General features: G+C 34.8%; 4 protein-coding genes, 1 long non-coding RNA gene and 1 pseudogene across 6 annotated transcripts; 3 read left to right on the top strand and 3 right to left on the bottom strand.

Annotated features, from left to right (window-relative positions):
• Window positions 1-2,106: 2,106 nt before the first annotated feature.
• LOC114373141 lies at window positions 2,107-2,511 on the bottom strand. The gene has a single exon (XM_028330679.1). It carries the CDS (start codon window positions 2,509-2,511, stop codon window positions 2,107-2,109), a length of 405 nt encoding a protein of 134 aa, XP_028186480.1.
• Window positions 2,512-12,743: 10,232 nt separating this feature from the next.
• On the bottom strand, window positions 12,744-13,460 carry LOC114373140. Its single transcript, XM_028330678.1, has one exon. It carries the CDS (start codon window positions 13,458-13,460, stop codon window positions 12,744-12,746), a length of 717 nt encoding a protein of 238 aa, XP_028186479.1.
• Window positions 13,461-14,280: 820 nt separating this feature from the next.
• LOC114373791 (protein NRT1/ PTR FAMILY 8.1-like) lies at window positions 14,281-18,135 on the top strand. 2 transcript variants are annotated; one of them, XM_028331335.1, is made up of 5 exons: window positions 14,281-14,338; window positions 14,773-14,956; window positions 15,057-15,274; window positions 15,996-16,555; window positions 17,085-18,135. In XM_028331335.1, the coding sequence occupies exons 2-5, from the start codon at window positions 14,851-14,853 to the stop codon at window positions 17,917-17,919; spliced, it is 1,719 nt and encodes a 572-aa protein (XP_028187136.1). In that variant the 5' UTR covers window positions 14,281-14,338; window positions 14,773-14,850; the 3' UTR covers window positions 17,920-18,135. The 2 variants fall into 2 exon arrangements, with proteins under 2 accessions (XP_028187136.1, XP_028187135.1); XM_028331334.1 differs by having other exon boundaries at window positions 14,285-14,380.
• Window positions 18,136-34,123: 15,988 nt separating this feature from the next.
• LOC114373937 lies at window positions 34,124-34,725 on the top strand. Its single transcript, XR_003658490.1, has 2 exons — window positions 34,124-34,208; window positions 34,310-34,725. It is a non-coding gene; the product is annotated as an uncharacterized LOC114373937 (long non-coding RNA).
• Window positions 34,726-37,424: 2,699 nt separating this feature from the next.
• On the top strand, window positions 37,425-38,512 carry LOC114372922 (annotated as a pseudogene).
• Window positions 38,513-39,212: 700 nt separating this feature from the next.
• On the bottom strand, window positions 39,213-40,823 carry LOC114373139 (protein OCTOPUS-like). Its single transcript, XM_028330677.1, has one exon. The coding sequence runs from the start codon at window positions 40,821-40,823 to the stop codon at window positions 39,213-39,215; it is 1,611 nt and encodes a 536-aa protein (XP_028186478.1).
• Window positions 40,824-72,089: the final 31,266 nt, after the last annotated feature.

The following is a 72,089-nucleotide window of genomic DNA, read 5'->3' as shown; positions in this document are numbered from 1 at the left end:
AAATATAAAATAATTATAGAGTATACAATAATAGTGTAGTTATTATTATTTATCTTTATGATATTACTACGACAAAAGAAATAAGATAAAAAGAATAGTAACATATAAAAAGTAGCATGCCATAATATTTAAAAATTAGAAAAAATTGTAATTAATATTTTCTGCATACAAATAATCCCTATTATAATTTAATTATGACATTTAAAGTCAGAATCATATAATAATTCTTAATTTCTTATAGATAAATAAATTTTTAAAAGAAAAAGTAATCAAATTAAAGTCAAAGAACAATAATAATAATAATAATAATAATAATAATAGACAAATATTATTGAATGATTGGAATATAATTAAAATAAAATTTAATGCTACAGGTTAACCAACCCAAAATTTTAACCATATAATATAATTAAAAATATTATCTTGAAAATAAATTAAAATATCATGTTAAAATAATTAACATGTAAATATATTTTTAAAAATTATGCAATTTCAAAAAATTTATATAAAATTTAACTTTTAATATAAATAAATTTTAAAATATTTTTTATAAGCACACAAAAATAAAGTACACATTAAAATCTTATCCATAATTACAAAAAGAAACACTCAAATTAAAATAATTATATATTAAAAAATTACTATATTTATATTCTTTTTGTTTTTATACTTTTCATATAGGTACTGCACCATTATTTAAAGAAAGAATAAATCATATTTTAAACGGACTTAGTATTCTATGCAATTAATCATCTTGATTAATTTTACTATAATTATATTTAATACACATCTAAATATTTAATTAATAATTAATAACTTTATCTATGTACATATTTTTCAAATTTATGCAAAAAATAAATGTTAAAATATTTAATTGAAATAATTTATATGGGATTTGCTAGCATACTCACACTTCAAGTAATGTGAGTCTATACCAAACAAAAAAGGAACGTGAGTAGCGAATTTTCATAATTTTGATATTATGTTACTACTCATGTACATTTTTAGAAATATCAAACGAAAAACAGAAAAAAAAATGAATTTTAAAAATATAAAAAAATAACTTTCAATAATTTAGTGCCTTTTTTAGAAATTCAAAAAAGTAATTACAGTAATCATTATGCATAAAAAATAATTTTATTGAAATTACTAATATAATTAAAATCCTTAAGTTGTAAGGTAAATGTCCCTTTTTTTCCTATTTCAATTTTATATTCTATATTGCATTGTTTTTGTTTTTTATTTTTTGAAAATAAATATTAATGCACAGCTCTCCACTTATATTTAATGTCTCTTCATTGTAACCTAATGTAAATAACAATTCACAATTACAATAATTTTTGGTTTATGCATTATTTCCTTTTTAATATATGCTAGGTTTTCCATTATCTCCTATGGTTCCTCCATTTCTCTCTTGCATTAGGATACAATTTTAACCTTAGCAAAATCTTTGGTACTAGTGAATAATTTTCTGATAAATTTGATTTTAAAAATGTATGTTATCTTTTCACATTTTCTTCCTTTCTCCCTTTTCTTTGTGTTTGTAAAAAAAGTTACATTACTTAAAATTCAAGTGTGTTTCTTTTTTATTTTGATTGCAATTGTTAGGTTTGGTTTGTGTTTTATTAATGAATTTAGGTCGTGTTCCATATACATCAATTTGTGTTTTTTATTATTGATTTCATCTATGTTTTCATAATGTTTTTTTAAATAATCTCATATAATATTAGTTCTATTCTTATATATAGTAAAATCACTTATATTTCTTCTATAATATGTCAAAGGTGGAACTCACACCTCCAACACACTCACTCTCAACCTCACAAGAGAATTGTAGAGGATACACTATAATCTGATAGTATTATTCATCCCCAAATTCTGAATCTATTTATAATATTAGAATCTGACTAACTTGTTTTCTAAACAACAATAACAACTAGCAGAATAAAAATAACAACTAACAGAGTTAATCTTATTTATTTTTTAATTCCTTTATTCCTATTATTACAATTCCCCTCCTTGTCAAACTAGGACTTGCCCCCAAGTCCTTTACACGACGCTCCACTCAAAATCTGGATATTGTCTTTGCACCTCGTGTAATTCTTTTCATGTTGCATCCTTGGGGTTGGTCTGTTCCCACCACACTAATACTTCAGTAATGGCTTTATTGTTCTTCTTTTTAACTCTTCTATCCAATATGGCCACTGGTCTAATTATTAAGTCTCCATCTTCATTGAGTCTTGGTAATTGTTCTGAAACTTCATGGTCACCATGATGCTTTTTTAATAATGACACATGGAATACATTGTGAATCCTCGTGTTTGCAGGAAGGTCCAATTTGTATGCTACCTTCCCTATCCTTTCAATAACCTTGTAGCGACCATAATACCTCGTCGATAGCTTGTGAAAGTATGTATTTTCCAAGGAGTATTGCTTGTATGGTTGAATCTTCAAGTACACAAGATCTCCAAAATTAAACTCTTTGTCTATCCTCTTCTTGTCTGCATACATCTTTATTCTCTCTTAAGCTTTACTGAGATTTTCTTGCAACATTCTTCCAATCAGCTCTCTTGTCTTCAGTGTAATCTACTGCCTCAATTAGAGTTTCTCCCTTGTCTATCAAATTAGGACTTGTAGGGACATACCCATATAAGGCCTCAAAAGGTGTCATTTGGGTGGTTGTATGAAACTTGGTATTATACCATAGTTCTGCCATTGCTAAATGATTTGTCCATTATTTGGGCATATTTCCAGTAGCACATCTCAAATAAGCTTCTAGGGATTTATTGAGATTCCCAATCTATCCATTAGTTTGTGGATGGAAGGTTGTGGATCTTAACAATTTAACACCATGTGACTGCATTAAACCTGTCCAGAAAGTGCTTAAAAAATTGTATCTTTGTCTGAAATGATTTCCTCTGGCCATCCATGCAACCTCACAACTGTGTTCATGAATAATTCTGCTACTTTTGTTGCACTGAATGGATGTCCTAAAGTTATGAAATGGGCATATTTAGTAAATCTATCTACCACTACTAATATGACACTCATCCCATGAGACTACGACAAACCTGTGATGAAATTCATAGAGATTGACTTCGATGCTCTATCCGGTATAGGTAGAGGTTGAAGAAGCCCTGCAGGTAACTGATTTATTGATTTGAATCTTTGACAAGTGGTGCATTCCTTAATCCACTTCTTTACCTCCCTTTGTAATATTTTCCAATAAAATTGCTCCTTAATCCTTCGATAAGTGAGTTCAATTCCCGAATGTCCTCCAATGGGTGAATCATGAAAATGACTTAATATTTTGTTTCTTAAGTGTTGAATCAAGTGACCTCGGAATAATTAAGAAGGGGGGGTTGAATTAATTATGAAGGTGTCTTGACTAATAAAAAATTTATCCTTCTTAATGTTACTAGATTCAATTAGGCTTTACTACTAAGTTATGAGGAAGTAAAGAACAAAAACAATAACTTAGACAAAAGTAAAGCAGAAATAAAAGTACACAACAGAAAAGTAAAGAGTGTAGGGAAGAAGACAAACACAAGATTTATACGGGTTCGACCATAACCCGTGCCTACGTCCAGTCCCCAAGCAACCACTTATTCTTGAGATTTCCAATAACCTTGTAAAATCCTTTACAAGCAAAGATCCACAAGGGATGTACCCTCCCTTGTTCTCTTTGAACAACCAAGTGGATGTACCCTCCACTTGAACTGATCCACAAGAGATGTACCTTCTCTTGTTCTCAGTATTACAACCCAAGTAGATGTACACTCTACTTGTACCATAAAGGATGTACCCTCCAATGTGTTAAGACAAAGAATCCTTAGGCAGTTAGTCCCTTGAATCTTTGTAAGGGGAAACAAAAGATATCTCAGGCGGTTAGTCCTTTGAAATCTTTTGTTTAAAGGGAAGAGGAAGAATCAAAAGAATTCTCAGGCGGTTAGTCCTTTGAATCTTTTGGCAAGAGGGAGAAGGAAGAATCAAAAGAATTTTCAGGTGGTTAGTCCTTTGAATTCTTCTGGCAAGAGAGAGAAAGAATGAAGAAGAAGAATAGCACAAGTTTTTGGACAATGAACTTTTCTTGAATAAAGAAAGTTTTGAACAAAAACTCTTAGAAGAATGCTTTAAATGAATGAAAGAAATCTGTTATTCATCTTTTTTAAAATTCGTGTCATGGTCACATATTTATAGTCATTTGATGACTCAAGTTAAAATTTTATGACTCTTGGCAATTTCTTCAAAACTAGTCACTTTTAAAAGTTGTGACTCTTTTGAAAACTAGTCACTTTAAAAGTTGTAACTTTTTGAAAAAAATCTTCAGAAACAAGTCACTTTAAGAATTCTGACTTTTGGTAATTTATTTTTCAAAATAAGTCACTGGTAATCGATTACCATCATAGTATAATCGATTATACATCAACAGATGTGACTCTTCATGTTTAAATTTGAAAATCAAAACGTTTAGAAACACTGATAATCGATTACAAGTATTGTGTAATTGATTGCACAAGTTTGAAATGATTTGAAAATGTTTTATCACAAGTTGTGACTCTTGAAACTTGAAATCTAACATTTTAAAACATTGATAATTGATTACATGATTATGGTAATCGATTACAGCTTTGTAAATCAGTTTGAAAACAATGTTGGCTACTGGTAATCGATTATTGTCTTCTGGTAATCGATTACCAAAGAGTAAAACTCTTGGTAAAATATTTTTCTTTGAAAAATTCTCTTGAACAAAATTGTGTTATTCAATATTTTGAAAAACTCTTTTAATACTTATCTTAATTGAGTCTTCTCTTGAATCTTCACTTTAATCTTGAATCTTGATTGAATGACTCTTTGATTCTTAAAACTTGCTTTGATTCAACGACTCTTTGATTCTTGAAACTTGCTTGACTCTTGATTCTTGACTTGAGTCTTTGGCATCATTAAAATAATCTTGGAAAGCATTGCTTCCACATTAAGTCTTGTTGAGCCCCTATGACCACTTTACCTTTTCTTTTCAACAACGTACCATCAAAAGTGAAATGCTTATGAGGTTGTTGTGTGAGTCTCATCTTGTCCACCAATTTATGTAATTTTGAATCTGCCTTCCAAGACTCAATAGCTTCAATCATTAAATGAAATGAAAAGTGTAATATTGCTGCTATACTTGCATTATGTCCAACCCTCGACAATGCATCTGCCACCAAATTCTCCTTCCCTTTTTTATATTCTATGCTGAAATCTAAGCCCATAAGTTTTTGTAGACCCCAATTTTGCATCAAAGTAGTCGGAGGTTGCAATAATAAGTGTTGAAGAGCTTTTTGATCCGTCTTTATGATGAAATGTTGTCCCCATAAGTTGCGTTGCCATTTTTTTACTTCAAACAAAATTGCATAAAACTTCTTCTCATAAGCTGACAACAACTTGTACTTAGGCCCCATTGCCTTGCTGATGTAAGCAATAGGATGTCCATTTTGCAGCAGAACAACCTCAATGCCTCCTCCAGATTCATCAGTCTCAATGGTGAAGGTTTGTTTGAAGTCTGGCAACCTCAACACTGGTGTAGACATGAGCGCCTGTTTAAGGCTCTGAAATACAGTTGCAGTTGTTTCAGTCCACTAGAATGCCTTCTCTTTTTTAAGCAATTTTGTTAGTGGGGCTATAATCTTCCCATAATTCCATATGAACCTTTTGTAATATCCAGAGAGTCCAAGAAATCCTCTTAGTTCTTTAGCTGTTGTTGGTGTTGGCCATTGTTGAATTGCTGAAATTTTGTCTTTGTCTGGTTGTACCCCTTGAATTGAAATCACATGGCCCAAATATGCAATTTTATTTTTTTCCAAAACTGCAATTTTTATAGTTGACCACCAAGCCATTTTCCTCCAGTATTTGTAATGTTATCGTCAAACATTCCACATGATCATTCCAAGTTTTACTATAAACTAGGATGTCATCAAAGAATACTAAGATAAACTTCCTTAAATAGCTTCAAAAGATATCATGCATGAGTGATTGGAATGTGGCTGGGGCATTACACAAACCAAAGGGCAACACAACCCACTCATAATGTCCACTGTGCATTCTAAATGTTGTCTTATGTATATCCTCGTCGACCATTCTTACTTGATTATACCCACTTCTAAGATCCAATTTAGAAAAATAACATGCCCCATTTAATTCATCTAGCAATTCCTCTATTAGTGGCATAGGAAACTTATTTTTTTTTTATGGTAAATGTATTAAGTTTCCTGAAATCTATGCAACACCTAAGAGTCATCCTTCTTTTTTACCAACAACAACGAAGAAGCATAAGAACTAGTGCTTTCCCTTATAAATCTTGTTGCCAATAAATCGAGCAAACTGGTGTGTCATTGATTAGATTGATCTTGTGATCACATTTCCTTTTAGGTGGCAGGTGTGTAGGTTCCACAAATAAATGTTGAAATTGCTGCAGAATTGTTGTGAGCTCGTGTTGTTGTTCTACTGTTAGTGCCTCCTGCTCCAATGTATTTGTAACACTAAGCAAAATTGAATCATACAAACCAAACAACATGCAATTACCTTGTACCAACTTGAGCTTCCCAGTCAATTTGTGAACTTCTGCACAAGGGTTCTCTCCTTGCAATGTCACTTCTTGGGCTTGATGTTGAAATCTCATTGTAAGAGTTGCATAATTCCAACATATTTCGCCAAGTGTCCTGAACCACTGCATGCCTAAGATGATCCCAAAGTTGTTGCTAGGCAATATTAAGAAGTCCGTTGTGAATGCACAATGATTGAATTTCCATGTTATTTGCTCACACTTCCTAGTAATCAACAGTTTTTTATCTGAAGAAACCATTACCAGAAAGTCCTTGACAAATTGAGTTTTCAGCCCAAGCAACTTTATCCACTTGTCACTGATAAAATTATGCATACTCCCCGTGTCCATCTAAAATGACACTTTCTACTTTTTTATCAATCCTTTAAGTTGCAAGGTACTGCCACCTACTATGCCTTGTAACGCATTAAGGGAGATGTGAACATCTACATCTTGTATCATATCTATACTGCTATCTATTATTGCTTGATCGTCTTCAGAATCATTTTTCTACATCATCTCAGCATCTATTTCTTCTTGAGCAGAGAAAATAACATTTAGCTTACCCCAAACTTTACATTTTGTCCTATGATTTTTATCCCATTTATCCCCACAAAACCTACACAATCCTTTAGCAAACCTGTCACTAAATTCCTTCCTAGAAATAGAAGTTGATGTGTTACCCTTAGAATCAGCCATTGCTGGTGACAACGTTGAATCCATATGATGATTTTGTTGCAGACTCGTGATGGATTGGCTCCTCTGTGAATTAATAGGTACTGACCACGACCTTGCGAATAAGACTGCCCTTTCTTTTCTGCCACGTTTTCTTTTCCAATTCTTTTAGAATTTCTTCTTGCAATCTTGCAATATGTGCGACTTCTTGTAGAGACTGCAATTTGTGGACCCTTATTGATTTTTCCAACTCTGTTTTCAGTCCTAACAAAAAAAATAAAACTTAATGCCATGGATTCGGACACCCCTACACGAGCCACCAGAGAATCAAGTGCTTCCAAATATTCACCCAAATCTCCTTCTTGTTTCAATCTCGATAACTCTTCTATAGGATCACCAAATGCACTATCATCAAATCAATAAGCCATATCTTGTAAAATTTGTTCCCACGATTTGTCCTTGAAGCTAGGTTGTTGTATGTAATGTCTTTGCCATGAGAAGGCTTTGCTTTCCAATCTCGAAAGTTTGTTCCATCAAATGTAGGGAATTGAATTTGCACGCGTTCCACTATTGATCGACCAAAATCTGGAGTATCTATATCGTTGTCTTCATCGGTCAAGATTTGATCTTTTCGCCATTCAAGGATGCTATGGATGAAACGAGACTCTCCAACATTTTCTACAGCAAATCTAATGTTTTATTGGTTGATTCTTGCGCCTCTGTAAATGTCTACTCAAATGATTCCATGTGGGTCTCAAGTTCCTTCGTTGTCACCATCATCCCAAATGTCCCAAGATACCAATGTCAAAGGTGGAACTCACAGCTCCAACACATTCACTCTCAACCTCACAAGAGAAAGAATTGTAGAGGATACGCTATAATCTAATTGTATTATTCATCCCCAAATTTTGTACAATTATTCCGATTTATAATATCAGAATCCAAACAACTTGTTTTCTAAACAACAATAACAACTAACAAAACAAAAATAACAGCTAACAGAATTAATCCTATTTATTTTTTAATTCCTTTATTCCTATTATTACATAATCTCACTCTAAAAACGATCTTGCTCCATTTCAAAAGTATTAACATCCTTTAATCAGTCGGAATGATAGTTTTGGTTGGAGGAAAAAATCAGGTAAAATATTGCATACTAACAAACATTTTTAGTTACATGTATGTGAAGAAATATTTGTTTTAACAATTTATATACATTTACAACCCTTGCAATAAACAATAATTATCCTGTAATAACACATGTTATCTTACTTCTATCAAATTAAATTGTTTTGTAATGCTTTACTTATTATATGTCAAAGCAAATAATTCAATAAAAAACTTGAATATTTCTTTTTTCTTCTACAACTATATTATTTGATATAAAATCACCATATAATTATAAAAATAAATTTTATCTCGTGCATTGCATGCGTCAAAAGCTAGTCATATATTAAAAGGCAACATTCTAATTAATTTCTTAAAAGAAAATATTGTTCTACATATAAACTAGAGTGTGGTGACCTGTGCCGTACGTACCAGTAAAGGTTATTTCTAAATACTTTTATAACATACATTTTAAATATATAATTTTTAGGCTTTTCTATTAAAACTTATTTGCAATTTTTTTTCTATTTTAATCATTTAGTTATTATTGTCTATTATTAATAGTTGATTATATATCTAGTATACTTTAAAAAAAATACAATAAGAGAAATGATAATTAATTATATGTTAAGTGGGTTGGTAATTTAAATAATTATAGAAAAACAATATTGCAAACAACCTAAACTGAGAGATGCTAGTTATAATAAAAATTTAAAATAAAATATTTATAAAATGACATTTTTAATTATATATTTGTAAATTAAAACTTTAATTCAAACAAGTATATCATTCACAACATATATTTTAGTTTCTGAAAAATGATATAAAACATTTTAAGATTTCAATATATATGAATTTTAAAATTTTGAATTAGGAATTAAAAACTAAAATTAATATTTCTGTGCTAAATATCAATAATGTATGATAAATATAACAATTTTTAAGTTATTAATTATTATTGTGTAATATAAATAATCAGTTGGACATTCAATTGATTATTATATCTTAAAAGATATGAAAATGATAAAAATTAAGAATTAATCATAGTTACCTTCAATTCATATAACAATTTATAAAGGCAGAATTTATCATAAAATTAGGTATTTTTCAATAAAAAAAGAAAATTATGTATTTTTAACATATAAATCAATCAAATCGACATTATTTTTGAAAATGCATTTCTTGGTCACCTTTTTATTTTCTAACTTTGTTTGAATTGAGAATGGATGCAATGATTCTCATGATTACGTATAAGAGTGATTGTGATGATTACGTATAAGAGTGATTGTGGAATTATATTCAATCGGAAAATACTATAAAAATTATTTTTTATTTATTTTTTAATGTTATAATTTTTTAAAAATTATTTTTTATACAAGTAATTATGCATAAATTATTATGTGTGCAATTAGTTGTTTTAATTACTTGCATATGTTAATCAACAATTGGTTTATAAATAATATTAATATTAATAATAAATATAATGCATATATAATACATTATATATGGATGTATAATTATTATAAATAATTGCTAACCTGATTGCAATCAATTATTATAATTACATTATAATTATTATTTTTATAAATTTTATGTTTTTCAATATCAAATGAATTTTCTTTAAAAAAAATATTCAAATAAAATTAATTCTTAGAGCTCTTGAGGATGTCACATGTAAACTTTTGAAAAACATTTTCATGCGTATAATGTATAGATAGATTATTAATAGTTGATTATATATCTAATAGACTTAAAAAAATACAATGAGAGAAATAACAATTAATTATATGTTAAGTTGGTAATTTAAATAATTATTGAAAAAAATATTGCAAACAATCTAAACTAATTAAGAGATTCTAGCTATAATAAAATATTTATAAAACAACATTTTTAACTATGTATTTTTAAATTAAAACTGTAATTCAAGCTACATATGTCATTCACATCATATATGAAAGTTTCTCAAAAATGATATAAGACATTTTAAGATTTTAACATATAAGAACTTTTAAAATTTGGAATTAGGAATTATAAACTAAAATTAATATTTTTGCTCTAAATATCAATAATGTATCATAAATTTATAAAAATTTTAAATTATTAATTATTGTTGTGTAATATATATAGTCAGTTGAAGATTCAATTTATATCTTAAAAAGATATGAAAATAATAAAAATAAGAATTAAATTTATTTTTGACTGAATAAGAATTAAATTTAAGTTCAGTCAATAAATTATTTATATTTTATCTTAATTTAAATACCTTGTAATTTTGAATCACGATATATTAATGTTATTAATGATTCTATTTAAAATATATATTACTCTTAATTACTTTAAACTAATTAAATATTTTAAAAAAAGAATGATTGAGTATTTCATGTTAAATATTTAAAATATTTTTTTTTACCTGCTGAATTACAATGAGTCAAAAGATACCCTGACTTGTGATCCATGAAAAAACAAATATAAACTGATTATAACTACCTTTAATTCATATGATAATTCATAATAACAGAATTTATCACACAATTATGTATTTTAATATGTAAATCAATAAAATTAATATTATTTTTGAAGATGCATTATTTTATCATTTTTTTCCTTGACTGCTTTTTATTTTTTAATTTTGTTTGAATTAAAAATGGATATAATAATTCTCACGATTACGTACAAGAGTAATTATAAAATTATGCTTAATCAAAAGAAACTATAAAGATGATTTTTTTATTTTTTAATGTAATAATTGTCTTAAAATTATGTTGCATGCAAATAATTGTGCATAAATTATTATGTGCACAATTAGTTTTTTTATTCCTTGCATATGTTAATGAACAATTGGTTTATTAATAATATTAATATTAATAACAAGTATAATACACATGCAGGAAAAAAATTATAATACATGCATGTATTATTATTATAAATAATTGCTAATCACTTTCATTATTATAACTACAATTATATATGACTTTTGTGTCTTTTAATATCAAATGAATTTATTTTAAAAAATTAAATAAATTTACTGCTTAGAGCTTTTGAGGATGCCATGTGTAAACATTTCTTTTGAAAAACATTTTCATATGTTATAGTATTTTCATATGTATATAGTATAGATGATTTTAAACTCAATGGATTATGTTCTCATTAATTATAAATGTTTGAACAATTGTTTTTTTGCAAATACTCATAAGAGAAGAAAATAAAATAAAAATAAATAATTCCCCCTCCCAAAAATTATAATTAATTTATGAATAAATTAATTTATAAAATTCTCTCATGTTACCTTTTGAAAAACTCATGTATAAGAAAAAATATTTTTCTTTTGATTTTCTTTTCCTATAAGTTTATATATAAAACTTTATTTAAATATGCCATCGGTGGCAATTTTGTGAAAGCTTATCCAAAAGAAGCTATATTTTCCCACACTTTTTTGTTTTTCAAAACACTAACCTTTGATTTGGTTGACAAGAAGAGAGAAGAGAGATTTTTAAAAAATAATGTGATCTCGCACCTCCATCATATTATCTTAATTCAAATATTTACTCTGAATTTTCTTATATTCCACCCTCCACACAACCAAACTCGTCCTAAAACGCGTGCCTGGTTTTTTTGTCTGAGAAACAAACATTTTATAAACTATAATGGGAATTCTGCTTTGGCTTTTAGCACCGCTGTGTTTCCACTATGGCACACTGGCATGGCCTACATCATCACAAACCAGATAGTTAAGCTTGACTGAGCAATCAAAAACCATAGCTGACACCAATAGCATAATTTAATGAGGACTATGTATCTTACAACTGAAAGAGGGTAAATCCCAAACTCACGTGGTAAATGTTAGATTTTATTTTAAAACCAATTGACACTAAGTGAAGTTGGCCTACAAATATATAAGTTGTACTTTAAGGATTGAAACAGTCGATATGGGACTTGGGTATTTCGCAACACACCACCTTCACGCCCAGCATTTATTGGGCTTGGTGCGTGAACAACAAATGGTGAGTGTTCATCGCAGCAGAAGCGAAGGTGAGGTCCCGGGATCAGAGCATGCTCTGATACCATGTTAGATTTCATCTTAAAACCAATTGGCTTGGGTGAGGGAAAGAATATTTTCCTCTCCCCTTTTATTAAGCATCATTAGCTTATATAAAAGGATTACAAGTGTAAAATTAGGCTAAGAATAATGATAGAATATCTTATCATATATTCTAATAATATATTCTATCAAATACAAATTGATTAGCTAGGCTAAGAATACTGATAGAATATCGTATCATATATTCTATCACACCCTCGCAGTTGAAGCGAGAGGTCGACGAACACTGAAACTGTCTTGAACCAGACCCAGGACCACTGCCACTGAATTTTTTATTTTTTTTTAATTATTGTGATATCTAGACGGCTTCCCACGGTGTTGTTGGTCCGAATGTGAGGAATTTGAGTCATAAACGGATTGTAAGGCAGCCACCATTGCTGATCTAGCTTCCTCAAGTGTGAGCATTGACCGAACCAAATAAAACGGAGGTAGATGAGCACTCTGCCGAATTAACGTCCCTACACCTCGATATGCACTTGTGAGACCCGAAACAAGTTGAATGACGAGGCGGCTCTCCGACACCGGTGCTCCAACATTTTTCAACTGATTAACATGGGACTTGAGATGTTGACAATATGCCGAAGCATTTGGAAAATTCTCCATCTTAGTATTGGAGAATTCGGCCTCAAGAGTTACCACACGGGAATGTCTGTTGTCTTGGAAAATATCTCTCAACCTATTCCAAGCATCCATGGCTGGGGCATCGGGTTCAATAATTGTATGCAACAAGTCATTGGAGATGGTTGCATAAAGCCAGGAAAGAACCGTAGCATCAAGAGTCGACCATAATTCCTTTTCATCCTCAAACGCATGTACCTTCTCTTTGCCGTTGGCAGGAGAAATAATATGATGAAGGACCTTATGAGAACGTGCATTAATTTTAAAAAACTCCGCCCATGTAGAGTATTGGACATTCTCTATTTCAAGAGTGATGGAGATATGGTTCCGTATATTGGAAATCGCAAGAGCCGGATGGAAAGAACTCTTGTTGTCCGTCATGGCGGTGAGAAGAAAAAGAAATAAGAGAGATGAAGGGAAGGTAAGGGAAGGGAAGGGATTTGAGAGAGAGATAAGGTAAGAGAAGGGATTTGAGAGAGAGATAAGGTAAGAGAAGGGATTTGAGAGAGACATCGAGCAAAAAGGGCTCACCGGGGTTTGAAAAGTTCAGCCCATGTCGCGTATTGGACATTTTCCATCTCAAGAATGATTGGAACATGATTCTTGATGTTGGAGACAGCAAGAGCAGGGTGAAAGATAGATTTTGAGTCAGACATGGTGATGGAGAAGAAAAAGAAAGGGACTTAACGGCGCTAGGGCCTATGTGAAAGGAAGAAAAAGGTTCAAAGATCTTTCCCTAAGCAATCTGATATCATCTTAGAATTTGAAAGAGATGGCCTAACTTAACCCATGAGTCCAAGGATTGAGACAGCGGATGTGAGACTTGGATATTTCCCAATAATAAAGACAACTTGCATCTTTCTTTGATCACATTATTACACGTAAGACAAGTCAATAGTCTCCAACTGATCCAACACGAGAAATGATAGGAACTTACTTAACACATTATTTTATTATCAATTAAACTTCATTATAAATTTTTAAATTGTACGAATCTCACTTCATTTAATAAATTGTGCTCATAATTTTATAATATTTGACAACAATTTTAACCCATGAAAATATGCTTTAAAAAGGTGTAAAAAAATGTGTTACAGTACCATTTTTTTTTTCCTATTCAAGATACATGGCCGGCTAAACCAAAAAGTAGGTACCCATCATTACTGCATCAAATGTGTATATATATATATACACCATTATCATTATTCATTACATCTCTCTGGATGATGGGTGATGCTTGCTAATTTGCCAACTTTAAAGTTAGAGATTCACTTTTTTTTCTTCTATTTTTTATGCTTAAGGTTTGAGATGCGCTTCTTTGATTCCATTATTTGCTTGTGTTCTGGTCTGGGGTTTATCTTTCTGAGATTTTATCAGTGGTTGCAGTCAGATTTAAAGTCTTTTTTTGTTTTCTTTTAACTTATACTGATATATGGATTCGTGTATTTGAATCTTGAACCTTTCTGTTATTCTTGAATACACTGCTTTCTTTTTAAAGGAACTGAATATAACTCAACATCAGAATCAAAAACTGCTTTCTGGAATTTTGTTCTTTAGCCAAAGACCCGCAAAGTGTTGTGACCTAGTTATAACTGAATTGCTCAAAAGCATTGTTTTTTTTTTTTTTTTCTTTAACTGAGTTCAATTTTGACCTTTATTAGTAATTTGTTGTTTTCTGTTGTTGGTGTTTTAGTTTGTCAATTTCTGTGCTGCTTGGTTGGTTGCAATTGCAAGTGAACAATTGGCCAGTGTGTACTAGTTTTGAATCACAATGGCAGAGGATGATGGTTACACAAAAGATGGAACAGTAGATTACTGTGGAAATCCAGCTAATAAAAAGGAAACTGGAACCTGGAAAGCCTGCCCCTTTATCTTAGGTAATTGTTGTGTTTGTTCAAGTCCAAGGTGGGATGTGATGTGATGTGTGTGAACTGTGTTGTGTGTGAATTATTTATCATTTCAAGCTTCTATTTGCAGGAAATGAATGTTGTGAAAGATTGGCTTATTATGGGATGAGCACAAACCTGGTGCTTTATTTTAAGAAGCGGCTACATCAGCATAGTGCTATTGCTTCCAAGAATGTCTCTAATTGGAGTGGAACTTGCTATATCACACCATTGGTTGGAGCATTTTTGGCTGATTCCTACCTTGGAAGATATTGGACAATTGCTGTTTTTTCAATAATTTATGCTATTGTGAGTATGGTCTCTTCAATTTGTCTATGACTGCAGACTTCTTGCTGAAAAAGGGATATGGATTTGGAATTCATCGAGTGGGCACTGAAACTGGGGTTTTGTTGAAAGTTTCCTTGTAGCTTATAACATCACTTTGACATTTAACAATGATTCCAAATAAATTAAATTAAGAAAGAGAATTTCCACCTGAAGCACAGACATTTCTAAACCTTTAGTGTTCTAACCATGTCAGATACATATCTATATCGGTAGAAATTATTACATGATTAGAAACTATCATGGTCTAGACCAATTTTCACATGAAATGTAATTAAGTTTTATTGATTTTTTCTTTTAAATTGGAAAATTCTATTACATGTCACGTAGAGAATGGTCAGGACCATATACATGTAGTGGTCCTAAATCATGTAATAATTTCTTATATGAAACTGCATAGACATTTCAAATATTTGTTGATACATTTTTATAACTTTTTCTTTTATTTTTTAAATTTTATGTCAAAATAATTAGAATATCACAATAATTATATTTAAACTTTGTATTGTATATGTATCTCATATCATATTCATCTTCCCTAGATCCCCCAATAAAATGTTCCCGAATTCATGAGGTGAAGTCAATCAACATAACAATAATGTGTGCAAACTGGTCTATTTTATTTTTTTTTGTGAAATTGTAACTTCTTGCCTGTCAAACAACATCTAAAAATTGACTGCATCAGGGAATGACACTGTTGACATTGTCTGCGTCAGTTCCTGGCATAAAACCAACATGTCATGGACATGGAGATGAAAACTGTCATGCTACTACTCTAGAGAGTGCAGTGTGCTTCCTAGCTCTTTACCTTATTGCTCTTGGCACCGGCGGCATTAAGCCTTGTGTCTCATCCTATGGAGCAGATCAGTTTGATGACACTGACCCTGCTGAGAAGGAACACAAGAGTTCTTTCTTCAATTGGTTCTATTTCTCAATCAACATTGGTGCTCTTATTGCATCTTCTCTATTAGTTTGGATACAAGATAATGTGGGTTGGGGATGGGGATTTGGTATTCCTGCTGTAGCCATGGCAATTGCCGTGGCGAGTTTCTTTTCAGGCACTAGGTTGTATAGGAATCAGAAGCCTGGAGGCAGTGCCCTCACTAGAATCTGTCAGGTGGTAGTGGCATCCATAAGAAAGTACAAGGTTGAAGTACCTGCTGATGAGTCACTTTTATATGAGACTGCTGAAACTGAGTCTGCTATAAAAGGAAGCCGAAAGCTTGATCACACAGATGAGTTAAGGTAAATTAAGAAATGACAACAAATTTCTAGATTACCAAGTAGTAGTTTTTTACTTACTCGATCAGAAGCAACTTTGAAGTCACACTTACATTATATAGTATAGAGAGGCAGGGGGCTTTTAATTAGTTTAGTCCACATTCATGCCATTTCACATGCTATCATATCAAAATAGGACAATCTTATGATCACTAGTTTTTCAATTGTTCAGTGAGAAACTGAAAAAATATTATCCTAGCAAATTATACAAGGGCTGGTTTCTTTTGATCTACTGGACATTCGACAAAACATAGATGCAGTTCCTTAAGTACCTTTTGGTGGTGTTCTTAAATCAAAATTAGAGTTTCATCTCAGTAATCTACGTTAATCTTTAATGTAAACTTTTATAACACAGATTACCGAGATGAAATTTAAATTCTTGGAGAACAGCATGAAAAGTAATTAAAAAACTGTATCTAAGTTTTGTCGTTAGACATATTAGCATATTGACTTATCAAATTTTTTTATTCACTTTTCCTATTGTGTGTAATAGATTTTTTGACAAAGCAACAGTGCTAGCACGGTCAGATAAAGTGAAGGAATCAACAAACCCTTGGAGACTTTGCACTGTAACTCAAGTGGAAGAGCTGAAATCCATTTTAAGATTACTTCCTGTATGGGCAACCGGCATCATATTTTCCACTGTCTATGGTCAGATGAGCACCTTATTTGTGTTGCAAGGACAAACCATGGACACTCGTGTTGGCAACTCCACTTTCAAAATCCCACCAGCTTCACTTTCAATCTTTGACACCCTCAGTGTCATATTTTGGGTCCCAGTGTATGACAGGATCATTGTGCCAATTGCTAGAAAGTTCACCGGGTACAAAAACGGCCTAACTCAGCTCCAAAGAATGGGAATTGGCCTCTTCATATCCATATTTTCCATGGTAGCAGCAGCAATATTGGAGCTCATAAGGCTTAGAATGGTGAGGAGGCATGATTACTATCAACTTGAGGAGATACCAATGACAATATTTTGGCAGGTTCCTCAATATTTCGTCATAGGCTGTGCAGAAGTCTTCTATTTCATTGGTCAGTTGGAGTTCTTCTATGAGCAAGCCCCTGATGCCATGAGAAGTTTTTGTTCTGCTCTCTCACTCACCACCGTCGCTCTCGGACAGTACTTGAGCTCTCTTCTTGTGACAATTGTGACAAAGATCACCACTAGGAATGGACGTCCTGGGTGGATACCTGATAATCTGAACTTCGGTCACATAGATTATTTCTTCTGGCTATTGGCATTGCTAAGTGTGGTGAACTTGATAGCATTCCTTGTAGTGTCTATGTTGTATACATATAAGAGGCCTGTGGGAACTCTGCGCTGAAAAGTGGGTTAAGTTGTACATTGGAAAGTAGTTTCTTTACATAATCACATTGGAAGTTTCCTTCACTTGTAGTCTTGTTTTTCACCTACACTGTAATCTCTTATGTCATATCCTTGAAAAAATGATGTAAAATTGTTACTATCACCACTGCTATTATGTGTCTGATCTTTCTCACCAACATGCTTTGGCATGATATTCCAACATGAAAGAAGTTAACCAATGCTTGCCCCGTTTCATGTAGACGTCATATTACATAAAATTTCATGTCAGTGAGTTAAATTGCTACCTGAAACTTTAACGTAATTGTTCCCAATAAACAAATTTGTTCTAATTAGGCATTGCAAGAGATGTTACTATTAAAATCAGTATTACTAAAAAATCTTAAGCATCAAACATTAATTCATTCGCATTCAAATGATTTATTTTACACTCAAGGCTCAATCAAGATTCTGATCCTAAACCACTTGGTGAAGAGACAGAAGCCACCATTACTTCTTAGCTACTCCTTTATCTTCTGTTAATAGTAGCTACTCCTTTATCTACTGAAGTGAAGAATGAAATATGTTGTCTCTTTCTCGCACACCCGCAGATAAGGAAACAGCATAGCGGACTACACTACACAAGAGGTTGTTGTTGGAAGTAATTAAAAAATGGAGTATTCTAAGAACAACTTTCATATTGCCTCGAACTTTAGGCTTATGAAGTGTCATGGATAAAAAAGATATTGTAATCCAATCATATCATAAGATTACTATAAAAATATATACGGTTAACTTTTAAAATTTTTTACACCGGATAAAATCAACACAGATTTTTTCTTTACAGATCATTTCCTCACAGCAAACTTTACACTAATGCGTCAATACCACAAGTTAAATGATTTTTAATTGGTTATCATTATAGAAATTTTTATCCAGCAATACTTAAAAACTAAACTATTTTAAAAAATGAAATGGTTTATTTTTGAAAACTTTATTTAAAATTGTTTTCAGACAAAAAAAATCATGTTAAATTAAAAATAACATATTGAAAGACTTATCTTTATATATATAAAAGGATAAGAGTGGAGGTAGTTGAAAAAAGCAATTTTACATTGGTGTTGTTAAAAAAAAAGGTGTGCTGGATGAAAAGGCAAAACAAGTATAGTATATTCCTTTTGAAAATTAACGTGGGGTAGTTTTGAAAAATTAGTTTTTCATTAATGATGTTAAAAAAAAAAAGTGTGTTGCATGAATAGACGGTGTGTATCTTATATTCATTTGGAATTAGCAATTAATGTAATTGCGAATTAACCTGTGAAGGCTGGAGTTTAAAAAATTAATTTGCAATTAATGGAAATTGATAATTAAGGTGTGATGGCCAAAGTTAGAAAACGTTTATCGGCAGTAAAAAAATTAAGCTTTACGTTTCTTTTTTAATGAGTAGATAATTAATACATATTAATTTCTTTTTTATATACATTGTAATTGTCACTAAATATAAAACAAATTAATGTAATCCATTGTTATTCAACAATTTTTTTCATTCGCCTGATTTTGAACCCTTTGTGATAGAATAGTAATCCTCTCAACTCTCAAGGACAAAATTATCAAAATTTTATTTGTATTGTTTTCTTGGGAAGGGCATGCGGAGAGGTCACATTAATTGAGGAATGAATTGTGTGCTGCAAATAATTCAAAGGAAGTCAACACAATTAGATTGAATATCAATTTGGATGACGTCTTATTAACCCGATATGTAGATTTTATAATATATTTTTTTTTTGTATTTTTTAGAGTTTCTTTGTATTTACCATCAACTGTGTGTTTTAATATTTATAGAATATGTACAAGATGACGTCTTCTTCCAGACAAAAATTCACTTGTTGATTTAGGAGTTTTACTATAAAATTAACTCATATAATGATACATCTGTATTTGTTTACCATTGTAATTAACTTGAATTTTAATACATTCTTACTAAAATATTTCATTCTTAAATTTGAAATTGACAGGATAAAATAAAATTCTGACTATTTTTTTTCTATTGGGGAGACCACCTGCTATTTGGGTAATTTTTTATTAATTAATATAGTTCTCTAACAAAATAAAAGTCAATTTTTTTATTCAATTATTTATTTTGACATATAAATAATACAATAAAAAATCAAATTAATAAAAGTAATATAGCATGTGTTACCGTTAACAAAATAATAATTTTAGTTACAAAGTGTTGTTAAATGTATTTAAATTGTTAAAATAAATATGTAATTCAATTACTCTTCCCATGTACCAAACATCTCATAAAAGAAAACAAACATATAAATAATTCAGTAACATTATTTTATATACAAGAATATTATATGAAGTATATTTTGAATTTTAACAGTAAGTTTCAATCCCTTGTATTTCTCTATCAATTTAACACCACAAATAAATTTTTAAGGTTACACAAATTCAGAAACAAATAAATAAAATAAATTAAAAAATAAATAAATAAGTTTTAATGAATACTAAACGTTATTTTACATTAAATAATTTAAAATTTTAAGTTTGAATATAATGAGGTACATGAAAGGGTTTAAAAAAAAGTGAGTTGGATCCTTCACCAAAATATGAAAGTAAAAAAAATAATGTATCTCCTAATTATCATTATAAATGAAAAATCAATTTATGTAGCCCATTATTATTATGTTTTTTTTATCTGATCGATTTTGAACATGATGTGATATAATGATAAATGTAAAAATATCTATTGAAGAAAAAATTATACAAAATTTTACTCATGTGTGTCTCTGTAAGTATTTTCTATATAATATTTTTTTAAATAATAATCGTATTATGAGATTTTTCATGTTTATCAATTGTGTATGTGTTAATATTTTCTAAGATGACGTTTTTTTAATGCATGTATTGGTGTGGGAGTTTCACAACAAAATTAACCCCTAAAAAGATATATTTATAATATTTTATAAATGTAATTACCTTAAATTTTAATATCTTCTTACTAAAAATGTTTCATTCATAAATTTGGATTTGATAGGACATAGTAAAATTTAAATTACTTTTTTTTTATCTAATGGGGAGACCGCTTGAAATCTGAATTAGGGACATGTTAGGTGCACCCAACAATATTGCTGGTGCACCCAGCAATTTAGTGAATGAGCCATTTTGCCCTTTAAGTAAAAATTTAAAAAAGCGCACATCCCTCCCGGAAGACCCCACCTTTTTGCCGTTGCCTTCTTTCTTTTCTTCTTTTGCTGCTTCTTCTTCCCCGCGAGCCGCACCTTCTTCTTCTGCTCCGACCAGCCGTCGTTGCTGCATTTTTGCCTTCGAGGTTAGTCTCCCCTAACTCCCCTCCGCTTTAATGTCCAATGGTCTTGTAGCATTTAGCCTAGGATAGTGGAACCTTAGGGTAGAAGACATCGTCGGAAAAAATTGTGAAAACACGGACCTCGAACAGTTGGTTCTTTCGAAAGAACCCTCTTCCGAAAACTTTCCAGAAAAACCCTTCTTCCGAAAGTTCCGGAAAAAGTTGTTCCGAAAAATTTCCAGAAGAAGGGTTCTTCTAGAAGAACCAAAGGGTCCTCCGGAAGAATCTTCTTCTGGAAACTTTCCGGAAGAACTTGTTCCGGATGACCATTTGGTTATTCCAAAAAGTTTCCAGAAGAATCACTTCTTCCGAAAGTTTGAATTTTTTTAAAAGAATATTGTTTTTTTTTATAAATGAAGTTGTTATTTATTTTTATAAATTAAGTAGTGTATGTTTTTGAATTTTTTTTAAAAAAAATAGGTTTGGTTTTTTTATGACAAATGAAGTTGTTTTTTTTATAATTTAAGTTGTGTATGTTTACTAATTATTTATTTTTAAATTATTTGTGTTTTTGTTTATAAATGAAGTTGTTTAATTTTATAAATTAAATTGTGTGTGTTTTGGAATTTTTTTTTTAAAATTAGTGTTTCTTTTATAAATGAAGTTGGTTATTTTTATAAATTAAGTTGTGTATGTTTTGAAATTTTTTTTAATTGGTTTTTTTTATTTTTTATATGATTTTAGTTGTGTATGTTTACTAATTATTTATTTTTAAATTAGTTGTGTTTTTTTGTTTATAAATGAAGTTGTTTATTTTTATAAATTAAGTTGTGTGTGTTTTGGATTTTTTTTAAATAGTCTTTTTTTTATAAATGAAGTTGGTTATTTTTATAAATTAAGTTGTGTATGTTTTGAATTTTTTTAATTATTTTTGTTTTATTTTTATATATAATTTTAGTTGTGTATGTTTACTAATTATTTATTTTTAAATTAGTTGTGTTTTTTTATTTATAAATGAAGTTGTTTTTTTTATAAATTAAGTTGTGGATATTTACTAATTAATTATTTTTACATTAGTTGTGTTTTTTTTTATAAATGAAGTTGTTTATTTTTTTTATAAATTATGTTGTGTGTTTTGAATTTTTTTTTTAAATTAGTCTTATTTTTTTATAAATAAACTTGTTTTATTTTTATAAAGAAAGTTGTGTATGTTTTGAAATAATTATATGAATAATTTATTTCACCAAAAAAAATACGTGTTCTACATGATTTGCAGAGATCATGGTTAAAACACGAGGTTTAGGTCGTGCTATAGGTAGGGTTATAGGCAGAGATAGACAGGATGAGCATGATGCAATTGATGTTCCTGAGAGACGTAGGTCTACTGCATCAGCCCGTAGGCAACGAGTTCATCAGATGACCGAGGATGTTCCTCACATGACTGAGGATGTCCCTCATATGGCTGAGGATGCACCTGAGATGACTGCGGACGTACAGGCTGATGATGGTGTTGAGGGGTCACATGCTGATGATGCTGAGGGATTCCCAGGTGGGCCACGTGACCCATCAGTGCTGACTTCATTTGCGAACCATGTTGCACATGCCATTTAGAGTGGACAGGTATTTTAATTTGTTAATTATTTCTTATTGTTGATTTGTTTGTCATTAATTTTTTTTTATATTTGTATATTTGGAATGCTTTGTACTTCAATTCAGGAACGTCCTGAGTTGAAGTTGGTGTCGCATGGGAGGAAGGTGACATTAATTGGGAGGCCAGTGCCTGAGATTGAAGGATTGGTTGCTGCCACAGGATTAAGTCCATTGATCGGGTGTTCAGTTGTAACCGGCGATCCTAGACTTATATCCGCATTTGTGGAGAGGTGACATAGGGAGACCAGCACCTTCCACCTTCCAGTAGGAGAGTTGACGATCACACTGGATGATGTGTCGTCACTCCTCCATCTGCCTATCAGTGGCGCCTTCCATAGCTTTCATGCTCTTTTTGTGGACGAGGCGATATTTTTGTTGATAGAGTTGCTTGAGGTGTCTGTTGAGGAGGCTAGAGCCGAGACAACACGATCACGCGGGGCATATGTACGGCTGGGATGGGTTCGAGACATCTATAAGATGAGATGCGAGGCACGACGATGGATTGTAGCAGCTCTTGCTTATCTGTTGCACCTGGTGGGTTGCACTCTTTTTGCTAACAAGAGTGCAACATATGTTCATGTGGTGCATCTAGAGGCTTTTCACGACCTGGGTCAGAGTGGTGGTTATGCCTGGGGAGTTGCCGCGCTGGTTCATATGTATGACCAATTAGATGAAGCTTCTAGGACCATGACACGGCAGATTGTGGGGTACTTGACTTTATTACAGGTAAATTTTGTGTTTTTAAATATGTTACATTGGATTAAGATTTAAACATGTTTTTATGTTATGTTAACCTCATTTTTTTTGTAGTGTTGGATCTATGAGCACTTTCCGAGTGTGCATCAGTGCGTCACAGATGATGTGTACGAAGAGATGTCCCCACGTGCTTCTCGGTGGCTGACGACGAAGGCACATATGAAGCGAATTACACCTCAGAAAAGAGGCACAAAATCGAAAAAAATAGGAATCGGACCCTTCTAAGTATGGCTAAGGTCTGAAGGTCAAACAATTAAAATAAATTATATTTGGACCATTCAAACAACACATTCAACTTTATTATGGAATTTAAACACGCCGTAAACAAATAAAAGTTACATGAAAAGCAAAAAAATAACAATTGCATTCAGTCGTTTAGCGATGTCGCAGTCACCTCGTCTTCGAATTCAATAACATATTTAGTAAAGACAGCTAAAATTTCTATTGGCCCATATTTTTTTCAAGTAGTTAGACTGTAGTAACACCTTCAGCACTTCATCGTTGGTCTTCAGCTCATTAATTTCATATTTTATAAGTTTATCTGAATACTCAAAGCGACCTAGTTGGCGGAAAAACAATAGTCTTACCGTTTGTGATTCATGAATTCTAAGAGGGGGAATCCCTTTAGGTGCAACTTGCTTTATTAAATCCTTCAGGGTTCATCGATGGTACATGTGGAAGGAATTTGAAATTTCTTTGTATTTTTTCCTGTGAACGCGCATCCAACAAATTTGTTCTAGGGTGGCATGTTCCATTTCCCGTTGTAATACAGGATCGCGTCATGAGTACGGGGCATAGTGCGTTGAAGTAAGTTTATTACTCCATCTGGTGTTCTTCCAACAGTGCATAATAACTCAATCGAACCAACACACGAAAATTGATCATTACACATTAACATTGTGTTGACATCGTCATCATTTATCAATTTCATACACTGAAAGCGAATTTGGTTACCTGTATGGGTGAATGGCTACCGGTAGTGAATTTCATCCAAAAATTGTTTGTCGGATAGCTGAAGGGTATTGTGTATTCTGATTTTTAGGCTTGCAAAATCATGGTTGTTTGGTACTCGAATGGGCACCGGAGTCGAAGTTTAGAAGTAAACCCCAGTATCATTGTGAATAATCGATCCATTTGGAAAAATGAAACCCAACCTTGAGTTGACAATCGTCTAACTGCTAGTTTCTCCTAAAAATGCCATACTTTGTGTATCAGTTGGGAGACTATGTGAAAGCAAGATAATGTGTGATTTATTAGCCATGTCTCATATATATACATGGTTCTCACCGACAGATTGCTTCACTTTTTTTACAAAATAATAGACACACGTGAACTTGTTTCGTGTTTATGTTTCCTTCAGAATGTGTAGTCAAGTCAGTCAATGTGGTATCGCGCTCAAACTTTAATACGCATGTATGTCATTATGTGTTGTCAATTATGACAACGATGTATTGTATACGCGTAATTGATTTTTGTTTGACCAACTAATTTTTTTCTTAACGAAACGAGTACTTAATAATATTAATTGGTTATTAATGGCTTACAACAAATTATATCGCATAATGAATACAATTACATAAACAATGCATGTTTAGTCTTCATTTAGGTCGACATAGTGTCTTTTGAATGACATCAAGCTTGTGTACTGCTGCATTCTACTAATATATGGAGTTGTCCATTGCTTTGCCTGAGAATAACAATTGCTTGACCACAACTGTTGGATCAAGTGGCCTCAGAATAATTAAGAAGGAGGGGTTGAATTAATTATTCCTAAACCTTTACTAATTAAAAAATTACTCTTCTAAGGCTTTTACTTATGTTATTAAGAGAATAAGGAGTGGAAGAGAAACTTAACCAAAAGTAAAAGCGGAAATTAAAATGCACAACGGAAAGTAAAAGAGTAGGGAAGAAAGAGACAAACACACAAGAGTTTTTATACTGGTTCAGCAACAACCCGTGCCTACATCCAGTCCCCAAGCAACTTGCGGTCCTTGAGATTTCTTTCAACCTTGTAAAAATCCTTTTACAAGCAAAGATCCACAAGGGATGTACCCTCCCTTGTTCTCTTTGAACCTAGTGGATGTACTCTCCACTAGAACTGATCCACAAGAGATGTACCCTCTCTTGTTCTCAATCAACAACCCAAGTAGATGTACCCTCTACTTGTACCACAAAGGATGTACCCTCCAATGTGTTAAGACAAAGATCTCAGACGGTTAAACCTTTGATACTCTCTGAATGGGGATACAAAAGAATTCTTAGGCGGTTAGTCCTTTGAACACTTTTTTATAAGGGAAAGGGAAGAATCAAAAGAATTCTCAGACTGTGTCATTTTGAATTCTTTGACAAGGGAGAAGGGAGCACAAAAGAATTCAGGTGGTTAGTCTTTCGTTCTTTTGAAAAAGGGAGAAGAGAGACACAAAAAGAATTCAGGCGGTTAGTCCTTAGCGAATTCTTTTTGGCAAAGGGAGAAGAGATGAAAAGAATGAATAGCATAAGTTTTCAAGGTTTAGAAAACCAGAAAACTTTGGAAAGCTTTTGGCACAAAGAAGAAGAAGTTCAAAGATATTCAAGGCTTGTAAAGGATTGTATAAGATTGATTGGAAAAGTGTATTGAAAAGCAAATCAAAGCCTTGCTTTTATAGACTCTTCATGTCTGGTCAAGAGAACCATTTAGAAGAGTTATGACTTTTAGAAAAACTTAAAACCAATTTGAAAAAGTCAAAAACCATTTGAAGAGTTACATCTTTTGATTTACTCATAAACAATCACTGGTAATCGATTACCAAATTAGTGTAATCGATTACACAAAGCTTTTATGTGAAAGGATGTGACTCTTCACATTTGAATTTGAATTTCAACGTTCAAAGGCACTGGTAATCGATTACCAAAACATTGTAATCGATTACAGCTTTTTGAAATCAATTGGAACGTTGCAAATTCATTTGAAAACTTTTTCAAATACATTTTGCTACTGGTAATCGATTACAACAATCTGGTAATCGATTACCAGAGAGTAAAAACTCTTTGGTAAACATGTTTTGAGAAAAATCCATGTGCTACTCAATTTTTGAGAAAACTTTTTCATACTTATCTTGATTAAGCCTTCTCTTGATTCTTGAATCTTGATTCTTGAAATCTTGATCTTTTGAATCTTGATTCTTGATTCTTGAAATCAACTTTCCTCTTGAATCTTGAAGTGTTCTTGATTCTATTTTGAATATCTTGAACTCATTCTTTGATTGACCTTTGAGCTTTTTGTCATCACCTTTGTCATCATCTTTTGTTATCATCTTTGTTATCATCAAAGCATCTTTGAATCACTCTTAATTCATCATGAAGCTTTGCTTCTACAACAACAACGCTGGAGGCAGTAAAGGAAAATGGTCTTTCAAATAAACCTGTTGTACATGAACAAACATTATTAACTTAAATGAACCAGCGAAGTCATTGCATAATTGTTATACTAACTATCTTCAATGTACCTGAACAAAATGATTTCCAAACACGTGACCGACACATATCATGTGGTGCCCAGAACAATCGGGTGGTGGTTGACTTCTAAGAGGAAAAAATGTCATGTTTTGTTGTCGGGACAATGATACAAGGATTATTACGTTATACCGTGATGCAATCACATATCCCATCTCCGTTATATCCATCCACTTGTCCACACTAACCTGAATCAAGCAAACATACACGTGTAAGTTATTTAAAGTTTGTTCTTAAAAAAATAACCTAAAAACATACCTTGGAAAACCAATCAACAAGTAGGGACAACTTTAATTGTTCAAATCTCTCTATGCCACCGAAGAGGTTGATGTACTCATGCGACCATCTGCCAAGTTCTTTAATCAATTCGTTACGCACTAACGGCCACGAATCTTCCCCCATACCTAATAAAGCGGTAATGGACCGATATCCACAGTTACTGTCCGTTTTCACATCCACTACGTCACGAATGAAACCTTGTATGAATGGCGTAAATTGATCCAACATCGGGATGATCCTTGCTGGCTGAGGCGGTTCAGAACATGATGCACTACGTTTAACTAAAGACTTGCTACTTTGAACAGAATGAAAAGCATCAACATACTCCCAGTAAGACGGATCACGCTTTGTGGATCTTTGACTTCTTTTCATCGGTTTCTTTGGTGCACCTTTAGTGTTGACCTTTGACGGAGGAGGGCACATAGAGTTATGATCAGGGTATGCAATATCTCGAAGTTTATTCTTCAGAGTTACTTTGCCACACACATCAAATTCCTCAAACCTTTTAGATATGGTCTCAATATCTTCCTTGATGCTGACTTCGGCCTCACATAACCCTTGGTCTGAAAAGCAGAGTCTCCTCCAGAAAATATGGACTAACTCCACTAGGATGCTACCAGCAGTATACCTAGAAATCTCACATGCACAAGGAAGACCGTGTGTGCTTCTCATCACACAACCACAAGAAGAGGGATTGTTGCCGAGATAACGTTGACGCTCAACCTCAGAAGCAATCTCATTTAAAGCGTCCCTTGAACCACATGCGTACTGGTTTCAAAGGATACTTTAATTTCAACGTGTTGCAGCGTGATCATATTGTTCATGGCATCCCAAACACTACACAGGTCTCCAAGGCTATGTTGTAATACTCTTTTTAGAGCCCAATGAGCTGATTCAACCCTACATTTAAAATACACAACAAACATGAAAAATATACAACAATTAAATACCATTTATTAATAATCCTTACTAACAAAAAAAATATGTTCTTAATACCTGTTTGTTGTTGTGTTGCCTAGGTGCATGACCTTATTCGTCCATGCTGTAATAAATTTTTCCTTGTGGGGGATAATCCATGTCTCGTTAACATAGTCAACGAACATCGGCCAAGGTAAACAAGCAATTTGAAACTTCTGAAGGGACTCAGCGAACTAGTGTTCGGACGGACAATCAACCAAAGTACCCCAGTTATCCATTACATAGTCCCAGGCATTTTTTTAACCGATTAAAGATTTGCACTTCGCCTTCACATTCTTATCGATATGAAACCTGCACAACAAATTTGTAAACTCCGAGAACACAGTTTTCACTGCATTCATCAGTGTTAGGTCTCTGTCAGAGACAATAACAACAGGGAGGCGATCGTTTTTTAAAAATAGACCTCAAAATTGTTCCAAAGCCCATACAATATTATTAACACGCTCAGCCTCTAGATATGCAAACCCAGTAGAGAATGTCATCGTCGTTGGTGTCACCCCAACAAAGTCAAGTAGTGGGAGTTTGTACCTGTTTGTTTTGTAGGTACTATCTATAAAAAAAAACACCAGATGACATGCATTGCATAACTTTACTGCATCTGGGTGACACCAAAACAGATCACGCACCACAACTTCATCCTTTAATCTATGCCAATGAATGTATTGATCATGTTCGAGAAGCTTCATCAGATGTTGCATTTCGGTATCAGCTCCTCTTATTGAAGAACGATATGCACTTCTTGCATTGTAAATTTGCTTGATCGTGGTGTAACTGTTGGCATTGTGTTCCTTTAATGTTTGCAAGATATTTTTTGGTTTCACCATCAACTTTGTCATATCAGCAATAATTTTTTTTCATCCTTAGTCAATCGTCCAGCGTATGGATGTCCAACTAAGGACTTGGCCAATTCATGATTGTGAATCCCACAGATCAACTTCACCATCCAACCTTCCCCTCCATGCACTGGTTTCCCACGAAGCCTGAAGGGACAACCACATTTCCTACTCCTAGTGTCTCTTCTAACGAATTCTTTATTCCTACACTTGTACATACCGCTCCTTTCACACCCAATTAAGACAAATGAACTTATTCCTCTGCTACCGGTATCTGTGTCAGACCTCATAATCACTGCAACAAATCCATTTTCATGAGCAACTGTTCGAGCCCACTGCAAAATATCATCTCGAGTACCAAATACCTACAACGCAACCCCAACATATTAATTTTTATACAAAACATCAATTCAACCAAATGACTCAAACTAATCAACATGATTACCTGAGACGTATTAAAAGCATTCGAACAATCAACATGTGGTTCATTCACACCACATTTTTCTTCATTATCATAATCATAATCCATATGAACTTCTTGTGACATCGTATAGTCATACGTCCATTGATCTTCGTCCATCTTAACGACATATTATTAAATTATGCATCAAATTATCGTATAACCACATCCAAAAATTGACTACATATTAACTAACAAACATATTAACAACTAATACAAATACATTCAAAATTTATAACTAAATTATTTACTTAAACTAAACTTAACACTATAATTAACAACTAATAAAACATTTTTCTACTACAACAAAATACAATTATTTTACCTAAATCATTTAATATTATACCAAAATCATTATACCTAATTAAACCAATTATCCACAATTTCAAAAATTTCAAATACAAATATTATAAATTATAATATTCATATATATATATATATATATATATATATATATATATATATATATATACATATAAATTTTTTCACTAATTTTAAAACAGAATTCAAAAAAATTAAACAAATTAACATTCCGGAAGAAGTTGTTCCGGAAGTTCACAGTTCTTCTTTCGGAACAACTTCTTCCGGTAGTTCACATTCCTTCAGGAAAAAGTTTTTACCATTTTACTGTTCACCTTCTCTACCAAATCTAAACACGAAAACACAAAAAAAACCCAATAAATGCGTACCTCCGACGAAATAGGAACAACAACGACGAAATGCGTACCACCAATATTTAACCTTCACTAAACACCTACTTCAAACACACAAACGGGACCACCAAAACTTCAAAAACTTTTTACGGAAAAAAAAATACGACACAAGGACAAAATCGTCATTAACTATGCATTAAATATTGAGTGAATAGGCAATTTAGTCCCTGAGATTGTAACCATTTTGCATATTAGTCCCTGACTTAAATTTTAATTCATAATAGTCCCTAACTTTACCTCCGTTATGCAAATAAGTCCCTGCTGTTAAAATCTAATTTCCTCCGTTAGTCAAATGTCTATCTGGCAAACGTAAGCATCCCAATATGGCAGGTTTGAGTCCAAGTCAGCAATATTATGTGGCAAGGCAAGGACTGAATTGAAAAATTAGGTTAAAAAGAAATCAAAAATGAAGTAAACCCATTTCCCTTTCACTGTCTTACTGCTTGTAGGGTTTTTTAACTGTTTGCGGTTTGCTCTTCCCTCCCCTGCATTCTTGTGATTGAGGGTTCGCGCTTTTTATCAGGCTGGTGGTTTCATTCATTTCGTTTGCATTGTTTTGGTGGTTTGATTTGGGGTTTTATATGTTCGAGGGGTTTCATTTGCATTGTCTTCGCGCTTCGTAGGGAGGTTTATGATCCTTTATTGTTTTCGTTTATGATGCTCTGTTTTTATAGATGACAATGTTTTTGGTTTCTGATTGTGTCTTCGCGCTTTTTGAAAATGTCAATGTCTTCGCGTTTTTTGAGGTAGGTTTTTTTATTTCCTAATATATGACAATGTTTGTGGTTTCTGATTGTGTAGAATGAATGACAATATAACTTTAGTATTGCACCATGGAGGAAGATTCACTCCACATGCCAGTGATGGAAAGGTTGAATATATAGGCGGCGAATTTGACGTTTGGGAGGATATATCTGCAGATTGCCTGAATGCATTTATCTTATATGATCTGGTGAGAGCTTGTAAGAAGTATAGCAATATAGGAGAATGTTTTTGGTTGATTGATAAGGACTTAAATTTTAATCATGGGTTAAGGAGTTGTACAACTGATGGAGATATATTACACTTAGTTAGGGATGCTTTTGAAAATGAGAATGAGATAAATGTTTATTTTCATCATGAAGTAGATCCAATTTTAGAAGAAGTCCCACAGATGCTGTACTTGGAATGTGATCCAATTCGAAAAGCTGTTGAGAATGAGGATGATTTAGATGATGTACTTGTTGCTGGCCATGAGGAAGGTAAGTTTTAATTCATCTGTACTTGGTCCGACATGGTTACCATAATTAATTAATATGATTAATTTTTACTTGATCACCATTGATGCAGATGTTGGTGCTGGAGAGCAGAGAGATGCTGGTGAGCAGATGGATGCTGGTGAGCAGATGGATGCTGGTGAGCAGAGGGATGGTGGTGAGCAGAGGGATACTGATGTTGGTGAGCAAAGAGATGGTAGTGAACAGAGGGATGCTGAAGCTGGTGAGGAGAGAGATGCTGGTGGTGAAGAGAGAGATGTTGCTGATAGTGAGGAGGAAAAGGAAGTTGACAGTGATGAGACAGATGCTGAGTGGTTTATAAATTTCTCTTGTATGTTGAATGAAGTTGAAGCTGAAGTTGAGACAGATGGTTATCATTCAGAGGAACTTAATATCCCCATATCCCCATTAGTAGTGATAATGAAGATGAGGATGTTGAAGTTTATCCTCAATATAGTCAAAGTAGTGGAGTTGGTGAACAGAAGTTGGAATTAGGGATGGAGTTTGGTACTCTAGATGAATTTAAATCTGCCTTGAGGGAGTATAGCATATTGATGGGCAGGGAGTTCAAGTGGAAGAAGAGTGATAAACAGAGGGCTAGAGCAAAATGCAAGAAGGCATTTTGTGATTGGGAAATCTACTGTGCAAAGAATGAAGTTAGAAACTCTTTTCAGATAAAGACATTTAAGCATAACCATAATTGCTGCAGAGAAGTGAACAACAAACAAGCAAATAGACAGTGGGTGGTCAGTAAGCTTGAGGGAAAACTCAGAATGCAGCCAACCCTTAAATGTGTTGAAGCTTTGGAATATTTCAAGCAAGAGTTTGGAGTGCACATTGAAGTTACAAAGATGTGGAGAGCCATGAAAGAAGCAAAACAATTAGTGGAAGGGAATGAGAGGAAACAATATGCCAAAGTATTTGATTATGCACATGAATTGTTGAGGAGCAATCCTGGATCAACAGTTAAGATCAACACAGTGCCAAGTCCAGAAGGTCCACCATAATTTCAGAGGCTATATATTTGTCTTGCTGGCTGTAAGAAGGGGTTTGTTGCTGGATGTAGACCATTCATAGGTCTAGATGGATGTTTCCTAAAGAGTGCATTTGGAGGAAACTTGCTCTCTGCTGTTGGGCTTGATGGCAATAACCACATCTATGTTATTGCTTATGCTGTTGTGGACATTGAGAACAAAGACAATTGGAAATGGTTTTTAACTTTGCTGCATGAAGATCTTGGGGATTACATACAGAATGGGTGGAATTTCATGTCAGACATGCAAAAGGTATGACATGGTGTGATTTGCAATTGTTATCATAAGTTAGGTATTTAATTGAAGTTAATGACATAAGTTAGGGACTAGTCCAGAAGTATTTACTACTTTGCTGCAATTTTTCAGGGACTTATTCCAGCTTTACAGGAAGTCATGCCTGGTGCACCTCATAGATTTTGTGTCTTGCATCTTTGGAAAAATTTTACAAAGCAATGGAAAAGCAAGGAACTTAAAGGAATTGTGTGGCAATGTGCAAAATCCACTACTGTTGCTGAGTTTGAAGGCCATATGGCCCATTTGAAGACAATCAACTGCCAGGCTTGGGAGTATTTGAATAAATGACCCAAACAAGCATGGACAAAAGCCCACTTCAGTACAATACCCAAGGTGGACAATATATGCAACAACACTTATGAGGTATTCAATTCCAGAATTCTGCAGTATAGGTGCAAGCCTATTATCACAATGCTTGAAGAAATTAGAAGTTATATCATGAGAACCATGGCTGCCCGCAAGGTTAAACTTTCTGGAAAGCCTGGACCATTATGTCCAGTGCAGTATAAAAGACTAGAAAAAGAATTTCATTTTGCTAATCAATGGACTCCCATTTGGTGTGGTGATAACATGGGCCTGAGATATGAGGTCCACATGTGGGGGAATAAGGTTGAGGTCAATTTAGGTGAATGGACATGCACTTGTGGAGTATGGCAACTAACAGGTTGTGTTCTTTATAGTTTTTTTTTTTCATTCATAACCTACATGTGTGCTGATTTTACAACTTTGATGTAAGGATGCCATGCCGACATGTCATTGCAACAATAACTCACAAAGGAGGGAAGCCTGAGGACATGTGTCATGAGTGGCTGTCAATAGAAGCTTATAATAAGACATACCAGCATTTTATTGAACCAGTCCAAGGACCACAATATTGGGCCCAGACACAGTATACACACCCTGTTCCACCACATAAAAGGGTCCAAAGAGGAAGGCCAAAGAAAAATAGAAGGAGATCTGTAGATGAGGACAATGTCACAGGACATAAGCTAAAGAGGAAATTGGCTGAGTTTACATGTGGAAGGTGTGGCCAAACCAATCATAACATTAGAAGCTGTAAAAATATTGGAGTTCCTGTTAGGCCAAAGAAATATGTTTCACCATCAACTTCAAATGAGGATGACCACCTATTATCTCAAGATGAACAAGCTTTGAATGAGACTGAAGAAGCTGCTGCTCATGTTCAACAAGATCCGGTGGAGATTAATTTATCTCAGCCTCATTTGTCACAAGATAGTGACATGGAGTTGATGGTAAATATTTGTCACAACAAAGTAGTTTTATCTCAACCTAATTTGTTGCAGCACTCCATTTTTAGATATTACAATTATTCATGTTTGGCATTTACATGTAGGTCCCTGCAACTATTGTTCCACCAATAGCAAGGAATAAGCTAACCATAACAAGAGCCAAACAAAGGAAGGTTGCTGATAAAGATGATGCAGAAAACTGAAGAAGCATTTTTTGTTGCATTTTGAAGGTTGCTGAAGGTTGCTGAAGACCCATTTTTTGTTGCGCATTTTGAAGGTTGCTGAGTTTGAAGGTTGCTGATGAAGAAAACTGAAGAAGCATTTTTTGTTGCATTTTGATATTAGGATGTGTAGTTGTATATTTTGAAAGCTTCACTGGCATGTGAAATGATGTAAACATTATGGCCTACTGAACAATTGCTTCTAACTACCATGCTTTGGGATGTCAAATATTATGTGAAATTGATCTAAAGTCATGTTTCTTCTCTTTCTTTTATAAATTATACACTGTGTTGGATTTGGAGTTGGAGTAGGACCACCTAGTTTAGTGCTACTTCAATAACTTCAAAAAGTTATATAACAACAAATTATATTTAATAAACTTCTCTTTCTTGTGCCATCTGCTTCTTATTACCTAATTCTCTTTCTTTTATTAAATTATATTTAATAAACTGCAAATTTCAGCAACAAATTTCACCAACAAATTATATTTAATTGAAATGGATAATTGACAGTAGCAACAAAAGCTGTTATTACACTACAAAAGCTACTTCCTATTACAAATTCTTCAGCAAAACAACAATTGACAGTAGCAACAAAAGCTGCTATTACACTACAAAAGCTACTTCCTACTACAAATTCTTCAGCAAAACAACAATTACAATATCAAAAGCTGCTATTACACATTTTACCTAAAATACATTCCCCCTAAAACTAACATTACAATTAAAAATGAAAAACCTAACAACACAATGTTTGTTAAATTTCTCATTTTCTTCTGCAAAGCTTCAATTTGTAGCCTCAAATCAGCCACTACCATTGTTTCTCTTGAGACAGAAGACAAATTAGAAAGTTGGTTTTCTTCTTCAACCCATTGAAAAAATTGACAGTTATCTGGGTCTGTTTGGGGTAATGCACAAGTATAGAATAACCTTCCTGGGTTCCTCCTTGTTCTTGCAGTTCGAATAGCTGCACGTCTTCCATGGTGACATTGCCGAATGAAACTACCAGAAAATGCACAACAACTGCCACTTGCAAACATGGACAAATCAAGTGAACAAGCAGCAGGGATTGAGCCTCAGAGTAGAAGAAGAAGAAGCAACTCAGCGTGGGAAGAAGAAGAAGAAGCAACCAGCAGCTTCGTAAACCCTAATTTTTTTGGGGAAGAAGGAGCAACCTTGCATGTGAGAGAGAATTTATAGATGCAGACCTCAGTGCCCCGTTGGACAATCTACGTGGCACTGAATTGCCACCTATACACCTCACTAACGCCGTCACCTGAGAATTTAACGACAGGGACTATTTTGTAAAACTTATGTAAAGTTAGGGACTATTATGAATTAAAATTTAAGTCAGGGACTAATATGCAAAGTGGTTACAATCTCAGGGACTAAATTGCCTATTCACTCATTAAATATTATTTTATTTCTGCTTATTATTATAAAATGAAATTTATTTTTACTTCACGTTGTTATAAAATTAAAATTATTTATTTATTATATATTAAGTTTTGTAATACAAATAAAATGTTATCATAGTAAATATTTTATATTTTTAAAAAAAATATACAAATTAAGTAATTTGTATGATTCAAATTATACTCAATTGTCACACAATTTATTATTCAAATTTACATGCACGTAAAATATGAATTACAAATATTAGTCATAATTATGTATACTAATAATTTATGTATAATAATATTATTTATTTTATAATGTAATTGATTTATTAGAAAAAAATTTATTAGAAAACAATTTCATTTAAAAAAATCATTTAAAAAATAACTTCCGGAAGAAGGTTAGTCCGGAAGAACAACTTCTTCTTCTGGAACACGTTCCAGAAGACGTCCTTCCAAAACTTCTTCTGGAAGTTCTTTTGGAAGTCCACCTTCTTCTTCCGGAAGTTATTTCGGAAGGACGTCTTCCAGAACGTGTTCCGGAAGAAGGTTCTTCCGAAAGACGGGATTGCATAAGAGCAATTTCGCCCATTCACTATTTGTTGGGTGCACCAACAATATTGCTGGGTGCACGTAACATCTGCTGGGTGCACGTAACATCTCCTGTGAATTAGCATACAAAACTGGTCCAAATGCAAATGTTGTTACTTTATGTTTCTTCACTAGATGATAATAAGAAACCGCATTACATATAGCTTTTCTTACAATATTTAAATAATTTACTGATTACTAAACGTAAATAAAATTATATTGCTTAATCATAAATATTAATGACAATATATTAAATATATGATTGCCGAGTAACAATCTTCATGTATAATATTAAACATTAGTAAAATGATTTATAAAATCTTTAATTTTAATTTAGAAATGGATCCAACAATATTATTTATCTTAAAAAAGAAAATTTTGGGAAATAGAATTTGCAAATATAATCTAACGTATCACATTCCAAATTATTTTCTTTTTAAATTAAATTTTGCAACTAATAAATATATTAACAGTTATGAAAATATTTAAATATGAATTAAATGATTAGTTTGCCTTAAATATTATTTAATCATACATTATTAAACCTTAAATATGAATTAAATGATACAATTTAATTTTTTGTAAAAAAATGATACAATTTAAACTAAATGATAAAAATAAGAAACAAACATTTTGTAAAAAGTCTTATTAAAAATCCTATTATTATTATTAACTTCAGTATACTGAATTCTTTTTATTTTTATTTTCTTTGATCAAATATTTTGTACATATGAAGAATAATTGAAGAATTACATGTATGATTCAACAATTATCTTACTTTGATTCAGACAACAATATATTTGTGTAACAATAATAATTGTTTTGTTAACAACACATGTTATCTTAATTTTATTAAATTCAATTGTTTTTCTAATGTTATATGCTCACTATATGTAAAAACTAATAATTCAATAAAAAAATTATAATAACAAAAAAGTATGTCCTAGATTTCCCACAAAATAAATAGAAAAACATATGTTATTTTTTCCTAAATCTGAAAGACTTTTTTTTTGGATGGGGGAAAGAGGACCAGAGGACTGCGTGTCCCCGTGTCCATCCAATTAAGACAAACGTGAAATTCACTGAGAATGTGCCAAACATATAACAATGCTTTGACAATTTTCACTTACAACCACGAATTTTCGACTTGTTGCTCATCTGTTAAGATTCTTTGTTAAATCCAAGTTTTTATTTATTGTTAAATCTAAGTTTTCAAATTTCAGCCATAAAACACTTAATTTCTAGCAACCCCGTTACCTTATTGCCAGCTTTTGATGGTAAAGGTTATCATTAACAGAGAAACAACCCCACCGTAATCTAGGACACTTGTCAAACTTGAACTATTGCAATGTTCCCTAAGCGTTTTCGGGACCCCAAAACAGGTACCTTTCTTATGTTCAATACAGTGAATCATTTCATTTTCAGCTGAACCTATGTTTTGCTTATCAGCTGTTTGATGAAATGTCTGAAACAGAAACTCGGTTTTCTTTTTGTTTCATTGCATTTATTTTGTTTTGTTTGATATGCTTATCTTCCAACGCAGGTTTTCATCTGCTTAGTTCAATGAATGCCAAGAAATACCTGAAGAATATTGGGTTGGAAAGAGAAGACTACTACTTTTTTAAACGAGTTGGGAAGGCTTACTTTGCACCTATGCAGTACTTGGGGCTCTGTGGCTCTACAATAACAATTCATCACTGGGGTGGGGGAAACTGAAGCCACAACTGAAGGAGCATGAAGAAGCATTGAAGGAGTTCATTGCCAAGGGAAAGATGATCGGAACAACTAATAGTCCAAAAGGGAAGGCTGAGAGTGATAAGGAGAATTTTGATGAGGAAGCTCAGAAGCTGTGGTTGAGGATGAAGAATGAGCTCAAAACTGAACTTATGGAGAATGGTTTTGATGTTGAATAATTGTACAATGAGTGAATGCCAGTGACATTCTGATGATACATGAACTGATTCTATGGCTGTATTGTAGTACACGTTAGGAAACTTGTGCATCATGGTGAATAAGTAGCATTTCGCTGTGTTAAGTGTTTGATTAAACATTGATGATAAAAGGAATAATCAGTCTGCTGTTCTACAAATTCAAGAAATCTTGTCATAAATTATCAAATTTGACCTCTCCTATCGCTTGAATTTTGCAAAGACCATTGTCAAATAGATCATTTATGAAATTTCACATGAAATTAATTTACAATCCTATATTGTTATCATAGCAATCAAATAGGCTTACCCCCATTTTTCCCCTTCTAATTTCAAGTTTATAAAACAAGAATAAGAACATTTAAATAATTTAAAGCATATAAGTTTAATTTAAAATAAAGAGAAAAGTTACATCCTGAAAAAAACAGAAATTAGGTTCATATCATAGTAGTTACAGAAATTCACAAGTGGTTTTAGTTCATGCATCCATAACAATAGCATAGCTGAACCATAATTGGAGGATAAAACTTAATACTCACTGCTATCTGAACAAGCTTTAAAAACTTAACCTACATCTTGACATGATTTAAAAGCTTCTTGTAACAAATTCTAGCAAAATCAATTGTCGAAGACTATTTTTACTCCTAGGCTAGTATGCAATCAGAAATTTACAGTGCCAATAGTATCACAGAATGAATGTTTTATTCTGCTACCAACATCATGAGAACAGCTGCAACCAGCCAGATTTCAACAGTTATATCTCTCTATTGTGATGCAATCTAACAATGTGAAGTACTTTGATTGCAAGGACAAGAAACAATTTCATTATATATGTTTATACAACCAGATATACTTCCATTAGTTACAGCCTCAAAAGAAACTTCTGGCTGTTGGATTTGAACTCTTTAAGCTAGTCTTTCCAGACCTGCTTCTCCTATAGCTTTTCAAGGGTGTCAAATAGAACCTTAACAAGCCATTGTCAGCATTACTTGGTGAATACCTAACACTCCGGTTCCTCTGAAGCATAAACTTCTGCCTTCCATTGAAAACATGGCCTTTAGTCTCAGAACCCACAAAGCCATTGGCTAAACCCACCGTTCTACAAGGATCTCTACAACAAACACTATGGCTACGAATAAGCTTCTCACAAACCGACTCGCTTGCTTGTCCATTAACCACCCTCCTTAGCTTCTGCCAAGACTCTGCAATTGGCTTATTAACCATATCACCACCACCAGCATACTCTCCTTCTCCCAACCTATCTTCTCTTCTCCTCTGCACTATCCCTAATTTACACCACCACTTACCCCACTTGTGAAACCTGTTCAATCCCTTTTGGCCATCCCCATATGCAGCATCACAAGCATCATCCTTAGAAGCAGACTCCATTACACTATCAGATAGAACACTATTGGACGTTTTCAAATTCGCATCCCTCAAATCATTCTCAGTTATCAATACCTTTGCCCCATAGAACAACTCAGTGGAGGCAGGGGAAACCTTAGCATTAGATATCACTCTCAATTCATCAACATCCCCCATTAACGGCTTCTTACGCGAATTCGACCTATCGAAACTCCTTCTCCTCCAATGCCAATCTGAATAGTAATGCTTAGTCTGAGCTGAACCACCAGGACAACACTCTTCACCATTCTCCAAACTCTCTTCTCCCTCTTCTTCAAGCAAAACCCTATCACCAACACAAACCATTGGGGAAACCCTAGGGAACGCTTTCCCTATCAAATAACCGTCCCAAGAAGCTCGAGGAGCTTCGAACGAAAACCGCGAATCGTCCACGGATAACCTCAGATCAGTGTCGCACGATCTTCTACCTAACGCGAAACCGTATTCTCCGACCTCCGATTGCGTCTCATGCAATGTCCTCAACCCTAGCTTTTCGACCGAACCAACGCCGGCACTGGCGCCGTCGTTGTTGCGGTTTCTCTTCGGATTCTCTTTCCGTCGCCATTTCATCAATCCCTTGCTGAAAACGGAAGCCGCATCTCGAAAACTCGCAGCGATGTCTCTGAAATCTCTCCCTGTGTTCTTTTTGTCCCGCAATTCGAGATCTATGAACTCCTTCATCGTCTTCCCCTCTCCGTCGTCATCGCCAGAAACTCTAACCGCGTTGCCGCCCTCGTTCTCTCCGGTTCCGACGCCGGCGGGGCCGGAACAGATCTCAGCTGTCCGATTCGGAGGCTTCTTGTTCTTGTCGGCAACGTTGAAGGGGTCAGACAGCAAGCCGCCCAGCGGCGGCAGTCCGACCTCGCAGGACCTGCGGCGGGGCTCCGGGGCGGCGGAGGAGGATGGAGCGTCGGCGGTGCGGCCGGAGAAGGACTTGGTGCGGCGGAGTTCCGGCGAGTCGGCGGAGGAGGAATCGATGCCGGCGAGACGTTCGCGGAGACAGGAGGCACAGAAACCGGTTACGGGTGTGGAAGGGTGACGGTGACAGGTAGTGAAACCGTCCGTTTTGGAAGTCATGAGTGAGAATGAAAGGAGTGAGGTCGTGGGATCATGTTATGGTAGGTAAGGTAGGGCGAAAAGTGAAAGGCACTCAGTGCATTGCTTGTGACTTGTGAGTGTTAGTCAAAATATATTCTTATAAAGGTTTAATCATATTTTCCGTCTATGTAATTAACCGTTTTTTATTTTTGTTTCATTTTATTCTTATAAAATGTATTTTTTTATTTTTAAAATATTTTAGAAAATATTTTTTTTAATGTTTAATATATTAAGGACAAAAAATAAAATAAACATATTTTTGATGGACTAAAACAAATAAAAATATTTTGTAGAACGGAAATAAAAAAATATTAAACTATAAAATAAAAATATATTTAAGTCTTCATTTATAAAAATAGATAAAAAAGTATCACTTTTTTGTCTCTTGACTTAACGTTTATGTCCATGTATTATCGATAAATAAATCCATGTTTAGTTAAGGATAAAAAAAAATACACTGGAAGTAACTAATCCAAATTGTGCTTTAAGAATAACCAACTTAATCTTATTTTAAGAAAACATCAAATTTCTTATCTATAACAATAGATATATCTATAACAATAGATAAATAACTATATTATATCACATACAGTCGATGAAACATGACAGTTGCTTCTTAATTTTCTCTCATTTTTAATTTAATAATTTTCTCTCTTTTTTCATAAACAAAATTACATGTAGTTTTTCATCGGTAACAACTCTCATACTTCATCTCGCACAAGTCTCATTTTTTAATCCATTTTTCCTCTCATAAATCGGGAACTACAGAACATACTATTGTTATATATGTTATTTTTTGTGTTTATATGTACAAATGGAACGATTTATAGAGATATTGGATTGAACCAATAAGCATCCTAAAATCTATTGCATCTACCTCAGAGACACCAAATTTCGATATTATACTTCCTTCAATTTTTTCTCTTGCAATTTGAATCACTATCTCTCTCTATGCATTTTATCATTTTGGACTAATTGTTCTCAAATTTTAAATTTGGGTTTAAGGCATTTTGTTTTACTCCAAAAAGAGAATGTGATTAGTCTTTATCTCATCAATTTGGACCATGTAGGGAATGCTCAAAACCTCTCAAGTAAAAACATGTCTAACACAATGAAAGAAATCACGTTGAAAAAAAAATTGAAAGGCATTTTGTTCTATATTTAAAAAATAAAATAATTTCTTTTATCTTTTTTGACTTAATCTAAAAGAAATAAATGCATCTTGATTCGCTAAAGAAGACAAATATTCCAAAGAGGCTTTCAATGGAGACAAACCAACATGGATCTTGATGGGTTGTAGAAGAAGAAAGTTGAAATTGGAATGATTCATAGAAAGATAAATTTGTCATTATACTCTTCTATTATTAGTTTAATTATTTTTTGTACATTCTATAATTATTTCAGACACCTAGACACTTATACGTAGTATTAAATAATGTTAAAGATAATATTTCATTACTTGTTTTGACTTGACATGTTATTAGTATAAAAAAAGATAAAATTGCATTTTTTTTTTCTCTAATTTGTCTTCAATTTTGATTTTGGTCCTCTTTTAAAATTATTGACGAATTTTATCTTCCTATTTTATTCAATCAGACAATCTTGGTCCTCCAATCCAAAATTGGAAGTTAATTGTTACAAAAGAATATTGATTGTTACGTGTCACATTCTTATTGGATGATGAGTGTCAAGTATCATGTTCTGATTGACAATTGATAACAACAATGCATTTCATCTTCCATGGATTCCACATCCAATCAGAACATGACACATGACAGTTATCATCCAATAAGAACGTGACACATGACAGTCAACATTCATGTGTAACAGTCAACGTCCAATTCTAGATTGATGGATCAAAATTGCATGGTGGAATAAAATAAGAGGACAAAATTCGTAAAGGGATCAAAATCGAAATTGAAGACAAATTGGGGGATCAAAAATACAATTTTGCCTAAAATTTTTTTTGAAATACAACATAATTTTAAATCAACTTTTAAGAATGGATTTTTTAATTTTTATTTAAAAATTGACAATTTTAATTTTAATTTTCAAACTGAATCATGATTAAAAAAAACAACTACCTCTTCATCTATTCCAAATTTCAAGTTTTAAAATTTTATTTTAAAAAAATTAATTTTAAGACTGCATGTTGATAATTGTGGAAGTGAGTAACCATCATTTTCATTAAATGAAAAATATTTTTTTTTAAAAAAATAGTAAATTTAAAGTATTGAAGTCTTTTTAAAATTATGATAAATTTTAGAATAAATTTAGAAAAATAAAAGCAGAATTCTTTTCAAAAATTTTTATTTGTTTTAAAAAATTAATAAATTTTAGAAAACTAAAAGCAGAAAAAAATTGGAAAAACCACATAATTATAAACCTATTTTTAAAAATGGATTTTTATAATTTTAAAATCAACAGTGAAAAATAATTTTAAAATCATTTAATTTTTTAAAAGTAAAAATTATGATTTTAAAAATTCCCATATTCCAAGAAAAGGAAATAAAAAAATTAATATAAAAAAACACAATAGCAAAATAAAAATGCAGAGACATAGCCACAACAACACATCAACACGTGTTTTCGTGTAATTATAAAGCTAACAACACCTATGTTTCCGCTAGTAATTATAAAGCTAACGCTGGTTTGTTGATAAACATGAAATTCATATTTCTCAAAAAGATACTTTTAAATTCCATTATTTTTATAAAAATCTTGTTAATCGGTCATCTTTTTAAGTGTTAACTCTTAAATGAGGGTTGAAATATATTATAATGCGAGCTTTCGAAATTCAACTCAAATGAACTTTTTCATTAAAAAAATATAATTTTATCTTATATTTGCATTATATTAAAAATAAATTGAGTTGGATTTGTATGTAATGACACTTTTTCCCCATCTTATCTTATATTGTTAAAAATAAGAACTAAATCCGGTTGGAACAATAAAGTTCTAACATGCGCTCACACTAGTTTCACTCTATGCTAGAGAATAAGAGAAGATTATGAATGAATTGATTGACAAAAAATAGAAGAGATTTAGAATTCAAAAAAAAGAAAGAAAAAAAACTTCTACACTTTCATATTAATAATCACTATTATTTCTATACATAATGCATGTATTGTTATAACAAACTTCACAGCTCTCAAACTAGTTTCAACTGAACCACTAACTAACTGAATTACAACATACATCAACAAATCCTCGCGTGTGATCAATAAATACTACTATATTTTCATTTTGGATTAAAATCAGAACTTATTGCAAATGAAGAACTTATCACCATTCTTTATCAACCAAACTAATCAATGTCTCCATTATTGAGTTTGGGTTGTTGCTATGCTATGAACTTATGTCTTGTGAGTACAACCAGTATTAAGATAGGAGTTGAGTAACCTGAGTTGATTTTTTTTCTAAGGGGAATGAATTTAAATTGGGTTCAATGAAAATTTGTGTCGGTCTTATGGGCCCAATTATTGTAATTAATTACTTGTTTTATTTTATAATTAATGGTTTATTTTATTCTTGAACATCGTATAAATGTATGAATAATAATTCGAAATATCGGTCATATCAATGTCAAATTTAGGGGTGGATAAATGGGCCCAGGTCCATGGACTGGCCCGCGGGATCCGTGGTCCGCACGAGTTATGGACCAATTTTTTTAAACAGTCTATGGTTATGTCATACTTTTGGGTCTGCCCCGCTGAACCCGTGGACTATGCAGGTTTGGCCCGCGGGGTCCTTAGGTTGCCTGCAGCCCACATTAGGTTTGATTTGTGTGACCCTAACCCAATTATATTAGGTTTGATAAGATAAAGATTTAAAGATAAAAATATATATATATATTAGATAAGATAAAGATTTAAAGATAAAAATAAAAGATTTAAATTAAAAGATGATAAAAATAAAAAAGATAAGATAAAAAAATAAAACATAACAAAAACAAAAGATTAAGATAAAAAAGATAAGTGATAACATGCTAAAAATCTTCCTTTCTGATATTTTCTCAATCTTTTTTTTCTTTTAATCTATCCTTTTCATAGTTGCAAGCCATAAATAATAAAAATATCAATTATTATCATTTAAGCTAAAAATAATTGTTAAATAAATATTTTTAAAGATATTTCAATATATTTTTATTATAAAAAAATAACTCACATCATATTTAGCCGTTATCATTATAGCAGGCTAAGAAGACTTTTTCTCCTCACGATTTTTCTCCACCACACAGTCGCGCACGCAAGTCATACAACTCTTTCCTTTACAAGGAAAACAAAACGTGACTCATACTCACGCAATCATGCGACACACCACAGCGGCACAGCCTCGGCCCACCACCGTGCCACCACGCAAAGTACATCTCTTCTCTCGTTAGAATTTGTTTTTATCCTATTTTTGTTGGGGTTGATTCATTGTTGTTGTACTCTTAAATGTTTAAATGGAGAAGGCTCAAGCTACTTCAAATATGAAATCATTTGTTGATGGAGATGTTTAAATTTCATATTTTAGATTTATTACTTGGATTTTCTTTTGTTAAGACATTATTTATTTTATTGATGTAATTGACTAATTATTGAGATTTTATTTACATTTGTATTGAACTTAATTTGATTATATTGTATTTTTTTTATTAAAATTAAATTTTTTTAAAACTAGGCTCGCGGACCGGCCCATTTGACCCGCGGGGTCCGTAGGACGGGGGTGGACCAATTTATTTGGTCCGCGTAAGAAGCGGGGCGAACTGACCCAATCCACTGCCAATGCGGGCGGACCTTATGCAGAACGGGCCGGCCCGCTTATCCACCCCTAGTGAAATTCATACTTATATTAGATTCTCGAATCTTATAACGTAGTATTATTATTAGTCAACATTTTGTATTCTATTATTTTTAAAATCATGAAATAACATTTCCATTTCAATAATCCATTTTTTTCATTTTTAAGAAGTATTAATTGTGTTTCATTATTACACATTATCTATGTCTATTTTTTAATATAAGCAACCCACCTTTTTAATTCAATAATTCTAAAAAATTTATTATATGGGTCTCATAAATAATCTATATACTTATATATTTTTTATAGCTATATAATAAAATTCATATTAATAGGACTCATAATAAATTTTTTATTATAGGAACTTGGACTTATCAGAGCTAGTTTATCCAACTATCCGTTGAATCACCATGACACTCTTTTATGATTATCAGGATATAATTTAGTCAAATATTATTACTTTTTATTTTGAGAATAAGTCAAATATTATTACTAATTGATGTTATATAACATATTTTATAATCTTAATATTAGAATGTCAATTATTTACTAGTGTAAATAGGGGTAGTAAATGTGAATTTAGAGAGCCTTCTAGCCAACAATACAAGGGTGGCTAGTTTTTTTATTTGACAGGAAGGGTGGCTAGTTTAAGAACTACAAAAATATTTGTAACATGTCTAACTTCTATTATATCACTAAATGATGAATTTCAGGTTAATTTTTTTAACACTCGTTTAATTAGATAAAACTTATGTAGAATTCTATAAATGATGAGTTTGATCGCTCATTTAATTATTTCCTATAGTTCTTAAATATTAAATAATACTATGTTTATTAAATATTACGAAATTTGTCAAGAGAATCTTTTTTTTAAAAAAAAATACTGTATTAGTATAAAGGTAGATATTTAAAAAAATGTAATTTGTCTGATTATTGTTGCATTAGATTAAGCAAAAACATTGACACTTGCATAGAGTATTCCAACGAGAAATTAGGGGAACATCATTTGCACCACTACAGCTGTCTACTCCGTGCCATGCGTTTTGGTTTTGGGGCATGCGTTGGAACGATTGTTAAATTGAATAAGCACAAAAGAAAGAAGTCAAGATAAAAGGAAAAAAAAAAAAAAAAACATGAAAGAGAGCAGTGAATTACGATCTAAGAGATTGCACATTTTCCAAACAGCTTTTGCAAATTTGATTATTGGAAGTTGAGTACATAATGGTCGTTGTCCCACTCCGAGTAACAAAGAGGATTCTTTCGGTGATTATATAAGTTTTATTTCTTAACTCTTTTATTTATTAAAAAAATTAAATTATTTAGGTAGAGGATCAAATTTTAATAATATCTAAACAATTCATATATTAATTACTTGTGTATTTGGAAAAAAATATTTAAGTTAATTTATAGTGTTAAGTTTATTAATAATTTACTGGACATATGGCTTAGACAAACCCAATAGCAGTCACACTAGCTGCTTAAGGAAGTTTGATGTAACTCCATTAGAGTTTGTAGGTCTTAGATTTTCTTTATCAATGGATTCCTTTATTTCTTGGAAGAAGAATGACAGTGGAATGGAGAAGGAAGATGATTGGAGATGTCACCTCAAGGAGAAAATGAGTCTAGAAGAAACTCACTACCATAGGAAGTCATAAATAAGAGCTTGAAGGTAAGAGAAGATGAATAGAGGGAGAGGGAGAGAAGGAGCACGAAATTTTGTGCCTCAAAAGAGGTCTTAACTTTGAAGTTTAATTCTCAAATGATCAAAGTTCAAAAAATGCACACATAGCCTCTATTTATAGCCTGAGTATCATACAAAATTAGAGGGGAATTTAAATTTCTATTCAAATTTCACTTGAATTTGAAATTGAATTTGTGGAGCCGAAATTTCACTAATTATGATTAGTGAATTTTAACTATGGTTCAACCCACTAATCCAAGATCAAGTCCAAGATTCTCCACTAAGTGTGCTTAGGTGTCATGAGACATGTAAAACATGAAGGACATGCACAAAGTGTGACTATATGATGTGCCAATGGGGTGTAGCAAGCAAATGCTCACCTCCCCCTCTAAACTTTAATTGGATTGGGCTTCTCCCAATTCAATTAAATTTATTTCCAACCACACACATCAAATATTTACTTAATGCATGTGAAATTACAAGACTACCCCTAATACAAAAAGTAGTTTAGGTGCCCTAAAATACAAGGGCTGAAAAATCTTACATTTCTAAGGTACTTTACCTATATTATGGAGCCCTAAATACAAGGCCGAAAAATAATAAAACCTTAATCTATTATGTACAAAGATAAGCGGGCTCATACTTAGCCTATGAGCCCAAAATCTATCTTAAGGCTCATAAGAACCCTAGGGCCTTCTCTTGTATCTTTGGCCCAATCTTCTGGGAGTCTTCTATCCAATGCCCTTGCAGGGTAGGATTGCATCATTCCCTCTCCCGAGGTTCTTGAAACTCTAGCCTTTTTTCATCAACACCTGTAAAAAGAACAAAAATATATGTATTAGTGGTGTTTGATATGTTGAAGTAAGGTAAGGTTTGAAAACCCATTTCCTGAGCATCTTCCCATGAAGGAACATGGTTCCTCACCAACTCAATGAGTGGTGCTACAAGTATAGAAAAATATGGGACAAACCTTTTGTAAAAGTTTGTTAAGTCATGGAAGCCCCAAATTTTTCTTATACTTGGTGGAGTGGGCCACTCATGAATAAATTTTATTCTTTTAGGGTTCATGGGAACCCCTTGATCACTATTTAAAAAATTAAGAAAAGTAATGCAATAAAACATACCTTTTTCTGTATTTTCATGTTGATTATTCCTACCAAAAAGTATGACAAACCTAAGGTGTCCCATATGAGTACCTAAGTTTGTATTGAAACTAAAAATAAGAACAAACCTACCTAATGAGTCCCTATGTACACAAATCATTAAGATGTTGGGTGCACGAGTGATTTTACAAAAGAGGTTTGCACCACTCAAAACATTCATCATACCACCTATTTTAGGGATTTGGTGCCTAATAATACCTATTTTGGGCACCAACAAAACACAAGGATTTAAGCTCTTGTGAACCAAACCCTTATCCAACAACTCCTTTACTTGAGGAATAAACTCAAGCCTAAGAGTTGTGGCAATGCTAACAAGTGTCTTTTTACAAAGGAGAAAATGTGGAGGTTGTCTAAGAGGGGAAATTTCTTTAATGTTTGTCTTTATTGTAAAATGACTTTCCTTCTTAGCTAACCTCTTGGAGGAGACACTTACCTACTTTCACTCCTCCTTAACCATTAATGGTTGTCCTTCTTCTTAGGGGTAGATTTCTTCATTAGATTCTTCCCCTTTTGCTTCTTCACTTTCACTAGAGGAAGGTGAAATAGTAGCCTCATCTTGGCTACTATAAATGTCTTGCCCGCCGTTCGCTTCCCTGTACTACTTGTTATTATGGATGCGAATTCTAACCGGCAAGTGTACCGGGTCATGCAAGTAAATAATAAAATGGTAAGAAACCGAGTATCGAACACAGGGAACTTGTTTCATTTGGTGAAGTGTCATTCAATAAACAAGCATTTATACAAAGAAACAATAATCATAAATCAAAGCAATGGTGTTTTCTATTCTAATTACTAACTACAGAAAGTATGAGCAAGTGGGTGTTAAAATAGATAATTAAAAGCGTTGGGTCCTTCTACTGAGTTACTCGATGCAATTTAAGGGTTTTTCTCTATTTAAAGATGTTCATGTGTTCTATGATGAGGGCAAAAACTCCAAACCACGATTCCTCGCGTGAATGGACTAATCCTATTTAAACCTCATTCTCGGATGTCTCGTCAAACTTAGCCTAAACAAATTGCATTACGATTACAACATAATAAAACTAAATTACCACACTCTGTGTCCAGACATACGATAACCTAGCCCGTTCTATCCAATTCTAAGGATGCAATACATTTTCCAATGCTAAAGCTCCTAACTTTACATACAAATGGGTGATCACAAGCATGTAGAAATTAAGCATAGATAGAAACATTGAACACATAAAAACAACTTCAAATAGATAGGATAAGAATTGACATCAAGTTCTTAGCAGAATTCCCCAACAAAGGGGTTTAGCCTTCCATCACAAGGCAGCACCTTTCACAATCAAGAAGTGGGCTTTAAGAGAAAATAACAAATTACACAGTGGTAGGGATGTCTCCTCCACTTCTAGAAACCTAAAAATATCTCCTTAACCTAAAATTCTCCTAAAAGCTAAGGTTTTTGCTTCCTTGCTCTGTTTTTCGCCTCTATTCTCTGTTCTTCACACTCTATCTGCCAAGCTCTCTCTTTTCTTTCACTTCAGGCTTTAAAAAGGACTTTCTATCCTTGAAGGCATGCTTAGCGCCATTTTCGCGCTTAGCACAAGTAAGTGATCTTTGGCGAAGCGAGCCAGACGCGCTAAGTGCCAGAAGTGGCAGATGACTCATTGGGTGAGCTGATGACGTGCTAAGCACGTGCTTGCATGGTAGATTCGCTTCCAGATTCCTCTTACTCGCTAAGTGGGCTGATGTCTCGCTTAGCGGATGAGACTCGCTAAGCTCAAGGGCCTTGCTTAGCGAGACACTAGCTGCAACACTTTTCAATTTTTCTCCTTTTTGCCTGAAAATGAAGTGAAATTTGCATTAATTCCATGTGGAGAGCATCTACTGAGCAAAGATTAAACTAAGCAAGAAAATATTTACAATCCTACAAAAAGAACCATAAATTGGGGAAAATATGTACATTTTATAAAAGTTTTCTATACAAAAGTTAGTTGTGGATGATGACTAACACCCGCTCATAATCATGGTTTTCTAGGTGGGGCATTGAGAAGTAATGTGTCCTCTTCCAAGACATTTAAAGCACTTTATAAAGCTAGTCTTCTTTTGCATACTAGCCTTAGGGGCTTGCTTTTCTATTGTCTTCCCCTTATCATCTTTGGGCTTAGAAGGTGCTGCCCCTAAGATGCCTAGACCTTGGTCTTTCTTTGGATAAAAGTGAGATCCATAAGATTTTAAAGTAGACTTTCTTTTAAGTTGTTGCTCTACCCTTATTTCCCAATTTAAGTAAGCCTCTACATTGTCCTTCCCATGGAAGTATGGGAGGTTAATGTTAGCCTCTTGAGGCTTTCTTTCCTTTTCTCTCCTATGGGAGTGAGGTCTAAGATGTGACCTATGCCTTCCTTCATAATAGTCATGAAGTTCTTCACTTAGGCTCTTGCAAGAGTTATGACTACTATAGGAGGCATGTATTTTTTTCTTAACTCTTTTAGTATTTTCCTTCTTTCTTCTTTCCTTATTTGTTCCCTCTCATCTTGATTTATTTTTACTCTCTCTTTTCCTTTTTCTTTTCTTTCTAGTTTTTCTTTCCATAACTTGAGGGAACTTAACTCATCTAAGATTCTAGATAGAGGGTCCTTATGATTAGTACCCTCGCCATTAACACTAGATGAATGATGAATCATGTTGGTTCCTAAGTTGTGGTTCTTTCTTGTTGGGGGTTTGTGAAAAAGGTAAAAGCTAAGTGAAATTCTGATACTGGGGACAGATGTCGTACAGGATGTCACGACATCACGCTTCAGAACATGCAGATTATATTTGACAGTGTGTACAGTTTAAACAAGTAAATAACACAAGAGAATTGTTAACCCAGTTCGGTGCAACCTCACCTACATCTGGGGGCTACCAAGCCAGGGAGGAAATCCACTAAAATAGTGTTAGTTCAAGGTCTAACAGCCACTGTTTACAACCTTCTCACCTAACCACTACCCGTGCGATCTCTACCTAAGAGCCACTCTTAGATATGAGAAACCCCGCTCACTCCCTCTCAATCACACTCCCGTGTTTACAATTAATTCAAAGACACACCAGAGATTGCTCTCTGAACAAAAGGGATCAACCCTACACACTAGAGATCAACTCTACACACAAGAGATCAACTCTACACACTCAGGTCCAACACTTGATGTTAGGGTACCATCAAGGTGGCTCACAAAACACTCAAGTCCCAAAACTCACAAAATAACTCTTCAATCCCGGACTTGGTACAGAACTCGTGCAGCCTTCGTGTTTATATAGCAGTGAGTGTATCTGGGCTGCAACTTCTTGTGCTGGATGAGATCTATCATTCTTCCAGAAAATCTGCACTTAAAGATCTAAAAGATGCAATTTGATCTTTTAGTTTTTATCTTTAATCTTTAATCTTTAATCCCTGAACGAACTCTTCTACTTTGAAATTCGAACTTTAATTATCTTTTAATTCGTTCCTAAAGATAGATCTTCTTATCTCTTGCTAACTGCACAATAATCTGTTAAAGATATAACAGAATTATATGTCCAGTATTATCGGGCCGGATGTCAGGACATCGTATCCGACATCGTGGATCCTGCAGCTTCACTTCTTCACTTGACTTTTATCTTGCATTGTACAGCAACTCCAGTATTCTCGGGCAGGATGTCCTGGACATTGTATCCGACATCGTGGATCCTGTAGCTTCAATGCTTTTAGCAATTCCAGTATTTTCGAGCAGGATGTCCTGGACATTGTATCCGACATCGTGAATCCTGCAGCTTCAATTCTTCATTTGACATTTCATCTTGCCTTGTGCATTGTGCAGCCCGATCTTATTCTTTGACATAACGTTGGACATTATGTGCAGCAACTCCAGCTTTCCTTCATTGTCTAAGTGCTTATGTTTTAACAAAATCTTAGCCAATCTTTTAAAACTCAGTAGAGCTAAGCACTAACAATCTCCCCCTTTGGCAAATTTTGTCTAAAACATACTTAGACACTTCCTGAGCAGGTACGAGCAGTTATGCAAGTGGGATCAGCAACTTTCATTATCAGAGTAATCAAGCACAGCGGAAATTCTGCAAGTTGCAAATCTACAAGTCTTCTTCAGGATGTCAAGACATCTCACGTGACATCAGCTTTCTGCTCCCCCTGTCTCAATGCTCTTTCACTGCAGCATCTTCTATCAGCTACTAGTCTTTTCAGGATGTCAAGACATCTCATGTGACATCACCATTCTGCTCCCCCTGTCTCCATGCTCTTACTGCAGCATCTTCTATCAGCTAGTAGCTTACACCAGTCATCATCAGCAGCAGCAGTCTCCCCCTCAAAGTCATATACATACAACTCCCCCTCAAAATCATGAATCATGCATACATCGTATCCTACTGCCATACATCGTATCAATCATGCATAATACGACTATTGCATACATAGTATCCTACTGCTCAAAATCATGCATAATAGCAAGCATAATACTATTACTCCCCCTTTTTAGACAGAATTTGACAAAAGTAGAATGCATGCAAATATTACAGACCAATAGCAATCAATTGTTCAAAGGGACATGCCCCTATAGCTAGTAAAAGCAAAAATAAAGGTCTGATGGTCATGGGGTGGCTTCAGAATCATCATCTGATTCTGTATCCTCTGCTGCATCTTCTTCTTCCTCAGCAGCTTCTTCTTCTTCCTCAGCTGCTTCTTCTTCCTCAGCTGCTTCTCCATCATCAATGCCACTTTCTGTGAGTCTTTCGATCAGCCGTTCCAGCTCCATTTTCTTCTCTGTGGTGGCTTTGATGGTTGCCTCCAGCACCTTGCATGTGTCCTTGAGTTCAGCAATCAAGGCATCCTTGGATACAGCACCTGAAGCAGCAGCTTTCCCTGATGTCGAGACAATGTCTGGGACATGTGTCCCCTCAAACAGTTTGTAATGCAGGGATAGAGGAGATTCTCTCTTCATCACAGAGTCAGTGTAGTTTAAAATATTGGGATGTTGACTCAACATAATGCCACACAATACAGTTGGGAAGGCAATGGGTAATTTGACAGCAAATGATTCTGAATGCTTAACAGTTTGATCAAAAATATAGTTTCCAAAATTAAATTTGGACTTGGTTCCAACAGCATACAGAAATTTACCCAAACCTGTGGCAACAGTGGAAGTATGATTGGTGGGTACCCAGTTTGCAGCGCCAATCCTGTGCAGGATTGCATACTTCACACTTAGCTTCCCTGCAGAAAGCTTCCCTTTCTTTGGCCAATGCTGGACTTGTTTGGCAGTGATTTCCTTGGCAATTTGATGCTCAGAGACAGTAATATCCACCAGTCCATCTGTTGGTCTGCCCAGGTATTTGTTGATTACAGCAGGGGAGAATCTAACACACTTTCCTCTGACAAATACCTTTTGATACTCATCACTCTTTCTGTTTGTTATGTCAGAGGGAATGTTGACAATGAATTCCCTTACTAGACTTTCATAGCAATCTCCCAACTTGGTGACAGTTTTCATCAGTCCTGCTGCCTTGATGAGGTCCATGGTCTCCTTGCAATCCAAGGCATCTCTTCCCAGTTCTCTTTCAACCGCAAGTCTGCGTTGATACACATATTTCCACTTTTCAATATTGCCAATGGAGTGGAAAGAGATGTTGTCCAATGGTGCATCAGGAACATTTCCAGGCACCTTTCTCCCAGATTTCTTGGCCCTCTTTGATGTCGAGACATCTAGTTCGACATCATCATCAGAATCAGATGAGGAAATTTCTTTCCTCTTCTTGGAGGGGATTGCAACCTTGCTCCTTCTGGATGTGGTAGGAGTGATTGGAGTGCTCTTCTTCTGGGCCATAGTTTTGATTCGTCCAGACCTCTTGATGGGGGTTTTTCCCTTTCTGCTTTGTAGTCTTTCTGCAATGCCAGGTGCCAACTTGTTGGCAATGGGTTCCTCATCAGATTCTACCTCTTCAAGGTCAATGAGGTCACCTGGAGCAGGTTCTGGTGCCCTTGGTGCAGGGGTCTTCTCTGTGGCTTGATCTTCTTCTTCTGTTGATTCCTTTTCACTGGGTGAAGGGAGGGCTTCAGCATTTGGAGCGGAAGATGTTGGAACATCTTTCTCAACATCAGGCACAGAAACATTCGGGGTGGAAGATGTTGGGACATCTTCATCAGCTTCAGGGACAGCAACATCTGGAACAGAGGCGTCTCTCAAAATGCTACTCACAATACTGCGGATTTTCTTGTCCATCTCCGTGTCTACTTCCCTAGGTCTTGTTGCAAGGCTAGGGTTTTCAGCAATCTTCACTCCCTGTTGTCTTCTGGGAACCAGTTTCTCAGGGACAGAAGCTTGACCAGGAATTATTTGTATGGGTTGGATGTTGAATTCTGGTTGTTCCTGGTGCGGAGATGATGGTACAGAGGGTGAACCAGGAGCTGAAGTTTCTTTTGGTGAGGTAGCCATGGAAAAGCAGAGCGTTTGGAATGATTTCGTAAATTTCTGAGAGCTGTTGGGGAATGCAGAAAATGAGATTAACACGAAAATATAAGTTTGAATGAGGAATGTAGAGGGACGTGTGAAGCAACGGTCGAATTTGCTTTGGTTCAGTAGTGAACGTGCTATTAATGTTAAGTGATTCGTTTGGGCACGTTCAGACATCAGTAGTTGCTACAATTCCTCTAGCAGACAAATGCCCAGCTTGCCCCTCAGTTTTTCAAACTGTTTTGCATCCAATGCCTTTGTGAAAATATCTGCTATTTGTTCCTCAGTGTCAACATGCTCCAGTGTGATAACTTTATCATCAACAAGCTCTCTAATATAGTGATGTCTAATGTCAATGTGCTTGGTTCTGCTGTGTTGCACAGGATTTTTAGAAATATTAATAGCACTCAAGTTGTCACAGTATAATGTCATGACATCTTGTTCGACATTGTACTCTTTGAGCATCTGCTTCATCCAAACTAGTTGTGAGCAGCTGCTTCCTGCTGCAATATACTCTGCTTCTGCGGTAGATAGGGACACACAGTTCTGCTTCTTGCTGAACCATGAAATAAGATTGGTTCCCAAATAGAAACATCCACCAGAAGTGCTTTTTCTGTCATCTGCACTTCCAGCCCAATCAGCATCACAATACCCAACCAGCATTGAATCTGAACAATGACAGTACATAATCCCATAGTCACTGGTGCCATTTACATATTTCAGAATTCTCTTTACTTGATTCAAGTGACTTATCTTAGGATTGACTTGATATCTAGCACAAACACCTACTGCATAGGTGATGTCGGGTCTGCTAGCTGTTAAATATAGTAAGCTCCCAATCATGCTTCTGTACAGACTTTGATCAACACTGGTGCCAGCTTCATCTTTTGTCAGCTTCAAGTGAGTAGGTGCAGGTGTTCTTTTATGGCTGGCATTCTCCATCCCAAACTTCTTGACAATGTTCTTTGCATACTTGCTTTGTGAGAGGAATATGGAGTCTTCCATCTGCTTCACTTGAAGTCCCAGAAAATAAGTCAGCTCTCCAACAAGACTCATCTCAAATTCAGATTGCATCTGTTGAACAAAATGTCGAAGCATCTCGACATCTCTCCAAACACAATGTCATCAACATATATCTGTGCAATCATCAAGTTTTCAGCATCTTGCTTGACAAAGAGAGTCTTGTCAATTCCTCCCTTCCTATACCCTTGCTGAGTAAGGAACTCTGTTAGCCTTTCATACCAAGCTCTTGGAGCTTGCTTCAATCCATAGAGAGCTTTCTTGAGCCTGTATACATGATCTGGATGAGTTGGATCTACAAATCCCTTTGGCTGCTCCACATAGGCTTCTTCATTCAGGTATCCATTCAGAAACGCGCTCTTCACATCCATCTGGTACAGCTTGAATTTGAGGATGCAAGCTACACCAAGTAACAATCTGATGGATTCAAGTCTAGCAACAGGAGCGAAAGTTTCATCAAAGTCTACACCTTCAATCTGAGTGTAGCCTTGAGCAACAAGTCTGGCCTTGTTTCTGGTTATAACACCTTCTTCATCGGTTTTGTTCTTGAAGATCCATTTGGTGCCAATCACATTAGTTCCCTCGGGTCTCGGAACTAGCTCCCAGACTTCATTCCTTTTGAATTGCTCCAATTCTTCTTGCATAGCATTGATCCAGAACTCATCAGTCAGTGCCTCTTTCACATTTTGGGGCTCAATTTTGGAGACAAAACATGAGTTGGAGACAATCTCAATCTCCCTTGATCTTGTAGTGACTCCTCTGTTTGGATCTCCTATAATCAGCTCCTTGGGGTGCATCTTCTGGATTCTAATGGGGGGTCTCTTGTCAGGTTGGTTGATGTTTGATTCATCTGTAGCAGAATCAGAGTTTTCTGCATTTTCTCCACTTTTAGCTGCATCTGCTACATTGTCTCCCGATGTTCTGACATCTTCTTCGACATCCTTCTTTCTTGCTGGAGATAGATCATCAACAACCACATTGATGGATTCCATCACAGTTCTGGTTCTGGAATTGAATACTCTATATGCTCTGCTGTTTGTAGAGTATCCCAGGAATATTCCTGCATCACTCTTGGGATCCATCTTTCTCCTTTGCTCTCTATCTGCCAAAATGTAACATGGGCTTCCAAAGATGTGAAAGTGCTTGACAGTTGGCTTCCTCCCTTTCCAGATTTCATACAGTGTGGTTGAAGTCCCTCTTCTAAGTGTGACTCTGTTGTGGATATAGCATGCTGTGTTCATGGATTCAGCCCAGAGATTATAGGAAGGTTCTTTGGCATGCAGCATGACCCTAGCAGCCTCTTGCAAAGTCCTGTTTTTCCTTTCAACTATGCCATTCTGTTGTGGTGTAATGGCTGCAGAGAACTCATGAGTGATGCCTTTAGATGTGCAGAATTCAGTGAACCTGCTGTTTTCAAATTCTCTGCCATGGTCACTCCTGATTCTCTTGATGACACAGTCCTTTTCTCTTTGAAGTCTTAGACTCAACTCCTTGAATACTTCAAAGGTGTCTGATTTTTCTCTGATAAAGTTGACCCAGGTAAATCTGGAGAAATCATCCACAACAACATAGGCATACCTCTTTCCTCCAAGGCTTTCAACTTGCATCGGCCCCATCAAGTCCATGTGAAGTAGTTCCAGCACCCTGGAAGTGGTCTGATGTTGAAGCTTCTGGTGGGACATCTTGACTTGCTTTCCAATCTGACATTCACCACAGATTCTGCCTTCTTCTATTTTCAGATTGGGAATGCCTCTAACAGCACCTTTGTCAATGATTTTCTTCATGCCTCTTAAGTGCAGATGCCCAAATCTTTGATGCCATATTCTGACTTCATCTTCTTTGGAGGATAGACATGTGGAGGAGTAACTGGTTTCTTGAGGTGTCCATAGGTAACAGTTGTCCTTTGATCTGCTGCCCTTCATTAGAACTTCACTCTTCTCATTTGTCACCAAGCATTCTGACTTTGTGAAGTTTACATTGAATCCTTCATCACACAACTGACTGATGCTGATCAAGTTTGCAGTCAGTCCCTTCACCAGCAGTACTTTGTCCAGACTAGGAAGTCCATCATGGACTAGCTTTCCCATTCCAGTGATCTTTCCTTTAGAACCATCTCCAAATGTCACATAGCTAGTGGAGCAAGGTTCAATGTTCACCAGGAATTCTTTGACTCCTGTCATGTGTCTGGAACAGCCGCTATCTAGGTACCAATCTTCCTTAGCTGATGCTCTAAGTGAAGTATGAACAACAAGACTAACAGTCTTGTGTTTTGGAACCCACATCATCTTCCTTCTGCTGCTGCTACCTTGAGTTCCATGATGTGGATGGCCATGTAAATGATAGCAAAAGGGCTTTATGTGACCATACTTGCCACAGTAGTGACACCTCCACTTCTTTCTTTTGCTCCTTTTCTGCTGCGTTCCATGATGTCGAGACCGATGTTGTGACATCGTGGCTCCAGTGCTGTTTTTGGCAGGAACAAATTCTGTCATGGTTGTTCTGCCAGCAGACTTAGGATTAAATCCAAGTCCTCTCTGGTTTCCAACATTCTTTCCAAGCTGCAGCACCTCATCAAGCGTATCTGAGCCTTTATTCAGCATCTTTATTGATTTTGTCATGTTTTCCAGTTTAGAGTTCAGAAAACCAACTTCTCCTTTAAGCTCAGAGATCTCCTCTTCATGTGCCTCCTTTTCAGCCTCCAGATTTGCAATGACCTTCTTCAGTTGTGCTTCTTGCTGAAGAATCTTCTCACTTTTGATGCATAGTTCTCTATAGGATGTGGCAAGCTCATCAAAAGTGATTTCACTGTCTGTATCACTTGAATCTTCAGCAGATTCAAATCTCCCAGTGAGTGCATTCACATCTCTGTCAGAATCACTTTCTTGTTCACTCTCTGTATCAGACCGACATACAGAAAGTCCTTTCCTCTGCTTCTTGAGATGAGTGGGACATTCAACTTTGATGTGTCCAAAGCCTTCACACCCACGGCATTGAATTCCTTTGCTGTGACTGGGCTTTTCATCTGACCTTTTCTGGTATTCACTACCTTTCCTGATGTCGAAAGGGATGTTCTGGACATGTGGTTTCTGCCTCCTGTCCATTCTGTTCAGCACTTTGTTGAACTGCTTTCCAAGGAGCACAACTGCCTTAGTCAGACCTTCATCAGTATCCAGGTCATACTCATCTTCTTCTCCTTCATCATTAGACACGAACGCCAGATTCTTGCTCTTCTTTTCAGCCCTATCCGAGAGTCCTAGCTCAAAGGTTTGAAGGGAACCAATGAGTTCATCCACTCTCATGTTGCAAATGTCTTGGGCCTCCTCTATTGCAGTGACTTTCATGTCAAATCTCTTAGGCAAGGATCTGAGGATCTTTCTCACCAGCTTTTCATCTGTCATCCTCTCTCCCAAGGCAGTGCAAGCATTGGCAATTTCAAGAATGTTCATGTGGAAGTCATGAATACATTCTTCCTCCTTCATCTTCAGATTTTCGAATTTTGTAGCCAATAGTTGCAATCTGGACATCTTTACTTTGGAGGTTCCTTCATGAGTGGTTTTCAGGATCTCCCATGCATCCTTGGCCACTGTGCAAGTGTTGATCAGTCTGAAGATATTCTTGTCAACTCCATTGAATAGAGCATTCAAAGCTTTGGAGTTTCCAAGTGCCAATTCGTCTTCTTCTTTAGTCCAGTCTTCTTCTGGCTTCAATTCTTCAGTGGGCTTTCCTTCTGTGTCCAGCATCTTGGGATGTTCCCAGCCTTTGATGACAGCTTTCCAGGTTCTGCTGTCCAGTGATTTGAGGAAGGCCACCATCCTTGCTTTCCAGTATTCATAGTTGGTTCCATCCAGAATAGGTGGTCTGTTCACTGGTCCTCCTTCTTTCTCCATGTTCATCAGAATTTATCTCCTTAGATCTCACTCAGTGATTTCGAGTGCCTGCTCTGATACCAATTGAAATTCTGATACTGGGGACAGATGTCGTACAGGATGTCACGACATCACGCTTCAGAACATGCAGATTATATTTGACAGTGTGTACAGTTTAAACAAGTAAATAACACAAGAGAATTGTTAACCCAGTTCGGTGCAACCTCACCTACATCTGGGGGCTACCAAGCCAGGGAGGAAATCCACTAAAATAGTGTTAGTTCAAGGTCTAACAGCCACTGTTTACAACCTTCTCACCTAACCACTACCCGTGCGATCTCTACCTAAGAGCCACTCTTAGATATGAGAAACCCCGCTCACTCCCTCTCAATCACACTCCCGTGTTTACAATTAATTCAAAGACACACCAGAGATTGCTCTCTGAACAAAAGGGATCAACCCTACACACTAGAGATCAACTCTACACACAAGAGATCAACTCTACACACTCAGGTCCAACACTTGATGTTAGGGTACCATCAAGGTGGCTCACAAAACACTCAAGTCCCAAAACTCACAAAATAACTCTTCAATCCCGGACTTGGTACAGAACTCGTGCAGCCTTCGTGTTTATATAGCAGTGAGTGTATCTGGGCTGCAACTTCTTGTGCTGGATGAGATCTATCATTCTTCCAGAAAATCTGCACTTAAAGATCTAAAAGATGCAATTTGATCTTTTAGTTTTTATCTTTAATCTTTAATCTTTAATCCCTGAACGAACTCTTCTACTTTGAAATTCGAACTTTAATTATCTTTTAATTCGTTCCTAAAGATAGATCTTCTTATCTCTTGCTAACTGCACAATAATCTGTTAAAGATATAACAGAATTATATGTCCAGTATTATCGGGCCGGATGTCAGGACATCGTATCCGACATCGTGGATCCTGCAGCTTCACTTCTTCACTTGACTTTTATCTTGCATTGTACAGCAACTCCAGTATTCTCGGGCAGGATGTCCTGGACATTGTATCCGACATCGTGGATCCTGTAGCTTCAATGCTTTTAGCAATTCCAGTATTTTCGAGCAGGATGTCCTGGACATTGTATCCGACATCGTGAATCCTGCAGCTTCAATTCTTCATTTGACATTTCATCTTGCCTTGTGCATTGTGCAGCCCGATCTTATTCTTTGACATAACGTTGGACATCATGTGCAGCAACTCCAGCTTTCCTTCATTGTCTAAGTGCTTATGTTTTAACAAAATCTTAGCCAATCTTTTAAAACTCAGTAGAGCTAAGCACTAACACTAAGGTTCCAAAAGAACTCAAGATAAGCGTGATAATAAAGAAGAAAGTACTATGCAATAACAAGATAAACTAAGTGTGGCTAGTAAAGAAAATAAACTATGAAAGTAAGCAAGAAATTAAAGTGAAAGAAATGTAAACTAGGCGGATCCTAAGGGTGTTTGGATGACCTCATTTAAGGTTCCCAACAAAACACTCACCATCCTAAGGAAAAATTGCCTAAAATTATTTCACACAAATGGAACTAGGGTGACCTATTGGAGGCTCCCAACTTACTTCCAATGAAAGGCCTTTTTGTTACAAAATTTGAAAGCAATGAAAGTAAGTAAATTGTCAATTACAAAATTAGAAAAAATCCTCAATTTTGGTGGTTGTTCTCTCTTTGGTGATTCACTCAATTTGGAGTGCTTCTTAGTCCAATAGCTCTTAAGGTGGTTTTCCCTTGCTTCTTGACTCAAATTCTTCAAGGGATGGCACCAACCATCCCTTTCAATTCCATATATGGCAACTCACAAACAAGGAAACAAAGAGACAAGCAATAACCAATGACCAAAAAATGAAATGAAAGCTAAACCATTAAAGTTTTAACAAGACAAATTTTCAAGGATTATTCAATAATTAAAGAAATGAAAAGCACATAAAAGCAAGCTAGGACTCAAAGAGAAACTTAGAATGGCTCTAGAGTAAAGTAAAAAAAAACTATAAAAAAGACTCAAGAAACCTCTAGTTTTGGAACTTGTTTTCACACTAATTTTTAATTGAAATTTCAGAACTAAGATTGGTATAAATATGCACCAATCATAGAACAAATTTTAAGCCAAAACAACAAGCACACTTCCTTTCACTTTTTTTTTCCCAGACATTGATTTTTCTGCCAACTTGTGTGGTTTTTATTATTTTTTCCTTTTATCCAAATTGCTTGGTTCTTTCTTTATAGTTTTGGTCCAGATGTCCAGAAAATTTAGTAAAAATTTCAGCTCAAAATTTGTTGTGACCAATTCCCAGTAATTTATACAAGTTTGTATGTTCAAGCAGCCAACACCAGCGATTTCAACCTAGAAATCAAGAGTAGTGTTTATGTTGCATAAAGCTTGGATAGTTACAATTTGTGTTTGCATATACTCAATTATCTTGAATAACACAATTCAAGAGAGCTTTAGACTTATTTTTATTTACAAATCCAGCCACAACTTAGCACCACTACTCAACTTCATCATAGGCATCATGTAGGAAACTTATAAAAGAAAAAAAAGTTCAACAACAAGACTACTTCTAGGAATTGATTTAGAACATGTTATAAACTAAAAAACATGCATGAATTAGACTCAAAATTCAAAAGATAGGCTAAGAATGACAAGAATACATGAACAAATGTATCTAGAATTCAATCAACAAAATAAAAATTCAACACAAACTTAGAACATAATGTGACAATTATTTTGACTAATCATGACTCTAAGACAACATGGATTAAGTGATTTACACTTAGATTTTTGTGTTTTTTTTTCTATTCAATATTTTTGAAGAAAATTTAGGTCTAAATTTTCAACACAAAAATATTATGAATGAAAAATGATAGAACCTAAAATCAACACAAAAACATGATTCAAGAGTAGTTCTATAAAATTTGAACCATATAAATGCAAGAACAAGTGTAGATCTAAGATTTAATCGGTTTATTTTTTTGAATCTACTATAAACAGCACCAAAGAACAAGACAATGAAGGATATACATGGAGAATAAGATGAAAAACAAGGAGTTAAAGTGAATTGACCAAACAAAAAGATAGAGGAAGCAAAAGAACATCACCTAGATGAAGATGCTCTGATACCACATGATGTAGCTCCATTGGAGCTTGTAGGCCTTGGATCTTCTTCATCAATGGATTAGTTTGCTTCTAAGAAGATGAATGGCAGTGGAATGGAGAAGGAAGATGATTGGAGATGCCACTTCAAGGAGAAGATGAGTCTAGAAGAAACTCACCATCATAGGAAGTCATGGATAAGAGCTTAAAGGTAAGAGAAGATGAATGGAGGGAAAGGGAGAGGGAGAGAAGGAGCACGAAATTTTGTGCCTCAAAAGAGGTCTGAACTTTGAAGTTTAATTCTCAAATGATCAAAGTTCCAAAAAAATGCACACACATGGCCTCTATTTATAGTCTAATTGTCATATAAAATTGGAGGGAAATTCAAATTTCTATTCAAATTTCACTTGAATTTGAAATTGAATTTGTGGAGCCAAATTTTGGAGCCGGAATTTCAATAATTATGATTAGTAAATTTTAGCTATGGTTCAACCCACTAATCCAAGATCAAGTTCAAGATTCTCCACTAAGTGTGTTTAGGTGTCATGGGACATGTAAAGCATGAAGGACATGCACAAAGTGTGAATATATGATGTGTCAATGAGGTGTAGCAAGCAAATGCTCACCTCCCCCTATAAAATTTAATTAGATTAGGCTTCTCCCAATCAATTAAATTTATTTCCAACCACACACATCAAATATTCACTTAATGCATGTGAAATTACAAAACTACCCCTAATACAAAAACTAGTCTAGGTGCCTTAAAATACAAGGGCTGAAAAATCCTACATTTCTAGGGTACTTTACCTATATTATGTAGTCCTAAATACAAGGCCAAAAAATAATTAAACCTTAATCTAATATGTACAAAGATAAGCGGGCTCATACTGATGAGAATCCTGAAACTGGCCAAATACAGGTTAAAGGCCCAAGTGGAGAAGGACAAAACCCTCGAGTGGAGAAGGATGAAGGCCCAGAGGCAGAGACACTACCAAGACTATTAATTGTTGCTGAAGACCCAGATTAATTTGAAGGCCCATACCAAATATGTTCTATTTTTATTAATAATTTTTATTTATTGTAATTTTGGCCCAAACTGTTTAGAAGGCCCATGTCTATTTTTATCTTTTTGTTTAGATACACTATAAGTATTGGTTTTTGTTTTCAATAAAAAAAAACTTTTGGCTTTTTCATAAAATTGGGTGAGAGCTTCTCTTTGGGTTCCTTGTTGAACCAATCTCAGACTTATCAAGGTAATCCTTGTGGCGTCTACCCTGACTTATCTTTCTTCACCGGAAGTGGCATCATCCAAATCTTCGTTGCTTATATCAAGCGATCCACTCCTAGTCAGGATCACATCATCTGGTATCAGAGCCTGGTTCTTGATACAGGTTCTATCCTATCCTATTATTTTTCTTTGTAATTTGTCCAGGTTCGTGTTTTGTCCTTGTTCTGTTATTTATTTTCTTGTTTGCGTCTTGTTGCGTTCTTGTTTGTGTCTTTGTTTCGTTCTTGTTCTTGTCATGTTTTTGTTTTTGTTCTTGTTTCTTATGTCTTTCAGACTTTGTGTAAAAAAAATAAAATTGTTTGAGTTCTATTTCAAGTAAAAAAAAAGTTGCAGAAATTTTGAAAAAAAAATGGGTGTTTGATCTTTGAACACGAAATTGAGGTAGTTAGAGGCGTTTTTTGGGAAAATTGTGGGGCCGAATCCCCTTCGGGAAATTACTTAGGGATTCTCCTATGAATTCTGAGTGTTTTGATATATAGTGGGCCTCAAGGACAACCGTAGCAAAAGTTATGAGCATTTGAAGTTTATTGGTCATATTTATTATCTTATCTGTTATCTCATCTGTTATCCTATCTATTATCTTATTTGTTATCATATCTGTTATCCAAATTAAATCTAATTTGTTATCCAAATCCAATATAATATGTTATCCAAATCAAATCTAATATATTATCCAAATCAAATCTAATCTTTTATCCAAATCAAATCCAATCTGCAATCCAAATCAAGTCCAAGTTGTTATCCCAAATCAAATCTGTTACTCAGTCTGTGATAATTATATTGTCTTTCCTTTAATTTTATATTACCTTGTGTGTCTAATTTGGTCCATCCAGGAACTTAAGAGGGAACACGAGTGGTAAAAGGCAAGAGGGAATACATTACACAAAAGCCTATATTGAGAGCATCAAACACGAGTGAACTACTACCATCAAAGAGAGAAACACATGAGTAGAGTGTGGTGAGGTCCTGAATCTTTTTTTAAATTATTGAAAAATTCTTTGTTCCTTAATCGTGGCAGGAGCTGGTGACAATGGTGGTGTATATCATCGACTGGACGGATTTCAGCGCTTATTACTGGACGCGACGACTACACAAATGCAACATTTGTTGAAACATAACAATGAAGAGCTCTACAGGAGAATAGAAGGACTAGAGCACCAAATGAATCCAAATGCTAGGAGACCTTATGGTGGCAACAAAAGGGTCAATGATGGATCGAACCGAATAGAGGGGCAAGACAGAATTGAGGGAGTAAAACTCAATGTATCCTTTTTTAAAGGCAGGAGTGACCCAGACGCCTACCTTTCCTGGGAGACAAAGATTCAGCATGCATTCTCCTACAATGATTATCTGGAAGAGCAGAAGGTGAAGTTAGCAACAGCTACATTCTCAGACTATGCCCTTGTTTGGTGGAAGAAAAATCAAAGAGAGATGAAGAGAGAAGAAGGATGGGAGATAGATACATGGACTTAGATGAGAAGGGTTATGCGAAAGAGGTATGTTCCAACTAGCTATAGTAGAACCATGCGACAAAAACTCCAGAGGTTATCCCAAGGAAGTTTGATTGTTGAGGACAAGAAAATGGAGATGGCACTAGTGAGGGCCAACATTGAAGAGGACACCAAAGCAGTGCATGATGGCTTCACCAACAAGATTTCTTTCCAGCACCATGACCATAAAATTATTCTTAAACCTCTATCCCTTAGAGAAGTGTGTGATGACCAAATCAGAAGGAGAGAAAAGAGAGAACAAGAGAGAGACAATAGTGAGGCACCACAGAGGAATAGAAAAAGGAAGAGTGACACACTTGAGAGATGGAGTGATACACAAGAGAGAGAGAGAGATAATTCTATTCAGTTAACTATTTATGTTTCTCCTAGTGTTCAACCCTTATTGCAGGAATTTGAAGATGTCTTTCCCAAGGAGATTTCTCATGGACTTCCACCTTCAAGAAGCATAGAACGTCAAGTTGGTCTCCTTCCAGAAGCTTCATTGCCTAAAAGGCCAACTTACAACAACAAGCTCCAAGAGACTCAGCATAAGGATGCACAGGCCAAAGTTGAGTATGTGAAAAGCTTGTATGACCAAGTGAAGGTGCAAATTTCAAAGAAGAATGAAAGCTATTCCAAGCAAGCCAACAAGAAAAGAAAGGAAGTGGTACTTGAACCCGGTGATGATCCTGGACATTTGAGGGCAAATGCTTTCCAAGAAAGAGGGAATGATGAGAATCCTAAAACTGGCCAAATACAGGCTAAAGGCTCAAGTGGAGAAGGATGAAGACCCAAGTGGAGAAGGACAAAGCCCCCGAGTGGAGAAGGATGAAGGCCCAGAGGCAGAGACACTACCAAGACTATTAATAGTTGCTGAAGGCCCAGATTAATTTGAAGGTTGATGTGCCATCATTTTCTTCTATTTCTGAAACCCTTTTTGCACCATTTTTAATTACTGATTAGTCTTAATTGTCAAATTAATTAGGCAGTTTTATTATTTGGGCTCATTTAGCTAATTTGATGTTTTTAATCTAATTTCAGGAATTAATGAAACATTGGGCTTAATATGGATTTTGGTTGTGGACTTGAAGAGGGCAAATAAAGCAGCGCTTACCTTAGTTAATTTCTAATTAGGAGATTGCAATTTTATTTTATGTGGTTCAGTGTTTATTTCGTTTTGGGCCAGAATATTGTAATAGGGCCCATGAGGTAGCTACAAACTCATCTGCATCATCTGAAACTAAGAAGCTTGAAGGCAAACTAGATGCATTGGTTAACTTGGTAACCCAGCTGGCCTTGAATCAGAAATCTGTACCTGTCGCAAGAGTTTGTGGTTTATGCTCCTCTGCTGACCACCATATAGACCTTTGCCCTTCCATGCAGCAACCTGGAGCAATTGAGCAACCTGAAGCTTATGCTGCAAACATTTACAATAGACCTCCTCAACCTCAGCAACAAAATCAACCACAACAGAACAATTATGACCTCTCCAGCAACAGATACAACCCTGGATGGAGGAATCACCCTAATCTCAGATGGTCTAGCCCTCAACAACAACAACAAAAACAACCTGCTCCTTCCTTCCAAAATGCTGCTGGCCCAAGCAGACCATATATTCCTCCACCAATCCAACAACAGCAACAACCCTAGAAACAACAAACAGTTGAGGCTCCTCCGCAACCTTCCCTTGAAGAACTTGTGAGGCAAATGACTATGCAGAACATGCAGTTTCAACAAGAGACCAGAGCCTCCATTCAGAGCTTAACTAATCAGATGGGACAATTGGCTACACAATTAAATCAACAACAGTCCCAGAATTCTGACAAGCTGCCTTCTCAAGCTGTCCAAAATCCTAAAAATGTTAGTGTCATTTCATTGAGGTCAGGAAAACAGTGTCAAGGACCTCAACCCGTAGCACCTTTCTCATCTGCAATTGAACCTGCCAAACTTCACTCTACTCCAGAAAAAGGTGATGACAAAAATTTATCTAACAATTTCTGTGCAGGTGAATCTTCCACTGGTAATTCTGATTTGCAGAAGCAGCACATCCCTCCTCTTCCATTCCCTCCAAGAGCAGTTTCCAACAAAAAATGGAAGAGGCAGAGAAAGAGATCTTGGAAACATTTAGAAAAGTAGAGGTAAACATACCTCTGCTGGATGCAATAAAGCAAATTCCAAGATATGCTAAATTCTTGAAGGAGCTGTGCACTAATAAGCGGAAGCTTAAAGGAAGTGAACGAATTAGCATGGGCAGAAATGTCTCCGCATTGATTGGTAAATCTGTCCCCCAAATTCCTGAAAAATGTAAAGATCCAGGTACATTCAGCATACCTGGTATTATAGGGAATAGTAAGTTTGACAATGCCATGCTAGATTTAGGAGCTTCTGTTAGTGTTATGCCTCTGTCTATTTTTAATTCTCTATCTCTAGGTCCCTTGCAGTCAACTGATGTGGTAATTCATTTAGCTAATAGAAGTGTTGCCTATCCTGTTGGTTTCATAGAAGATGTCTTAGTTAGAGTTGGTGAACTGATTTTCCCTGTTGATTTTTATATTTTGAATATGGAGGATGGATTTTCTCAAGGATCAGTTCCCATCATTCTGGGCAGACCCTTTATGAAAACTGCTAGAACTAAGATAGATGTATATGCAGGCACACTATCCATGGAGTTTGGGGATATAACTGTTCATTTTAATATTGTGGATGCTATGAAATACCCATCTGAAGATCTTTCTGTATTTCGTGCTGAAATAATTGACCATGTTGTTGATGAATACATGATTGATCTTTAGTCTAATCTGCATGACTCTCACTCTTCATGCATTGAGTCTGAAATTGTACTTGATCATATGTCTGAATTTGATGCTGAGAGTGAATCTGAAATTGATATTGATTGCATGTCTGGTGGTGGTGTTTTACCTCTCGAGATTGATTTTATAGAGTCAGATAAGACTAACCATATTTCAGGAAATACATATACCTCTGACTTTCTTTATGAGATACAGGCTGAGAAACCATCTCCTTCTACCACTATCCAGCCGGCCACACCAGAATTAAAGCCTCTGCCATCAAATTTAAAATACGCTTACTTGGACGATAGCAAAAGTTTTCCAGTGATTATATCTGCCTCCCTTGCTGATGAGCAAGAGGAGAAGTTGTTGTCTGTTCTCAAGAAGCATAAGAAGGCTATAGGCTGAACCCTGGCGGACATTCCTGGTATTAGCCCATCCACATGTATGCATCGAATAAATTTAAAGGATGGAGCTAAACCAGTAAGACAGCCACAGAGAAGACTCAACCCGGTGATTCTTGATATAGTGAAGAAGGAGATAACCAAGCTTTTGCAAGCTGGAATCATTTATCCTATCTCCGACAGCCAATGGGTGAGTCCCGTCCAGGTAGTCCCGAAGAATACCGACCTCACAGTGATAAAAAATGAGGAGGAGGAGCTGATTCCTACTCGGATGCAGAATAGTTGGAGAGTCTGCATTGACTATAGGAGGCTAAACCAAGTTACCAAAAAGGACCATTTTCCCCTGCCATTCATTGACCAGATGCTTGAACGCCTGACAGGTAAATCTCACTACTGTTTCCTTGATGGTTTTTCTGGTTATATGCAAATTACTATTGCTCCTGAGGATCAGGAAAAGACCACATTCACCTGCCCCTTCGACACTTTTTCCTATAGGAGGATGCCTTTCGGCCTGTGCAATGCCCCTGGTACCTTCCAGCGGTGCATGATTAGTATTTTCAGTGATTTCTTAGAAAATTGCATAGAGGTGTTTATGGATGATTTCACTGTATATGGATCCTCTTTTGATGGTTGTTTGGATAGTTTGGAAAAAGTTTTGAATAGATGCATCGAAACTAATCTTGTTCTAAATTTTGAAAAATGTCATTTTATGGTTGAGCAAGGTATAGTTTTAGGCCACATTATTTCCAATAAGGGTATTGAAGTAGATCCTGCAAAAATTTCTGTTATTTCACAATTGCCTTACCCCTCTTGTGTGCGAGAGGTGCGATCTTTTTTGGGTCATGCAGGATTTTACAGGCGCATTATAAGAGATTTTAGCAAAGTAGCCCTTCCACTGTCCAACTTGTTGCAAAAGGAGGTGGAGTTTGACTTTAATGACAGATGCAAAGAGGCTTTTGATTGCCTCAAAAGAGCGCTGACTACCACCCCCATCATCCAGGCACCCGATTGGAAAGCCCCTTTTGAGCTTATGTGTGATGCATCAAATTATGCATTGGGGGTTGTCCTTGCTCAGAAAATTGATAAATTGCCCAGGGTGATATATTATGCTTCTAGGACTTTAGATGCTGCCCAAACGAATTATACTACTACTGAGAAAGAGCTTCTAGCCATAGTTTTTGCTCTTGAAAAATTTTGATCTTATTTGCTTGGTACCCGCATTATTGTTTATACTGACCATGCAGCTCTAAAGTACTTGTTGAAGAAGGCTGATTCTAAGCCTAGGTTGATCCGATGTGTAACATCCCATTTTTTTTCATAAATAAATTTAAGAATTTTTTAGTAAAAATAATAAAAATAAATAAATAGAGTAAATAATAGGTCATAAATGCCCCTAGCTATAAATAGCAACATGCTAGGTTTTTCAGACAGACTCCTTAGCCTCCTCTGCCTCTCATTTTCGTTTTTCCCCTTCTCCTCTCAAAACCCTTTTTTTTCCCGCAGCCCACAAAACCTGTCTCATAAAAATGATGATCTCGGACTCATTCACCGTTGGAGCGTCGTGAAATTTGAGCACCAAGTTCACAACCCAATTTCGAGCATTCTCACCGTTGGGAATTGCAAAGTCATGTCTGAGCTTAGAGAAAAACTCTTCGCATTGTAGCTTTTTATTTTCCCGCAGAAACCCAAAACTGTCTCTGTAAAACTACGATCTCGGTTTCGTTAACCGTTGGATTTTCACGAAATTTGGATATGTTGCTTAAAATTCAATTTCTCACACTCTCACCGTTGGGATTTGCGAGATAATATCCGTGGTGGGAGAAAAAGGAATCGCATGAAGATAGTACAAGCGGAGACTTCAATCTCTTCTCCGTCTCTATGACGTTCGAGAATTCTATCGGAGCAGTCGGAGGAAAAACTTGAGGAATCTCAGGGAACCACTATAGATGCTGCTATCGTCGTCGGAAGACACGTGAGTCCGCTTAGAGGTAAGGGATGAGTTATTCACAATTGGGAAATAGTGAGAACATGTGTAGGGATCCTTAGAGATATCAATTGGAGTGGGTTTTTGGGTGTTTTTGCAATTTCATTTTATTCTTATAATTATTACAGTGAATTATATATGTTTGACAGACCAATTGTTGTGAAATTGATATGCTATTATGTTGAGCGTGAACCCTATAAATTGAGTACTTTTTTCTAATTAATATGAATTGATAAAATAAAGTAAGGAGAAATTTAGAGAGAGATATTGATTTTGTATTTTTTCTTTTTCTTGCTGTTTAGGTTTTTATATATAATTTTAAAAAATTAATATCGTAATTGAAACTGACCAAAGTGTTCATATAATTATTTAGAATTTGTGCATTGAAAGCTTACTTTAAAATTTGAGATTTAATATGATGTATGCTAGTTTATATATATAGAGGTAGTTATTTATATTAATAATTTATGTAAATAATATTGTAGAGTGTTATAGTATGATTCCAAAAATTATTAAGTGTTGGAGTTTGAGAATATTATGGTTAAATTTTATGAACATGTGTATGTTGTACCTTATGAATATCATTGGGAATGTTATGAGATGGTTGATGTGATGTTATGAGATGTGAAAGTGTGGACATGATATTCGATTGTGAATAAGTGGATGTGTTAACATTTGATGTTACATTAATTATATCGTGAACTATGAATTATACAATAACCCGACCAGTGTTTATGCGCAGTGTTAAAGAGAAAGTGTAGGTTCCTAGTTAGGAACCAGTGTTAAATTGTAGCGCAATTGTGTTAAACATGTTTGAAACATGAGTGTGAGGTCGTGGTATTGTATAATTCATGAGCAGTGCTTATAAATGAAATATGTGATGAATTATGGAATGATATGTTGCCTTGAGATTATAATATTGTTATTGAGATTGAGTAAAAGTGTAAAGTAGAACAAGTGTTGAATTGTGAGATATGTGAAAACTTGTTATGGTGGATTGTGACATTATGAGATGTGAAATTGTGAATGAGTTTTGGTTGTGAATAAGTGTGTGATTAACTCTTGATGTGACATTATTTATGTTGTAAGCTGTGAATTGTACAATAACCCGACCAGTGTTATCTTGAGAAAAGTGTAAATGCGCAGCGTTAAAGAGAAAGTGTAGGTTTTCTATTTAGGAAACCAGTGTTAAAGAGAAAGTGTAGGTTCCTGTTTAGGAA

Source organism: Glycine soja, chromosome 11 (assembly GCF_004193775.1).
Source record: "Glycine soja cultivar W05 chromosome 11, ASM419377v2, whole genome shotgun sequence".
In the NCBI taxonomy this organism is placed as follows: Eukaryota; Viridiplantae; Streptophyta; class Magnoliopsida; order Fabales; family Fabaceae; genus Glycine; species Glycine soja.
This window is presented reverse-complemented; position numbering and strand designations above follow the sequence as displayed.

What these genes read in the sequence shown, in the direction of transcription:
- LOC114373791 (XM_028331335.1), top strand. Translation starts at nt 14,851, where the DNA reads ATGGCAGAGGATGATGGTTACACAAAAGATGGAACAGTAGATTACTGT. An exon ending in AGCCTGCCCCTTTATCTTAG is followed by an intron (nt 14,957 to 15,056) that starts GTAATTGTTGTG and finishes TTCTATTTGCAG; the next exon opens with GAAATGAATGTTGTGAAAGA. An exon ending in TTTCAATAATTTATGCTATT is followed by an intron (nt 15,275 to 15,995) that starts GTGAGTATGGTC and finishes TGACTGCATCAG; the next exon opens with GGAATGACACTGTTGACATT.
- LOC114373139 (XM_028330677.1), bottom strand. Translation starts at nt 40,823, where the DNA reads ATGACTTCCAAAACGGACGGTTTCACTACCTGTCACCGTCACCCTTCC.
- LOC114373140 (XM_028330678.1), bottom strand. Translation starts at nt 13,460, where the DNA reads ATGACGGACAACAAGAGTTCTTTCCATCCGGCTCTTGCGATTTCCAAT.
- LOC114373141 (XM_028330679.1), bottom strand. Translation starts at nt 2,511, where the DNA reads ATGTATGCAGACAAGAAGAGGATAGACAAAGAGTTTAATTTTGGAGAT.